The sequence below is a fragment of the Coregonus clupeaformis genome, chromosome 39, assembly GCF_020615455.1.
Source record: "Coregonus clupeaformis isolate EN_2021a chromosome 39, ASM2061545v1, whole genome shotgun sequence".
Lineage (NCBI taxonomy): Eukaryota > Metazoa > Chordata > Actinopteri > Salmoniformes > Salmonidae > Coregonus > Coregonus clupeaformis.
In genome coordinates this window covers 2,926,141-2,987,088 of record NC_059230.1, presented here as the reverse complement: position 1 = coordinate 2,987,088, position 60,948 = coordinate 2,926,141, and the positions used below count along the sequence as shown (strand labels likewise).

At 41.6% G+C, this 60,948-nt stretch overlaps 1 protein-coding gene and 1 long non-coding RNA gene across 2 annotated transcripts; both read left to right on the top strand.

Moving 5' to 3' along the window:
- The first annotated feature begins 824 nt into the window (after positions 1–824).
- Positions 825–33,166, top strand: LOC121574686 (fucolectin-like). Its single transcript, XM_045211857.1, has 8 exons — positions 825–912; positions 2,913–2,950; positions 3,358–3,396; positions 4,758–5,031; positions 5,512–5,657; positions 6,431–6,522; positions 32,571–32,688; positions 33,003–33,166. The coding sequence occupies exons 2-8, from the start codon at positions 2,917–2,919 to the stop codon at positions 33,026–33,028; spliced, it is 729 nt and encodes a 242-aa protein (XP_045067792.1). The 5' UTR covers positions 825–912; positions 2,913–2,916; the 3' UTR covers positions 33,029–33,166.
- A 17,382-nt stretch (positions 33,167–50,548) lies between these two features.
- LOC121554726 lies at positions 50,549–51,143 on the top strand. The gene is made up of 3 exons (XR_005997764.2): positions 50,549–50,638; positions 50,688–50,808; positions 51,055–51,143. It is a non-coding gene; the product is annotated as an uncharacterized LOC121554726 (long non-coding RNA).
- The last annotated feature ends 9,805 nt before the right edge of the window (positions 51,144–60,948 follow it).

Below are 60,948 nucleotides of genomic sequence, written 5' to 3'. Positions count from 1 at the left end.
AATACCTTCGTTCACTTTCTAGCATTCAGAAGAATAGATAGATATCTCTAAATCCCAGAAACATGTCACTACATCTCTACACATCCCCAGTGGAACAAGATGATTTGCTAGTCCCCAGTAGTTTCTACAATGCATACAAATAGATGTTTTGTAGTATAAAAGACTTATGTATGTTTTCTTATTAAATAACCATATTATTTGTCATGTTTTTGTCATTTTAAAGAGTTTTTACATGGTGCCAGATTCAAGGAGTCAATTATTCAAGCATTCAATTCAGCATTTACTGCCACAATTCAATAATGGCCCAACAGATTCATACAATTTCCATCAGATTCAAATAGTTTCCAAAAGGTTCACACAGTCAGTGATGATGAGACAGATAGAGACGGAAAATGTTTAAGTTTTGTAACTATTGACACCTCAGGGAGGGGATGAGGTTCTATGGATGACTGCTAACCAAATCCACCCTTCAGACAACACCACACACATACATGCAAACATACACATGCAAAGACACACGCAAATACACGCGTGCACACACACACAGACCCAACACATACACACACAGGGTGGTGGGCTACGGACCACTGCTAACCAAATACACCTCACCTTACCCTCCCCATGTTTGGCTAATACAGGGTTGTATTCATAAGGCACCAAACAAAGAAAACAGATTGAAACAGGGAGTGAGGGGCTACCTGATCTTATCCAATAACAAACCCTCATTTTTGTTTTCGTTGCAAAAAGTTACCAATTATTTTCTGTTGTTTTTCCTAATGAACATGAGCCAAGTTTGCATGTTGTCCAGACAGAGAACAATAAGAGAGGGAGAAGAAGATCCATCACGCACACTGAGACGGAGGAGAGGAGCGAGAGATTCAGCTGAGGAAAAGATAACCCTCTCAAACACAGGTATGTTTTTTTTATGTTTGGATATATTATTTTATTGTTCATAACCTTGGTTAATACTGTAAAAGATAATGATGATAATCAGTGCTTAATTTGGAAATCGGGAGAGGAAGTTCTGAGGTACCGGAACACTTGAGAGAGAAAAAAAAGTACCTTTATAATAAAGCATTGCATTCATATCATCGCATTTGCGTTGTGGCATAGAGCAGTAGAGTAGAGACACTCATAGAAGTTGCACACATTGGGAACATTTTAGTAGCCAGGGTCCGGGGACAAACGCATTTCATGCAATTATTCATCACTAGAGACTTTAGTATAATATTTTTTAATACCACACAAATAATTGAAATGGCAGGCTACTTTGACAATGAGATCAATAAATACAACCTTACATTTTCGTCATTTAGCAGACGCTCTTATCCAGAGCGACTTACAGGTAGTGAGTGTATACATTTTCATACTGGCCCCCGTGGAAATCGAACCCACAACCCTGGCGTTGCAAGCGCCATGCTTTACCAACTGAGCTACACAGGGCCTTACCTTGTCTTGAATCCATCAATAACCTAGGTCTAGGTGTGTGTAGGCTACAATGTGGGGAGGAAATTATAGTCCTAACAATGCTTTCCAGTTTCACTGACTCACCCAATGATGCGCAGCCCCCTCGCTGGTGATGGCCGATGCACTCGTGCCAAACGCCTATCTCTCTCTCTCTCTTTTGTAAATCAATATTTTGAAGTTGATCAAATATTTGTGTAGCCTACAGCATAGTCTTCTCTTTTCAGCAGGAGCCATTTGCTTTACAACCTTTGTTTTCCCTCGATTGTATTTGAAATATTGCGAAATCTCTTTTGTCTGCATGCAGTTTTTTCACTGACAGATTTGCTGCGTGTTTCCGACTGTGGGCTATTCCTTGTTACTGGGCTACAATCCACAGCTAGGCTATTTTTTAAAAGAAACTATTGATTCTCTTTGGCTAATTTATAGGCCTTCTCATGGTGTAGTAGGCTATTCTGAATGATTTCATTTATTTCTGAACAGACAGCAGTCAGACCCGTCGCCAGACCTCAGTCTTAAGGGGGGCATATGAAATGCATGGGAGGGCAGGGCACAATTATTATTAGCCTACAGTACGTATATTTAATAATACATTCCCTCAAGTGGGGGGGGGGCTATGGCCCGCCCATAGCGACGGGTGTGACAGCAGTAATTCTATAACTTTGTCAAATGTATTTCAATGTATCCGGGGTGCTGCAGTTCCTCCAGAACCCTTCACTGTGATTCTATAAGGAAATAAATGATGAAGTGCAACGCTGGAGAGATGAGAGTTGCAGGCTCATGACTATCAGAGCAGAGAGAGATTGAGAGAGAGATCATAGAAAGTGAATCTCATTCTAGTTATGTGAAAGATACTAGCGCGCTTCTCACACAGCCACGGCCACGTGTTGGTCTCAAACATAGGTTACAATGTTGCGCAAACCATAAACCCGGGCAGGCCCAATCGAATTAAATCTTTGAATATTAGTCCCGGGCTGAAAATCTACTTTTTCACATAACTTTTTTTTTGTGGGGGCAGGAGAATTAACGAAGAGTCAACTCAAATGAACTTTGATCGCTTTTACTATAATTTTTACATTGCAAAAAGTGACAATTATTTGTCATGCCTCGAGAGGTACCGGATCTGGCCAAATAGGTTCAGGAACAAAACAATCCATAATGGAGAGGTGACGGATCCTGTTCCGGCAGGATCCGGCTCAAATTAAGCACTGATGATAATATATAAGTAAGGAAATTGGTTATTATCACATGAATAAAAGCTTATTGTTGCTGTGGTATGTGTGGTAATGTCTAATGTTGAAAAGGAAAAGAATAGTAGATCCACATCCTATAACACATTGCAGGTGTTGGATATCCAGAAATAGATCATATTAATTAACTGATCATTAAAAGGGGATTTTTTAAAAATGTCATTAATATTGACGGATGAACATGTTGCTGCATCCCAGATCCATGGAGTGGAGTCTGAGAGCTATCCCTGTCGCTGGTGAGAACTACCTACAAGGGTAAGTGGTCCATTCCATTTCAATTCCAGTCAATTCAGAACGTAAACCAAATTCCAATTAACCTGATAATCTCTGAGAGATTCTTATGACATTGCGAGCAGTAAGATTTGAGTTCAATTTCCAAAAAGACAAGGCCTGTACCTTTCAAATGAACCACTCAGAATTTAAAAGATAATTTGAATTTCACTGTACTCCCGAATTGACTGAAAATTGAAATTGAATTGACCCCAACCCTTCCATCTAAAAGTCAGCTATCTCTAATGATCAGCATTACCCTATAGCACGTTACACAATTTGTCATATGATGTTATCAAAGTAAATTCACAATATCATTCATTATGACTAATTAATGATAATATTCATTCATAACATTATTGTTGTTTTACAGGGATTTTCCTACTCTTTCTGAAGGTCAGCGTACAGATAGGTAAATGCATTTTTAATAAAGCAGAAAGACAGACTGACAAAAACAAACAACCCAAAACAACTAATCAATGAATGAAGTATCAGTATTGGCCACTTCGACAGAAGCTAGGCCGAATAATAACTAATTCAGTTAATGTCCCAACTAAAGGTAACTAAGTGGGAATGTGTATATCTGAGGTGTATTCACTAGGAACCAAATGGAACAAAATGGACGAAATGGGGAGGGACTAACCTGAACTAACCTGCAAAATGTTTTCTGTTGCAAAATTAATTGCTACAGTGTGCACTAATCAATCAATCAATCAATTTTATTTTATATAGCCCTTCATACATTAGCTAATATCTCGAAGTGCTGTACAGACACCCAGCCTAAAACCCCAAACAGCTAGTAATGCAGGTGTAGAAGCACGGTGGCTAGGAAAAACTCCCTAGAAAGGCCAAAACCTAGGAAGAAACCTAGAGAGGAACCAGGCTATGAGGGGTGGCCAGTCCTCTTCTGGCTGTGCCGGGTGGAGATTATAACAGAACCATGCCAAGATGTTCAAAAATGTTCATAAGTGACAAGCATGGTCAAATAATAATCAGGAATAAATCTCAGTTGGCTTTTCATAGCCGATCATTAAGAGTTGAAAACAGCAGGTCTGGGACAGGTAGGGGTTCCATAACCGCAGGCAGAACAGTTAAAACTGGAATAGCAGCAAGGCCAGGCGGACTGGGGACAGCAAGGAGTCACCACGGCCGGTGGTCCCGACGTATGGTCCTAGGGCTCAGGTCTCTCAGTTGGCTTTTCATAGCCGATCATTAAGAGTTGAAAACAGCAGGTCTGGGACAGGTAGGGGTTCCATAACCGCAGGCAGAACAGTTAAAACTGGAATAGCATCAAGGCCAGGCGGACTGGGGACAGCAAGGTGTCAGCATGCCCGGTAGTCCTGACGTATGGTCCTAGGGCTCAGGTTCTCAGAGAGAAAGAGAGAACGAGAGAATTAGAGAGAGCATACTTAAATTCACACAGGACACTGGATAAGACAGGAGAAGTACTCCAGGTATAACCAACTAACCCCAGCCCCCCGACACATAAACTACTGCAGCATAAATACTGGAGGCTGAGACAGGAGCGGTCCGGAGACACTGTGGCCCCATCCGAAGACTCCTGGGCCAGACTACACTCAATCATATGACCTACTGAAGAGATAAGTCTTCAGTAAAGACTTAAAGGTTGAGACCGAGTCTGCGTCTCTCACATGGGTAGGCAAACTGTTCCATAAAAATGGAGATCTATAGGAGAAAGCCCTGCCTCCCGCTGTTTGCTTAGAAATTAATGAATAAACCTCTGTATTATATCTGTCTCTGTCACTCAAACAGACAACTTGGCATTGAAAGGAGTGGCCACCCAGTCATCAGGGTATGGCAATGCTCACAATGCCATTGATGGGAACAGAGAATCAAACTATGGGAAAGGATCCTGCACCCACACTGTACAGGACACCAACCCCTGGTGGAGAGTGGACCTGCTGGATGTGACCAGAGTGACAGCTGTCACCATCACCAACAGAGGAGACTGCTGTCCTGAGAGGCTTGATGGTGCTGAGATCCATATCGGTAACTCACTGGATAGGAACGGCATCAAAAACCCCAGGTGATACATAGACATCAGTACATTTGTATGTCCTGTCTTGAAGGTATTTGGATAAATTGGTCTTCATCCATGCTTCTGTAGCTATTCTGTGGCTATATATTTAACAGACTGATTGTATTCTCTGTGTTACATTGTAGAGTGTCCTCATTCCCTCTCATGTGCTCTCTCTCTCTCTCTCTCTCTCTCTCTCTCTCTCTCTCTCTCTCTCTCTCTCTCTCTCTCTCTCTCTCTCTCTCTCTCTCTCTCTCTCTCTCTCTCTCTCTCTCTCTCACTCCCTCTCTCTCTCTCTCTCTCTCTCTCTCTCTCTCTCTCTCTCTCTCTCTCTCTCTCTCTCTCTCTCTCTCTCTCTCTCTCTCTCTCTCTCTCTCTCTCTCTCTCTCTCTCTCTCTCTCTCTCTCTCTCTCTCTCTCTCTCTCTCTCTCTCTCTCTCTCTCTCTCTCTCTCGCTCTCTCACACACACACACTCTCTCTCTCTCTCAGATGTGTTGTCATATCCCACATCCCAGCAGGAGAGACCCACACCTTCCAGTGTAATGATATGGAGGGTCGCTATGTTGTTGTGGTCATCCCTGGACAGAACAGGATTCTCACTCTGTGTGAGGTGGAAGTATATAGCATTCCTGCAGGTAATCATCTGTAACTGTCTTCACTGTTCACATTCATCATCAAGTAAAGTTTGCATTACGTTTATATAGTAGAACATCAATGTTCTGGAAGTAAAATTAATGTGCTTGCTGACAGCAACATCACTCTTGATTTCTGTCATATTCTTATTAGTGTGACTTGCTTCTGCAGTCACACTTTTAATATTGTATTTATTTCTTATATAGAGATTGTAATAATAACTGAACTCTTAACCTCTTATTTCAGACCCAGCCACCCCTATTTCCTCCAACCCTCCCACCACTACTATCTCCCCCCTCCCCTCCACTCCCCCTCCCACCACTAATATTACCCATCTTCTAAACATGTCAAATGCAATAATAACTTTAATGAAGATCATTATTTTCCTATCGGACTTTGTTTTAGTGGAGGTTATACTTTTTCTTCCACAATTCATGTTCTTATATTGAATAGTTTTTCTGTGACTCAGTGGGAGATATTTTCACAATGCAAATTAGTACAAATCTGTGAAAGAAATACAGTAAAACTCATAATCTGTCATTTAATAAGACACTTTTTTCTTCAACAATGTGCGTTATAAAAATAACACTATTCATGCATTGCTCAGCTTACTAAACTTTAGTAAAACAATCACCTTTTTGTACAGCGCATTGTTAAAGAAATATGTCAAATTAAGTCATACTGTCAAGTCCTAATCAGTTTTGTGGTATTCCTGGTATGTTGCACAGAATTTAACTATTTTGCACCATAAAAAATGTAACCAAATGTATTTCAGCCCCCAAGTCAAAGAGAACGGTGGTGAGGATGAAGATCCAATCAGATGCTGATCTGACAGACCAGGCAGTCAGTGACCAGCTCCTACAGCAGGTGAGAGAGAGGGAGAGGGGGAAGGAGAGAGAAAGGTGGAGGGAGAGAGAAATAGAATGTGTCTTTGAATATGAAAATGTATGTGCGAGTGCTGTCCGTGTGATAAGAGAGAGAGAATTCTGAAAAACCATCCTCCGTGTACTACGTAAAACACCAAGTAATGGATGCAGAGCAGAATTAGGACGATTCCCACTAATGATCAAAATCCAGAGAAGAGCAATTAAATTCTACAACCACCGAAAATAAGTAATTCTCAACCCTTCCATAAAAATAACCTCACCTACAGAGAGATGATCCTGGATAAGAGTCCCCTCTGCCAGTTGGTACGGGAACTCTGCTCACAAACAGACCCCACAGAGCCTCAGGACAGCAACACACAATTAGACCCAACCAAATCATGAGAAAACAAAAAGATAATGACTTGACACATTGGAAAGAATCAACAAAATAACTGAGCAAACAGTTTTTTTTTATTTGGCCCTAAACAGAGAGTACACAGTAGCAGAACATCTGACCACTGTGTAGGGCTGATCCCATGACAGCTTTGCACACTCTTGGCATTCTCTCAACCAGCTTCAAAAGGTAGTCACCTGGAATTCAATTAACAGGTGTGCCTTCTTAAAAGTTAATTTGTGGACTTTATTTCCTTCATAATGAGTTTGAGACAATCAGTTGTGTTGTTACAAGGTAGGGGGGTATACAGAAGATTGCCCTATTTGGTAAAAGACCAAGTCCATATTATTGGGGCGGCAGGTAGCTTAGTGGTTAAGAGCATTGTACCGGTAACCGAAAGGTCACTGGTTCTAATTCCCGAGCCGACTAGGTGAAAAATCTGCCGATGTGCCCTTGAGCAAGGCACTTAATTGCTCATGTAAGTCGCTCTGGATAAGAGCGTCTGCTAAATGACTAAAATGTAAATGTATGGCAAGAATAGCTCAAATAAGCAAAGAGAAACGACAGTCCATCATTACTTTAAGACATGAAGGTCAGTCAATACGGAAAATGTCAAGAACTTTGAAAGTTTCTTCAAGTGCAGTCGCAAAAAACATCAAGCACTATGATGAAACTGGCTCTCATGAGGACCGTGACAAGAATGGAAGACCCAGAGATAACTCTGCTGCAGAGGATAAGTTCATTAGATTTACCAGCCTCAGAAATTGCAGCCCAAATAAATGCTTCACAGAGTTCAAATAACATACACATCTTAACATCAACTGTTCAGAGGGGACTGTTTGAATCAGGCCTTCATGGTCGAATTGCTGCAAAGAAACCTGTACAATGGCTGCAGTTTTATGGACTCTTAACCAACCGTGCTATTTTGTGTGTTTTTTCGCATTGTTTGTAACTTATTTTGTAGATAATGTTGCTGCTACCGTCTCTTATGACCGAAAAGAGCTTCTGGACATCAGAACAGCGATAACTCACCTTGAACTGGACAAATATTTTTCTTGAATGAGTGGGATGAGAGGGATTTGCTCCAGACACCCGACAGGGCCCTCATCCCCGTCATTCGCAGCAGAAAGAAAATAAGATATCACGGAAGGAGATCATGGTGCCTGGTCAGGAGCCGGCGACAAGTGGCTAATTTGCCTTTGCCATCGATACTATTGGCCAACTTACAATCGCTTGATAATAAAGTGGACGAACTGCAAGCCTGTATATCCTACCAACGGGATATTAAAAACTGTAATATCTTATGTTTCACTGAGTCGTGGCTGAACGAAGACATTACTAACATACAGCTGGCGGGTTATACACTGTATCGGCAGGATAGAACAGCAGCCTCTGGTAAGACAAGGGGTGGCAGTCTATGTATATTTGTAAACAACAGCTGGTGCACGATATCTAAGGAAGTCTCTAGGTTTTGCTCGCCTGAGGTAGAGTATCTCATGATAAGCTGTAGACCACACTATCTACCAAGAGAGTTTTCATCTATATTCTTTGTAGCTGTCTATTTACCACCACAAACTAATGCAGGCACTAAGACCGCACTCAATGAACTGTATACGGCCATAAGCAAACAGGAAAACACACATCCAGAGGTGGCGCTCCTAGTGGCCGGGGACTTTAATGCAGGGAAACTTAAATCCATTTTACCTCATTTCTACCAGCATGTTAAATGTGCAACCAGAGGGAAAAAAACTCTAGACCACCTTTACTCCACACACAGACACGCATACAAAGCTATCCCTTGCCCTCCATTTGGCAAATCTGATTCTATTCTCCTGATTCCTGCTAAAACTAAAAGTAAAAAAGCCAAAACTAAAGCAGGAAGCACCAGTGATTCGGTCAATAGAAAAGTGATCAGATGAAGCAGATGCTAAGCTACAGGACTGTTTTGCTAGCACAGACTGGAATATGTTCCGGGATTCTTCCGATGGCATTGAGGAGTACACCACATCAGTCACTGCCTTCATCAATAAGTGCATCGATGACGTCGTCCCCACAGTGACTGTACGTACATACCACAACCAGAAGCCATGGATTACAGGCAACATCCCCAATGAGCTAAAGGGTAGAGCTGACACTTTCAAGGAGCAGGACTCTAACCCAGATGCTTATAAGAAATCCCGCTATGCCCTCCGACGAACCATCAAACAGGTAAAGCGTCAATACAGGACTAAGAAGGAATCATACTACACCGACAAAGGGAAGCACAGCCGCGAGCTGCCCAGTGATTGAGCCTACCAGACGAGCTAAATTACTTATATGCTCACTTCGAGGCAAGTGACACTGAAACATGCATGAGAGCATCAGCTGTTCCGGACGACTGTGTGATCATGCTCTCCGTAGCCGATGTGAGTAAGACCTTTAAACAGGTCAACATTCACAAGGCCGCAGAGTCAGATGGATTACTAGGACGTGTACTCGGAGCATGCGCTGACCAACTGGCAAGGGGTGGCGGTCTAAACCTGGCACAATCCCTACTGTGAAGCATGGTGGTGGCAGCATCATGCTGTGGGGATGTTTTTCAGTGGCATGGACTGGGAGACTAGTCAGGATTGAGGGAAAGATGAACGGAGCAAAGTACAGGGAGATCCTTGATGAAAACCTGCTCAGGACCTCAGACTGGGGCGAAGGTTCACCTTCCAACAGGACAACGAGCCTAAGCACACAGCCAAGACAAAGCAGGAGCCTGGACTTGAACCCAATCAAACATCTCTGGAGATACCTGAAAATAGCTGTGCAGTGACGCTCCCAATCCAACCTGGCAGGGCTTGAGAGGATCTGCAGAGAAGAATGGGAGAAACTCCCCAAATACGCCTGTGCCAAGCTTGTAGAGTCATACCCAAGAAGACGCGAGGCTGTAATTGCTGCCAAAGGAGCTTCAACAAAGTACTGAGTAAAGGGTCTGAATACTTATGTAAATGTGATATTTCAGTTTTTCTTTTCTATTTTGTAAAAATGTCTAAAAACCTGTTTTTGCTTTGTCGTTATGGGGAGTTGTTTGTAGATTGATGAGGGGAAAAAACTATCCGAATGCATTGTACTTCAATACTTCTATAGTGTGCCAATCAATCATTCATTCGTTCATGTCATCACACAGCATACGAGTCATTCATGATTGAAATGCAATCAAGCATTTTAGTTTTAAAATAAAATAAAGCGAGCCTTGAACAATAAATAAACCGTTCCATTTCGGGAATTCCATTCACGACTGAATGCTAATGTTTTTTAGTCTTTGCTCTGATAAAGGCTTAGCAAAAATATACTTTACAACAGACTCTCTGGTACGGTTTTTTAGTGTTGTTTACATTGTTCCAAACGGTCAGCAAAATGATATTGTAATCGATACAGCGCCTCTTTGGCCCAAATAATAATATGCTGGCAGCTCCTTACCTTTTTCTTGATCTCCAGTATTTTCCACAACTAGTCACATTTATTCCACACATCTGACTTTCCTTTTACCTCCTGAGCAACCTGTTAAAATTCCCCCGTTTCGAGTTTATTTGTCCTCTGCATCCATTTTGCTGTCACATATGTTACGGTGTTCAGAGTTTGTTATAACAAATGTATTGATGTGATATTATATGCTATGCTATAGGCACGGCCTGCCCGCTCATTAGGCAGGATTAGGAGGCCGCCTATGGCGGTAGATTGACGAGGGCAGCATTTTCTGAGCTAAACTGACCAAGACGCACCTGCAACAACATCACATAAAACCTCACATAATCCTGTCCAAAAACAATGACGATTTCTCTCAACCAGTGGCATATGGGCTTTTCAGGTGAGCGCTGATGCCACTCTTTGATAAGCAGTGCCCACTTTGTCAAAGGCAGGGCGCAAAATATTTTGCTTGTCCATTCCCAGCGTGCCTTTCCAGGGTGCTGTTGGAGAGACGCATCTCTGTAGTGCTCCACCAACGTTCAGTCAAAAAAATTGTCACGCTCTGGCTCCGGGACTCTGTATGTTGAGCCAGGGTGTGTTCGTTTATGTGTTCTGTTTCTATGTTGGGTGTTCTAGGTTGTCTATTTCTGTGTTTGCCTGAGTGACTCCCAATCAGAGGCAACGAGTGTCAGCTGTTCGCTGGTTGTCTCTGATTGGGAGCCATATTTAAACTGTCTGTTTTCACCTTGTGGTTGTGGGTTTTTGTTCCGTGTCGGTATTTTGTCACCACGAGTCGTGTTTTGTTTATAACTTTAACTAATTAAAGTCATGTTTGTTTCACACGCTGCGCCTTGGTCTACTCACTCATATGACGATCGTGACAGAAAAACCCACCGTAAAAGGACCAAGCAGCGTGTCCAGGAGCAGGCAGACTGGACATGGGAGGAAGCGCCAGGAAAGGAGATGGAGAGGCTGGCGATGGCCCAGGTGGGCAAATCGTGGTCCTGGGAAGACATGCTCGGGGGCAAGGGACCTTGGGGTAGGGATCAAGGCCCTGGAGAGAGGGAGCAGCGGCGTCAGCAGTGCCATCGTCGGAAGGACGAGAGGCACCCCCAATAATTTTTTAGGGGGGGGCACACGGCATGGGCGACTGGGCAGCAGGAGGCTGCCACAGGGCGAAATGGGAGACGAGGAGAGAAGGCCACCGGGTTACGGGAGCCATTGGCGAGAGGAGGGAAGGAAGTTGTAGAGGCACGGCGAGAGGTACTGAGGTGTATTGCCAGTCCGGTCCGGCCCGTTCCTGAGCCCCGTTTAAGGCCAGTGGTGTGTGTTCCCAGTACGGTCCGGCCTGTTCCTGCTCCACGCACCAAGCCTACGGTGTGCGTCGCCAGCCCTGTCCGGCCTGTCCCTGCTCCACGCACCAAGCCTACGGTGTGCGTCGTCAGCCCAGCCCGGCCTGTCCCTGCTCCACGCACCAAGCCTACGGGGTGCGTCGCCAGCCCTGTCCGGCCTGTCCCTGCTCCACGCACCAAGCCTACGGTGTGCGTCGACAGCCCAGCCCGGCCTGTCCCTGCTCCACGCACCAAACCTACGGTGTGCGTCGCCAGCCCTGTCCGGCCTGTTCCTGCTCCACGCACCAAGCCTACGGTGTGCATCGCCAGCCCTGCCCGGCCTGTTCCTGCTCCACGCACCAAGCCTACGGTGTGCGTCGCCAGCCCTGTCCGGCCTGTCCCTGCTCCACGCACCAAGCCTACGGTGTGCGTCGTCAACCCAGCCCGGCCTGTCCCTGCTCCACGCACCAAGCCTACGGGGTGCGTCGCCAGCCCTGTCCGGCCTGTCCCTGCTCCACGCACCAAGCCTACGGTGTGCGTCGTCAGCCCAGCCCGGCCTGTCCCTGCTCCACGCACCAGGTCTGCGGTGCGCGTTGCCAGCCCGGTCCGGCCTGTTCCTGCCACTCGCACCAAGTCTACGGTGCGCGTCGCCAGCCCGGCCCGGCCCGTTCCTGCCACTCGCACCAAGCCAGGGGTGCGAGTCGTCAGTCCGGCACAACCCGTGCCTGGGTCATCGGTTCCAATTCAGGTACCGCTCTACTGCTCCACTAAGGAGCTGAAACCTACCGCTCCTGCTACGTCCAGTCCAGCTCCAGCCAGCGGGGCCAGACCGGACCAGGGGCGCTATGGGGGGTTTGTTGGAGGGTGGTGGGCAAGCCCGGAGCCGGAGCCGCCGCCGAGGAGGAATGCCCACCCAGCCCTCCCCTGTTTTGCTCGTATTTAGGCGCGGTCGCAGTCCGCGCCTTTAGGGGGGGGTACTGTCACGCTCTGGCTCCGGGACTCTGTATGTTGAGCCAGGGTGTGTTCGTTTATGTGTTCTGTTTCTATGTTGGGTGTTCTAGGTTGTCTATTTCTGTGTTTGCCTGAGTGACTCCCAATCAGAGGCAACGAGTGTCAGCTGTTCGCTGGTTGTCTCTGATTGGGAGCCATATTTAAACTGTCTGTTTTCACCTTGTGGTTGTGGGTTTTTGTTCCGTGTCGGTATTTTGTCACCGTGGACTTCACGAGTCGTGTTTTGTTTATAACTTTAACTAATTAAAGTCATGTTTGTTTCACACGCTGCGCCTTGGTCTACTCACTCATACGACGATCGTGACAAAAATATTCTAACATAAATCAAGTTGCAGATAAAGGATATGGTAGAAAGAGAATGTGGCCTTTTCTGTAGCCTACAGGATGGAGATAAAATGTATGACAATGTAATGACACGGACACTTTTTACATCATGCAGGGTTCTCTGATCAAATAGCATAACCTAAATGGCACTCAATCAAATAAAACATGTGCTGTCATGTTAAATTAACAAAGCAACATATCCTAAAAACAGGACAGGTCAAAGTAAAATGGACAATCACAATTGTTGTCCAGGAGTTTCACCCCATTTCACCCCAATTTTTTGACAAGCTGATCATAGCGAAAAAGAAAATACTTCTGCATTAGCCACACGATAACATTTACATTTTAGTCATTTAGCAGACGCTCTTATCCAGAGCTATTAGGGTTAAGTGCCTTGCTCAAGGGCACATCGACAGATTTTTCACCTAGTTGGCTCAGGGATTAGAACCAGCGACCTTTCGGTTACTGGTACAACGCTCTTAACCACTAAGCTACCTGCCGCCAACTCCTGATAAAGTTGGGTAGCTGACTTTCAGAGCTTGGTCACATGAATTAGGACTAATAAAGCCTATGCAATGGCCTGTTTTACAAAAGGTGAGTCTACCACATGGATGGGCATTCATACAATTCCATTGCAGGCGGACATTGTAGGCTTCACCCTAGTAAGCACAAGCCGCCATCTTTTGGACGTATTTTTGGGGTTCTGTCTGGGAGTCGTTTTTTTTGTGTTTTACAAATGGTAGGCTTACCACATAGATGGGCATTCATAACATTCCATTTCAGGCAACACTGTAGGCTACACCTCAGTAAGCACTGACCGATGTCTTTTTTTGTTGCAGTTCCGGACCGGCCTTGATTTCCACATCCACTGACATAGATTTTTGGTCCATTTTGTCCGGTCTGCAATAGCCTTGATTTGGTCCAAACATAGACGTCTATAAATAACTTATTTTCAACTTTTATTCAGATCCAGAAATTAGCCTGATTTCAACATCAGAAAAAATTTATAATGTCAACGTCTGTAAAATACGTATTTTCAACATCATAAAATAAGTATTTTCACCTTTCATTCAGAATCTAAATTGAACCTAACTTCAAAGTCTTGGAAATACGTATTGTCAACATAATTTTGCTTACTGGGACAATTCTAGTCTCGCATATGGTGGCAGAACCGCAAAGGCCGGCCCTGGCTCTGTTGTGCCCTATTCGGACGGGATTAGCATTACTGGGGGAGGTCGGGTAATGTAATTAAGTGAATGAGCACAAAACACCACATCTGTCATTTTAGCCCTGTCCGAATCTGCCATGTCATTGTACATGGCAGGAGAGTAACAATTCCAGCCAGAAAAACCTACTGTTTTTTTTTTTTTTGAACTCCAATGTTCTGTGACAATATTAGTCACATGCGAATCGGCATCCCTGTGTTTTGAGAGAAATGTCAGGTGTTGCAATAACTGATTCGATAAATTGAACTAAGTGCTGCGCATCAGCTATATATGAATGGCCTACATGTAGCCTAGCAACTTTCACAGTGAATGCTTTGGTTTATATGTTTTCTGCATATTAATGGAATATTGTGAAATGCATCAGTAAAAAATATTGAGCCTATTTAATGCAACCCTTGCTGTTAACAGATTGCAAAGCAGCCGCAAACAACTGACCTAAACGTTTGGAAATGACAAGTTAACTTTCTCATCCATAGCCTGAAAAGGCATCTTAACTGCAATTGCACTGTTTAGCTCACACCTGAAGGCTGGTGGGCATTTAGGACATATTGCAGATCACTAACATATCCTAATGATTATGATCACACTTCTTCAATTTAAATATTATGGCGACACTATAGAAAATATGGTTTGGTTAAGCAATGAGGGGGTTATTATATGGCCGATATACCACAGCTAAGGGATGTTCTTAGGCAAGACGCAACCTGGTGCCTTATTGCTATAATAAACTGGTTACCAATATAATTATAGCGGTAAAATAAATGTTTTGTCATACTCCTGGTATACGGTCTGATATACCAAGGCTGTCAGCCAATCAGCATTCAGAACTCAAACCACCCAGTTTATAATATGGTTTATACAACAGACGTGTCTAATGCTGATTGGTTAAAACCGCATTCCAGCCGCTGTCTATTTCACAAGTTATCACTGGCTAAATCTATGATGTTAAAATGCCTATTTACTCTGTTCCATCTGACTGCGCAATCCTCATCAAATCTTATTTGCCACTTGCAAATAGTCCGGGTAGCCATGATTAGCTGTTCAGGAGTCTTATGGCTTGGGGGTAGAAGCTGTTAAGAAGCCTTTTGGACCTAGACTTGGCGCTCCGGTACTGCTTGCCGTGTGGTAGCAGAGGGAACAGTCTATGACTAGGGTGGCTGGAGTCTTTGACAATTTTGAGGGCCTTCCTCTGACACCGCCTGGTATAGAGGTCGTGGATGGCAGGAAGCTTGGCCCCAGTGATGTACTGGGCCGTACCACTACCCTCTGTAATGCCTTGCGGTTGGAGGCCGAGCAGTTGCCATACCAGGCGGTGATGCAACCAGTCAGGATGGTGCAGCTGTATAACCTTTTGAGGATCTGAGGACCCATGCCAGATCTTTTCAGTCTCCTGAGGGGGAATAGGTTTTGTCGGGCCCTCTTTACGACTGTCTTGGTGTGTTTGGACCATGTTAATTTGTTGGTGATGTGGACACCAAGGAACTTGAAGCTCTCAACCTGTTCCACTACAGCTCCGTTGATGAGAATGGGGGCGTGCTCAGTCCTGTCTTTTTTTTCATGTAGTCCACAATCATCACCTCTGTCTTGATCACGTTGAGGGAGAGGTTGTTGTCCTGGCACCACACAGCCAGGTCTCTGACCTCCTCCTTATAGGCTGTCTCATCGTTGTCGGTGATCAGGCCTACCACTGTTGTGTCATCGGCAAACTTAATGATGGTGTTGGAGTCGTGCCTGGTCACGCAGTCATGGGTGAACAGGGAGTACAGGAGGGGACTGAGCACGCACCACTGAGGGGCCCCCGTGTTGAAGATCAGCGTGGCAGATGTGTTGTTACCTACCCTTACCACCGGGGGGCGGCCTGTCAGGAAGTCCAGGATCCAGTTGCATAGGGAGGTGTTTAGTCCCAGGGTCTTTAGCTTAGTGATGAGCTTTGAGGGCACTATGGTGTTGAACGCTGAGCTGTAGTCAATGAATAACTTTGTCACGTAGGTGTTACTCTTGTCCAGGTGGGAAAGGGCAGAGTGTAGTGCAATAGAGATTGCATCATCTGTGGATCTGTTGGGGCGGTAAGCAAATTTAGTGGGTCTAGTTTTTCTAGGGTAATGGTGTTTATGTGAGCCATGACCAGCCTTTCAAAGCACTTCATGGCTACAGACGTGAGTGCTACGGGTCGGTAGTCATTTAGGCAGGTTATCTTAGTGTTTTTGGGCACAGGAACTATGGTGGTCTGCTTGACTTATGTTGGTATTACAGACTCAGTCAGGGACATGTTGAAAATGTCAGTGAAGACACTTACCAGTTGGCAAGCGCATGCTCAGAGTACACGTCCTGGTAATCTGTCTGGCCCTTCGGCCTTGTGAATGTTGACCTGCTTAAAAGTCTTACTAACATCGGCTATGGAGAGTGTGATCACATAGTCATCCGGAACAGCTGATGCTCTCATGCATGCATGTTGCTTGACTCGAAGCGAGCATAGAAGTGATTTAGCTCATCTGGTAGGCTTGTGTCACTGGGCAGCTCGCGGCTGTGCTTCCCTTTGTAGTCTGTAATAGTTTGCAAGACCTGCCATATCCGACTAGTGTCGGAGCCGGTGTAGTACGATTAAATCTTAGTCCTGTATTGACTCTTTGCCTGTTTGATGGTTCATCAGAGGGCATATTGGGATTTCTTATAAGCGTCTGGGTTAGAGTCCCGCTCCTTGAAAGCTGCAGCTCTACCCTTTTGCTCAGTGCAGATGTTGCCTATCATCCAAGGCTTCAGGTTGGGGTATGTACGCAGTGGCGGTTTTACACGGAGGCCGGGGGAGGCCCGTGCCTCCCTGGAAATGTCCCTGGCCACCCCTGTGGCCCCCCCGTGCTGACCAAATAAAAAATTATGAATTTATAACTATTTTACACGCGAGCGCCAAAAGCGGAACTAATGCAACGCTCTACACGGCAACGTTCTACACGGGTAAATTAGAGTGGCGCACCCGAAGGTCGAAGGTAAGCAAAACGATTTAATATCATAAGTGACTTGTTGTTCTTGCACATAGCCTACATGTTCCTTTTGTTCCTCACACATAAATCAAATCAAGTTTTTAAATGTCTGGTCTCGATTTGTTTAGAAATGTAATCATATCTAAGCAAACTCATCGAAGCAGAAGCAAATATCCAAATGTTAGTAGGCTATCCTTGCTAGGTCTACACAATGTTGTGATGTTAACCACGTAACTTCATCCGTCTTGGCTGTTGCATCGCGATAACAAATACATTTTTAGTAAAGTAATCAACAGGTTATCTGCCAGTGTTAAGTAGGGAGGGATGGTTAGGTAACAAAATGTAATGCATGCCCCTACGTTTTTTCTTCTTCTAATAGTTATCATGAAACGAGGAAGGGACATAAAGTCATTTTTTGCCCCAGCAAACAAAAAAGTTAGATAGAGTTTATGATTTTATTCTTTTGAATTATCTCTGCCAAACATCTATGTACTACAAATCTTCAAGCTCCACAGATGTTTTATGGCATCCACTAAACCTCTTTAGATATTTGTAAATTATACAGTGTGATACCTTTCAACGAAAGTTTATTTTATTTTTTACCAACTATGATTTTTCCTTTTGAAAACAAGCAAAGCAAGAAAAAAAGAAACAAAATCACTCCAATCATTGCACACTTGTGTCGTTCAGACTTTGCAGGTCCAGCTTTGACATGATGATCTAACTAACACTAATATTGTAACTAATATTGTAACTGAAATATGTATGATCCTATGATGAGCGATTGCTTACTTCCCTTTCACTCTTAAAAAATTACTGAAAAAAAATGTGTATAAAAAGGTATATGTAGTATATGTTTGTTTAGTGAGCATTCATGCTGTCATTTTTTCCTAATGTGAACTATGGTGGAAATGTGCTGTCCTAAATGGACTTGCCCATATATGTTGTAAAGCCTTTTTTGTACACCTGCTCATCAACTGACAGTGAAGTACACAAAGACACAGACACACACACACACACACACAGACACCTGTAATATTCTTGTTTTCATGTTGTTGCTGATATCCATCAGTGTTGTTCATATTGCTACATTGTGTTGACATGATTGTTGCTTTTAAACGAATGTTAACTTAATGTTTATTGTCTGCATCCTATTGGACTACTGGATGTTAATGTGTAACACGTTTCCCTGTTTATGTGCTTTAGCAATACTGTATGTCAATATGGTCATGCTAGTAAAGCCTCTTTTGAATTGAATTTCTTTTCTGATTTGGTTTATTTTACCTAAATGGATACAGGGTAGTGTGTTTTGTTTATAAATCACTCAGAAAGTTTTCTTTCTTAAAACAAAATGTGGAATCAACTGTCCACAGTAGTGGGGCTTCCATAAATAGGAAATGGCACATTGTTGTACCCTTTGTTGTATCCTGGAGTTTTGTTCACATTGAATATGAACCCTGTATTTGTACCCTGTACTTTTTATTTTATTTTTATTTTTTTATTTTTTCATTTTTATGGCACTATCTCTCTTGCATCTGCACTCTTGTACAAAATACGTGTTATAATAAATGTCATAGGATTTTAAAGTAAAATAAAGTTTATAATCTTTGAATATCATGTGTTGCCAGTTTTTTTATGTGTGCCCCCCTGATTAAACACTGGCCCCTCCTTGGCCCCCCTAGTAAAATGTGTCTAGAACCGCCACTGTATGTACGTACAGTCACTGTGGGGACAACGTCATCGATGCACTTATTGATGAAGGCAGTGACTGATGTGGTGTACTCCTCAATGCAATCGGAAGAATCCAGGAACACATTCCAGTCTGTGCTAGCAAAACAGTCCTGTAGCTTAGCATCTGCGTCATCTGACCACTTCCTTATTAACCGAGTCACTGGTGCTTTCTGCTTTAGTTTTTGCTTATAAGCAGGAATCAGGAGGATAGAATTATGGTCAGATTTGCCAAATGGAGAGCGAGGGAGAGCTTTGTACGCATCTCTGTGTGTGGAGTAAAGGTGCTGTAGAGTTTTTTTTCCTCTGGTTGCACATTTAACATGCTGGTAGAAATTAGGTAGGACCCAGCCAAGCAATTTCTAAACTTGATCTCCACTATAAAAACATCTACACATTATCTGACATTTAGTTTTCAACAGCAGAGATTTGTATAAACCTTTGTCTGTCTTTCCGACATTTGTAACATTGTTTCAATATTCAAATTCGATCTCCAGCTGTCCCATAGTAATGAACATGTCGGGAGTCAGGACGAAATGGACTGACAGGCAGCGTTTCTCAACAAGTCGAAATCATGAATCAGCTGAGCACATTTTCTATGCCAGGAGAAATCGCACCTCATTAGCTCATTGTTATAGATGTATCCAAATAAATGTCACTAGAAAACAGCTTAAACAAATGCAACTACTTTGCTGTTATTCTGGCTGCATTCTGGCTAATTTCCTGATTATGATCTTGTCTCATTGCTGCAACTACCCAACGGGCTCGGGAGAGGTGAAGGTCGAGTCGCCTGCCACGCCACGCATCTTAACATCCGCTCGCTTAACCCGGAAGCCAGCTGCACCAATGTGTCGGAGGAAACATTGTTCAACTGATGACCGAAGTAAGCCTGCAGGCGCACAGCCCGCAACTAGGAGTCGCTAGAGCGCGATGAGCCAAGTAAAGCCCCCCCGGCCAAACCATCCCCTAACCCGGACGAAGCTGGGCCAATTGTGCGCTGCCCTATGGGACTCCCGGTCATGGCCGGTTGTAACATAGCCTGGGATCGATCCCCAGGCTGTAGTAATGCCGCAACACTGCAATTCAGTGCCTTAGACCGCTGCGCCACTCGGGAGGACCCTGGTAGCACTTTTTTACGTGACCGTAAGTTAGACATAGTTTTCTAGCTAGCAAGCAAGGGATAAGAACCTTGCGAGCTAGTATGCGTATAAGCTTCGTCTCGGGCCTAACAACACCCGTGCCAATATATCTTCCAAACACTGGCTTCTCGGGCATTATCACTTAATTGGAAACTTGGGAACCAAGCTTGAGTTATCAGTGTAGCCCTATCACCTGGAGATGTTGAAATACTGTATCTTCATGCCTAGAATAAAAACCTCCTGGCTTCCTTCATAGCTATCAATTTGTTGGGAAAAAAAATAAAGAATTACAGGGGGCAGTTTGGAAAAAACTAATACCATCCGAATCGTCCTCTGGAATAACGGACATTCTGGAGTAATAATGCCATAACCAACATTCTCTAGTAATACTAGTTCCATGCGAATAGGTATTTGGTCACGTGCATTCGCCGCATACATGTGTCACGTAAAGAGAGCAAGGTTTGAAGGAATAGGGAATATTTTTCCTAAACAAATGAGGGACCTCGGTAACAAAACGTTTCAATCAGAAACGGCTGTAATTATGTTGCAGCTTCAGCAACACGGACAGCGCGATTAACACTTTGATGTTCTGCGGTGGTCACTGCAGCAGGGAGGAGAGTGAGACAACAGCTGCTAGTCACAGTCACTCGCTGTCTTTTGTTAATTTTAACACAGCGCAGAAAGTCTGAGCATGGCCCCGCACAATCAAATAAATTGCTGGTCGGACTCCCTCTAGTCAATTGTGTGTCTTAATTATTTAATTAAACCTTGTGCTTAAAGCACCAGACAAGCTCAGTGAATAAAGTTGATTTGATTAAAACACATAGAATGTGTCAATATATGGAAAAATAAAAGTAACTTACTTTCGAAAGAACAGACGACTCTTGGTCGACCAAGATTTGTTTTTGTCGGGGACAGCCCTACCACTGTGACCACTGTAATTGAACCAAAATTAAGAAAATCCTTGTCTATGTACAGATCGGTGAGCATAGCTTTACTATTGAGAGAGGCCGCCATCAGCAGACCTGGCTCTCAAAAGAAGACAGGCTATGTACCCACTGCCCACAAAATGAGTTGGAAACCAAACTGCACTTCCTAACCGACTGTCAACTGTATGACCATATCAGAGACAAGTATTTCCCTAAGATTAAGCTAAGCTACAGGACTGTTTTGCTAGCACAGACTGGAACATGTTCCGGGATTCTTCAGATAGCATTGAGGAGTACACCACATCAGTCACTGGCTTCATCAATAAGTGCATCGATGATGTCGTCCCCACAGTGACTGTACGTACATACCCCAACCAGAAGCCATGGATTACAGGAAACATTCACACTGAGCTAAAGGGTAGAGCTGCCGCTTTCAAGGAGCGGGACTCTAACCCGGACGCTTATAAGAAATTCCGCTATGCCCTCAGACAAACCATCAAACAGGCAAAGAGTCAATACAGGACTAAGATTTAATCGTACTACACCAGCTCTGATGCTCGTCCGATGTGGCAGGGCTTGAAAACTATTACAGACTACAAAGGGAAGCACAGCCGCGAGCTGCCCAGTGACACAAGACTTCCAGACGAGCTAAACCACTTCTATGCTCGCTTCGAGGCAAACAACACTGAAGCATGCATGATAACACCAGCTGTTCCGGATGACTATGTGATCACGCACTCCGTAGCTGATGTGAGTAAGACTTTTAAGCAGGTCAATATTCACAAGGCCGCAGGGCTAGACGGATTACCAGGACGTGTACTCCGAGCATGTGCTGACCAACAGGCAAGTGTCTTCACTGACATTTTCAACATGTCCCTGACTGAGTCTGTAATACCAACGTGTTTCAAGCAGACCACCATAGTCCCCATGCCCAAGGACTCTAAGGTAACCTGCCTAAATGACTACCGACCCGTAGCACTGACGTCTGTAGCCATGAAGTGCTTTGAAAGGCTGGTCATGGCTCACATCAACACCATTATCCCAGAAACCCTAGACCCACTCCAATTTGCATACCGCCCCAACAGATCCACAGATGATGCAATCTCTATTGCACTCCACACTGCCCTTTTCCACCTGGACAAGAGGAACACCTACGTGAGAATGCTATTCATTGACTACAGCTCAGCATTCAACACCATAGTGCCCTCAAAGCTCATCACTAAGCTAAGGATCCTGGGACTAAACACCTCCCTCTGCAATTGGATCCTGGACTTATGTAGTATATGATGAATGGTGGTCGTCATTGCTGATGAACAAAAGGAGTCTGCTCATACTGAACATTGATCATAAGGTTTATTCAGACCACAAGCTTCAGCATGAGTAACAGACTTGCAGGGTCTGGAGAGCAGTGTCCTCCAATTCTAATGGCTGCTCTAACGTCTCATCGTTTAACCCCTATTTATAAACACTGATGCCCCCTCTTCTGGCCAATCACCAGTCTCCCCTGTCTACAACCCACCCCCTGTCTGTGGTATGTGGTATTACACCTAAAACATTCCCTCTTGATACTACCATAAACAACATTCTATTTCTTCATGAAAAACATTTAACAAAGGCATAATCTTCAGATACTATATTCCCCCCTTTCGAGACGAACTAAACGTCTCGAAACCAAACAGAATAGGATTATGACTAGTAACAACTTATCTTATTGAGTATCTTTAACCTTAAACCCAAAAACATTCTCCTCTAGAATGTAAATACCTTTCTTATAAAATATGAATAACTGTTGATGAAATGTTAACACATTACTATGAATTATGAATAAATCTTTATGGAGTGTACGTACATTACTATGAATCATGAATAAATCTTTATGGAGTGTAAGAGCGAAAAACTGTCCGGCAGCCATCCATCCATATCAATCAAGACAGTAAAATTCTCTCACGGTCCCTCTGCCCCAGGCAACCACCGTCGGTACTCCAGATAACCTCATTAACCATGTAAATGCATTTGAAACTATGATGTAATTAAATACACATGTAAACAAAATCCTATCCATAAATATCCATTGTACGGCTGGTCAACCCATCGAATCGTACAATGAATCTCTCCCTTCCTAGACCTTCTCTGTCCCTAAACATTCACCGAAATAAACAAAAGCATCTAAGATCCTCATCTGCATTCAATAACATCAAACATCATTCTACTAAAATCAATACCTAAGAATATGACACAATTATGTATTACACATCAAATATGTCTATATTTCATTGCAGACACTGGAATGTAGTCCACTACACTTCATCTCCCTGTAGTGTCCTCTTCCAATGGACTTGTTGATGATGGAATCAGCCACACCCTCCTTGTTTCATCTCCTCCAGTCATATTCTCCCTTCATATTGTCTTTGTTTGAGTATTCCAATCTCCACATGTTCTCCCAAATGCTTCTGGAATGACAAGAAAATAAACGACCAAACAGTATCCTTTGCAAAACAACCACTTTCAAATTAAACCTCCATTTCACCTAAGAATTTAAAAAATTATACATAAATGATGCATGAATCACATTAACCTATCCCCCCCTTGATTCATAAATCATACTAAAATCATACTAAAAAAAAATGTTTTCCTTGAAACAATAAAAATAAAATGATCAAATAATCAAAAAGGATATTTATCCATCAGTTCCACTTGTCAATCTTTATCCAGATCAGGAACAGTCAACACCGGCATCTGAGTGTTGTCTCCAGGCACCACTTCTCCAACCTATCTCAATCTCATAACTTTCTCAAAAGTCAGTACAAACATCACACAGTGTTATCAAAGCTGAAACTAAAATCTGACCCATCACTGCCCCTACTGGCCTAACTGATCTTGCAACCAAATCCTATCAGATCTCCCAAATGTTACACCATATCATGGAAGAGGTCCCCCTTCTCCCTTAGACTCATTGTCCAATGGTAGGCTTGAAGACTATGACATGTAGCCATGTCACCCTTTTAACCCTAGATTTAGCTGTGTTCGGTGCTAACTCTCTTTTAATAGTAAAAGCCTCATATGGAAGCTTCAATGTTGACATGTAACCAAATCCTGTCCATCCCTAATGTAAGAATATAGATGCTTTATCACCCCCAAACCCCCTAAATATCTCTAAGATTCCCCATAGTCACATTGTCAGTCAAAAGCTAATCATTTAACCATCAAAGTCCTGCTTTTCTACTACCTGGTACATAAAAATTACATTATATTTGTCATCTCTAACCTTATGTTCATGCTTATCCAAAGTTATCATATAACATCCCAATATAATATTCCTATAAACATACCCCTTACCTCATATGTTTTATTATAACAACAATAACTTTTAGCCCTCAATGTTTCACCTGAATACTTCAGGTTTCCACTGTTACCTGACCTTACTTTCCATCTAACAATTCCCATTTACCCAAGAACACTTAACCCTACTGTTCTGACAACTACATTATTTTATCTGTCAATGACTGTTGCCGATACCACAGTCATGACAAAGCATAACCCTGACCCAGACCCGCTAGAGGCTGCGCAACCATCCAACACGTCCTGGGCTGGCATCCCCAACAGACATCAACCCTCAAGATTCCTCACTGATTCTTACAGAATGAGTTAATCTATCTCTAATTTCCACAACAGAGAAACGAGCAGCACTGATCAGATGCCCCCCCCCTCTGTCATCAAAATCAAAAGACCTCATCCTGCAGCCTCCATGATGAATCTCTCTTCTCCATTTCAGATTAATCTATATTGCTCTCTACAACTATCTGCTCTGCTTTTTTAACCCTATTCGTCCGTAACCTAAACCCCTGAGTCTCTCTTACTGCCTGACTGTCAAATTCCACAAGAGGAGGACGAGGAGGACGAGGAGAACGAGGAGGAGGACGAGGAGAACGAGGAGAACAGGAGAACGAGGAGGACGAGGAGGACGAGGAGGACGAGGAGAACGAGGGGGAGGAGGAGGGAGGAGGAGGAGGGAGGAAGGAGGAAGAGGAAGAGGGAAAGAGGAAGACAAGAAGGTGCTCAAAGAGGACCGAATCTGACAAATGAGATCCGCGCAACACTGGTTGACCACATTGTCAACCACGGCCTGACGCTGAGGGAGGCTGGACTGCGAGTACAGCCAAATCTAAGCCGATATACAGTGGCAAGTGTGATGAGAACATTTCGACTGGGAAAATAGGTATTGTAAAAAATATCATCATATCAAAACATCTGCACGGTTTCAGTAACTGCTTACAGTACTATATTCTATGCACTATCAGCACTTCTGTTACCTTTTCCTGTGAAATTACTGTACTATTGTATACTGTTTTTTTTCTACATAGGATTGAGGGTCAGGGATGACAAGGGGGAAGGCCTCCTATGTTCACAGAACAGCAAGAGAGGGAGATAGTAAACATGGTTTTGGCCAACAATGCTATAACACTCAAGCAGCTCCAAGCTAACATTGTCAATAGCCACGCCATTTTCAACGACATCCATCAGGTCTCAACATCAACACTGGCACGCATCCTAAAAAAAAACATATTCAAATGAAGCAAATTTATCGAGTGCCTTTCGAGCGCAATTCGAAAGGGTGAAACGACTGCGGCATGATTATGCAGAGGTATGTATTCACTTTAGCAGTGTGATCTTGCATACTGTCTCATAATCTTTTACTGTACTGTAATATGTATACTAGATCTACACTGAACTACACAATTTTGCCTGACACTGTTTTTCAGAGAGTTTTACGAATGGATGGAGAGGAGATCCAGCATGAGTTCATTTACGTAGATGAGGCTGGGTTCAACCTGACGGAACACGAAGGAGGGGAAGAAACATCATTGGCCACAGGGCTATAGTCAATGTCCCAGGGCAACGTGGGGTAATCCTTTAATTTCAGAAAGGTTGTTGTCATCCTTCCTACATTTGCTATTACCATCGTATCATTAATCCCTTCCCAAAGTTACCATTAACGTTGTTGATTTAGTTGATGAATTAAAAACCCTTAATTCCCTCTAGTGGGAAACTACCAACATCCTATTCGATTATTCCCTGTTGGAGTGACTACTGTAATAAACTTATCCTTAACTCCCTCTGTGACTGTGGAAAGTTTTACAGACTTCAAATCTTCCATTATAAGCATCACCTTACAAATTACATAGCCCTTTAACCAATAATTCTTACCCAAAACAAATTTTAATGCTTTCACTAGATAAGTACACATATTCTCCCTGATCTTTATCTGTAACCTTACGCAAAATAATCCCTTATTTGACTAAATGCAACAGCTTCTACTTCTGATCCTGCTAACAATACTTATTCTCCCTAATTATCTCTCTCTCTCTGTGAAAGAAACGTCATCATCCTAAATGGCATATTATTATTATTATTATCCTAACTCTAATAACAGTATTTTCCCCCTATAATTGATGCTGAACCCTTATAATCAAATGCGCTATATTTATGGCTTTAATAACTATCAATGTTGAAAGAGTTAAATTACTTCTCACTGTTGTTTTAATAGACTCACGTGGTGATGTCATTATTGTTACTACCTCATCCCAAAGCTCTGAACTCTTTACTTGTACTTCCATCCATCACCACTAGTGTCACTTTTTCCCCCTTTCAGTTCTACCTCTAAACTTTAAACCTTTTGATTATAACAAAAAGTACCCACAATTACCTTGATCTTCCTATTCTAAAGTGTCATTCATTACTGTTCTCTCTCTCTCTTACTACTAACTTTGAACTTAGCTTACTGTCTCAGAGTTCCTTCACCCCTAGTTCTCCTAACTTATTTTAATCTAATCTTTTCTCTCATAACATTTAAAACCTTTTCCCACTGATTTATTGACAAAATTCCTTCCCCACCAATTTTTAGAATACGTGATTGGGAATTCCCCACCTGCTTCTGACTCCTTACACAGACTTGGCAAAACCGACTAAACACCTTTTAGCCTAACCTCAAATCTCTTGGTGTAAGGATGTAACCCAGAATAACAGTCACTCTATTAAGTCTATTTTCCCAGACAGATTGTCTAACAGGCAATCTAATACATTATCATCCTTCCTATGATATTATCTTTTAAGCAAATGATTCCCAAAAACCCTACTTCTTAAAATATTCTACCAGAGAGTCAGTCATTTAGTGTGCCTCTGATCGAACACTTCAATTTACACCATACATCTCTTCCCACAATATCCTTGATATATTGTCCTAATATTAGTATGTCTATTGTAATTCCTATTTGACTTCTATAGCAGAGCTCAATTGATTCCCGAAGAGTAAACTGTTTTACTACTTCAAATCCCTATCCTAACCTAATTAGTTTATTTTACAGAGTGATATGTTTAACCTCTTTAGGCTGAACCCAGATAAGTTTTTCCCCTATTCACTATCACTTCTAATGGTCGGTTGTTTTTACTTTTAGCTATTTTCTCTTCTTCTCTAATCGATGCTATCAGCTGATACCCCCCTTCTGGATATTCTAGACACTCTAGAATATTTAGTGTTCACCTGGAGAACAGGTGATCTTGAATTGCCCCTGTATCTTCCTTAAAAATGTTCTCTTGTTTCCTCCTGACTTGTTGCTGTGGATAGGGAACATCTGGTACCCCCCTTTGACTGGTACAATTGCATTTGATATTGTTCAGTTGAAGCTGTGACAGTGATTGTTGATTTGGTTCACTCTGATTCTTCATACTTTTCTTCTTCTCCACCACCAGTTATAAGTTGTATTTGATTGAGTTTTCTTCGTCCAGTTCTTCTCGTTGTGGACCTATCAGTATTCTTCAAAAGGTTATCTTCTAAGTTCTGTTCTTAAAATATCATCTTCCATCATCTTCTGTGCCAGTCCTTGTAGGACAAACTCCTCTTGAAAATAAAGCACCTTTAATCTCCAAATCTTCATCGCTTTCTTCATCTTCAACTTCCATCAGAGATCAAATCTCTAGTATCCATTTCTTCTTTCCTCTCTTGCCACTTCCCTCTGATCACAGAGTCACCTCCACCCATGACCTCTCATCAATCACTCTCATTCTCCATCATCCTCTTCTCCTTCATCTTTCTAAACCTCCTTCTCTTCGTTTCCAGACATGTCGGTTCTTCTTACTTCTGGAGTTTTGAATTCATCTTCATCGTTGTTTCTGCTGGTACCCTATCTATTATTAATCTATATTTCTGATGCAATAATCACTCCTGGATGATTATTGTAAACTGAGAATAAACCTCCCTAAACTCTACTTTTTAAACCTATCTTATCACTGACATATTTTATCAATTTCTGTTTGAGAATGAAGGGCAACTTTTGTTTCACTTGCCGGATACCCTAGCAACACTTTAGTTAAAGGATTACCACTATGCACTATATCAACCAATGTACTGACTTTCATAGTCCTGATAATTTTTTACCCACTTGTAACAAGCCTTTCTATTCCTTTATTGTGAACTATCCTATTTTAAACTATATAGGTTATGTAGCCTTCTTCCCTGTAATTCTTAATATAACCTAACAACTCCAAATAAATCCCAATAAGTCCATTAAAAATCATGAATAATTAAAACCAATTTTTATTCCTATATCCTATGTCCCCAATTTATCCATTAGTGTTGACTATATTACCACAACCCATCAAATGCAAATAAATTAGTCAACTCCAAAGCAATCCCAACACAAAGCTTTTAACCCTTCAATGAATGATACAATTCCCATCAAATGCCAGTGATACACAGAGCATCCAAAATGCAATTTTTAATGAAATAGTATTTGCCAAGCCCATGCAAAATCGTCATAAGCTCACATATCTTGTAACAGTAACCTGTTTGATGACTTGATCCCTCCACCTCGTCACGTGATCACTTCCTGTATCTCCTCGCTCCCCCTCTCTCCTGTCTCTCATGACAAGGGACAAAAACACAAGAACAGCTTTTAGTAGTTCATGCCATCACTGAGTATTTCCAACCATTCAAAATTCATTCGTTCTACATTATTCACTCTAAGACTAAACTCAGGACTAATTATAGATCGCCCAAAAACATTTTGCTTTTAATCCGTCATTTAATTATTTAATTCACTCTATTATAATCCGTTACCATATATTTAATTTATAAATTCAATAGGTCCCAAAACAAGTTTCATCTTAACCCACCACCGTTTAAACTAGAATCATCGTGTTAAAATCTCCTTGTGCCTATTTGTTCCGTCGTCTGTGTTCCTCTGTCTCCCCCTGCAGTTTAACCAATGTGTTGTTTTACAGAATCCCACGCATGCGCAAATATCATTTTAACCTCATGCTTGAGTTGCAGCATCCCATCGTGATGCCGTCTAGTGCCGTAAAACAAAACGTTCCCTAATCTCATGCCATAAACTCCAACTCCCCCGTTCTGTAGTGTAATGTCGCAAAATTAAACACATGCCCATACATTTATTAAATAGATCGCTCCAAAACATTTCATTTAATTTTAATCGTCTTTTACCTTAATTAATTATACTCCGTCAACATATATTTGATTTATAACTTTACTACATCTCGCCAAATAGTTTCACGTTCGAACAACAGCCGTTTAACACCTAGGAGATTTTTCCCAAAATCTCTCTATTCTGTGACTATTGTCCCTTGGGGGGACCTATGACCCTTACCCATAATGCCGTGCTTTGTAGGCTTAGCACATAAACACATGTTGTAGTTTTAGCCCCGTAAAATCACACGCATGCGCACATCCCCTTAAGCCCATGCTTCCCACACAATAGACCGATAGCATTACGCTACAGCGTCACTATTTTATACGTTATACTCACACAATTACACATAACAGAGCTCACATTTGCGTAAAACTTTCAGTTCCACCACATACAAACAAGTTTAAGAGGCTTGAATCCATCGCAGTGGACCTCTAAGGTTGAGATTATCATGTAGCACGCAACACAATTAGCCTTTAGCATTAGCCTTTCGCTAACTGCGGCCTACAACATGTAACAAAACCCAGCATTGCGTTCCTTTAATTGAGTACTGTTTCGTTTGCCCTAAATTTATTCTGCCGTGAGTAAGGCTATTTAAGTGAGCGATCCCCCCCAATGCAACTATCCCGTCGAACAGAAGTTGAGCAAGCCATCCCCAATAAATTTTCAACCAAACCCCAGTCCAAGACTGACCTGAAACTCATAATGCGTTGCCAGGATTTTGGCCCACCCTGTGGTCGCCTCGTCACGAGGGCTTATCTAAACCTGCAATGCTCTAAAATTGTATACATATCTTGGCCCCGACTGTTCTTGACTTACTATTCAAGCAACACATCTCTATAAACAATTTTTAAAATTTGTATAATGATTAGCCAGACCCCAGTCATCAGCAAAAACACCACCTAAGGCACAGTCATAAGGGTACATTCCTCCAGTGTACACAAGCAGTAACAAAACCAACAACTTAGCTGTGTTTGGTCGGGTCATGACTCCAGACCGAAGTTAGCTTGAGTTAGCTTGGCGACTCCAAATGCAGCAAAGAAGGATTGCATCATCCCTCCTGGCTAGCTCGCCATTATGTAGTATATGATGAATGGTGGTCGTCATTGCTGATGAACAAAAGGAGTCTGCTCATACTGAACATTGATCATAAGGTTTATTCAGACCACAAGCTTCAGCATGAGTAACAGACTTGCAGGGTCTGGAGAGCAGTGTCCTCCAATTCTAATGGCGGCTCTAACGTCTCATCGTTTAACCCCTATTTATAAACACTGATGCCCCCTCTTCTGGCCAATCACCAGTCTCCCCTGTCTACAACCCACCCCCTGTCTGTGGTATGTGGTATTACACCTAAAACATTCCCTCTTGATACTACCATAAACAACATTCTATTTCTTCATGAAAAACATTTAACAAAGGCATAATCTTCAGATACTATACTTCCTGACGGGCCGCCCCCCGGTGGTAAGGGTAGTTAACAACACATCTGCCACACTGATCTTCAACACGGGGGCCCCTCAGGGGTGCGTGCTGTGTCCCCTACTGTACTCCCTGTTCACCCATGACTGCATGGCCAGGCACGACTCCAACACCATCATTAAGTTTGCCGACGACACAACAGTGGTAGGCCTGATCACCGACAACGATGAGACAGCCTATAGGGAGGAGGTCAGAGACCTGGCCGTGTGGTGCCAGGATAACAACCTCTCCCTCAACGTGACCAAGACAAAGGAGATGATTGTGGACTACAGGGAAAAAAAGAGGACTTAGCACGCCCCCATTCTCATCGACGGGGCTGTAGTGGAACAGGTTGAGAGCTTCAAGTTCCTTGGTGTCCACATCACCAACAAACTATCATGGTCCAAACACACCAAGACAGTTGTGAAGAGGGCACGACAAAGCCTATTCCCCCTCAGGAGACTGAAAAGATTTGGCATGGGTCCTCAGATCCTAAAAAAATTCTACAGCTGCACCATCGAGATAATCCTTACTGGTTGCATCACCGCCTGGTATGGCAACAGCTTGGCCTCCGAACGCAAGGCACTACAGAGGGTAGTGCGTACGGCCCAGTACATCACTGGGGCCAAGATTCCTGCCATCCAGGACCTCTATACCAGGCGGTGTCAGAGGAAGGCCCTCAAAAAATTGTCAAAGACTCCAGCCACCCTAGTCATAGACTGTTCTCTCTGCTACCGCACGGCAAGCGGTACCGGAGTTCCAAGTCTAGGTCCAAAAGACTTCTTAACAGCTTCTACCCCCAAGCCATAAGACTCCTGAACAGCTAATCATGGCTACCTGGACTATTTGCACTGCCCCCCCACCCCATCCTTTTGACGCTGCTGCTACTCTGTTAATTATTTATGCATAGTCACTTTAACTCTACCCACATGTACATATTACTTCAACTACCTCAACTAGCCGGTGCCCCTGCACATTGACTCTGCACCGGTACCCCCCTGTATATATAGCCTCCCTACTGTTATTTTATTTTACTTCTGCTCTTTTTTTTCTCAACACTTTTTTTTGTTGTTTTATTTTACTTTTTTATTAAAAATAAATGCACTGTTGGTTAAGGGCTGTAAGTAAGCATTTCACTGTAATGTCTACACCTGTTATATTCGGCGCATGTGGCCAATAAAATTTGATTTGATTTGATTTGATTACACAGGCCCACAAAGAATTTGAAAACAAATCCAACCTTGATAAACTCCCATATCTATTAGTTGAAATACCACAGTGTGCCACCACAGCAGCAATATTTGTGACCTGTTGCCACAAGAAAAGGGCAACCAGTGACGAACAAACACCATTGTAAATACAACCTATATTTGTCTATTTATTTTCCCTTTCATATTTAAACTATTTGCACAATATGTTACAACACTGTACATTGCCAATAGTATAGCATTTGAAATGTCTATATTTTAATACTTTTATGAGTGTGATGTTTACTGTTTATTTTTTGTTTCCCTTTTGTTTGTCTATTTCACTTACTTTGGCAATGTTAACATATGTTTCCCATGGAAAGAGAGCGAGCGAGAGAGAATAATCCAACCTCTTGTGCTTTAATTTAGCTGCATGTAGAGCTCATGAAGCAGGGTGTGTCTGACGTTCAACTGCGCTGGAGGACTCAACCAGATGGACAGATTTTCCACCGTGAGGAAGAAGAGGAGGGTGGAACCACTCAGACAGGTAACAACAAGCATATTACAGACCGTTTTCCTTATTGCAACAGACAGGCATTGAAAACATTGTACTTTTATCAGAGTTGGGGTCAATTCCATTTCAGGAAATAAACACATTTTTATTACAATTTTCCTCAATGTATTTCAATGATGAAAATGTGGAAGTGGAATATCAGTTTACATCCTGAATTGACTCAATTGAAATGGAATTATCCCTAACTCTGGGTCTTATTACCGTGTTTCCAAGTTGTTATTGTAGCGTGTGTTAGCGAGTGATATCTCAATTAGTACCTGAAAGAGTTTCTGTCATTTATTTTCCAGGTGTCTGTGGAACTGAAGGGGGCTAGCCTGGTGAGAGAATCCAAGGAGACAAAATAGTTTTAACATTGGACTGTTTTGATGACATAATCTATCTACCGTAAAACTTCAATTAAACACAGTCTCAAATACACACCTGTTTCAAATAAACTCAAGGTCTAAATGAATTGTTTACGAGGTTACCATGAATTGTTTTGGAGGTTTAATGTTTGATTTGTTACATTAAATAATTCAGTAATGACTCGAAGAAATTATGGCAATCTTCCATTTTTATTGCCAGTAAAAAAAAAATGCTAACCATTGGCTGCTAACAGCTGAGAACTGTTAGCTATAAACTGGCAAGCATAAAAACAGTCAACAACTTTGGGAATACAGACCCCCAGAAATTGGCATATTTTATTCATTTATTTAGGCCTACTAAGACAAAAGAAACGTGACACAATGTGTAAATGATAACACATTAGTGCAGGAAATTGATTAAAATACTGGAAGTGAATGCTGGAATTAAACAACTAACTATGCAAATTAGTAAAAGGTGTGTGCATTAAGTAAATTGATGCCTGGCTCAAATAGAAGCCTGCATCTAACAAAACACCAAAACACTACATAAAGAGAGACCTACATTGCCTTGCAAAAGTATTCATCCCCCTTGGCATTTTTCCTATTTTGTTGCATTACAACATGTAATTTAAATGGATTTTTATTTGGATTTCATGTAATGGACATACAAAAATAGTCAAAATTGGTGAAGTGACATGAAAAACATAACTTGCTTCAAAGAATTCAAAAAAATAAATAACGCAAAAGTGGTGCGTGCAAATGTATTCACCCCCTTTGCTATGAATCACCTAAATAAGATCTGGTGCAACCAATTACTTTCGGAAGTCACATAATTAGATAAATAAAGTCCACCTGTGTGCAATCTAAGTGTCACATGATCTCAGTATATATACACACCTGTTCTGAAAGGCCCCAGAGTCTGCAACACCACTAACCAAGGGGCACCACCAAGCAAGCGGCACCATGAAGACCAACGAGCTCTCCAAACAGGTCAGGGTCAAAGTTGTGGAGAAGTACAGATCAGGGTTGGGTTATATAAAAATATCAGGAACTTTGAACATCCCACGGAGCACCATTAAATCCATTATTTAAAAATGGAAAGAATATGGCACCACAACAAACCTGCCAAGAGAGGGCCGCCCACCAAAACTCACGGACCAGGCAAGGAGGGCATTAATCAGAGAGGCAACAAAGAGACCAAAGATAACCCTGAAGGAGCTGTAAAGCTCCACAGCGGAGATTGCAGTATCTGTCCATAGGACCATTTTAAGCCGTACACACCACAGAGCTGGAGAGTGGAGAGTGGCCAGAAAAAAGCCATTGCTTAAAGAAAAAAATAAGCAAACACATTTGGTGTTCGCCAAAAGGCAGGTGGGAGACTCCCCAAACATATGGAAGAAGCTACTCTGGTCTGATGAGACTAAAATTGAGCTTTTTGGCCATCAAGGAAAATGCTATGTCTGGCGCAAACCCAACACCTGTCATCACGCCGAGAACAAAATCCCCACAGTGAAGCATGGTGGTGGCAGCATCATGCTGTGGGGATGTTTTTCATCGGCAGGTACTGGGAAACTGGTCAGAATTGAAGGAAGGATGGCGCTAAATACAGGGAAATCCTTGAGGGAAACCTGTTTCAGTCTTCCAGAGATTTGAGACTGGGACGGAGGTTCACCTTCCAGCAGGACAATGACCCTAAGCATACTGCTAAAGCAACACTCGAGTGGTTTAAGGAGAAACATTTAAATGTCCAATTGAGACTCTATGGTATGACTTAAAGATTGCTGTACACCAGCGGAACCCATCCAACTTTAAGGAGCTAGAGCAGTTTTGCCTTGAAGAATGGGCAAAAATCCCAGCGGCTAGATGTGCCAAGCTTATAGAGAAATACCCCAAGAGACTTGCAGCTGTAATTGCTGCAAAAGGTGGCAATAGTTATGTACGCTCAAGTTCTGTTTTTTTGTCTTATTTCTTGTTTGTTTCACAATTTAAAAATATTTTGCATCTTCAAAGTGGTAGGCATGTTGTGTGTTGTAAGGCAACAAAATAGAAAAAATGCCAAGCCACTGGATGTGGTGCAAACAGAATAATACCAAATGATAATGGAATAATTATTATTTCTGATCAAATAAAAGTAAAGACACAGGAGGATGTTTGGACACTGACTGACTGAACATTTAAATATTATTCCTGGAATTTCCTTCCACCAAAAAGGACACAAACACATGCATTTGCCTTCAATCATTTCAATAGAAAACATCGGCATCGACAGATTGTTGTTATAGTGTATTTACCCTTACAGAAAACCATCTCAAAAGGAGACATTTAGTATGCTATCTTTTAACTACAGTACAGTACCTTCATATGATATGCCTAGGGCCAGGAGTGCTTCCTGACCAATTGGTTTGACCAGAGGGGTATACTACAAAGTTGGATCAAAGCCAGCTAACTTTGATAAACATCCAGAAATAACTATTTTATCATTCATAAAGAAAGCTTAACTTAGATATGTGTTTTTGGTTGTTGAGTAAAGTAGACCATGCCCATTTCAAACTGATCTTTCTAAAAAAAAAAAAAAAAAATCTGAATATTTAGGCAAGTTATCAGGCTAACTCCTTGAAAAAAAAACTTTTATCTGAATATTTAGGCAAGTTATCAGGCTAACTCCTTGAGCCTTCATCTTCATATAACCCTCTGGACAACTAGGGCCCTGAATCTTTTCCTGGTCAGGAGAAACTGCTTAGAGGGAATGTAAATGTTATACGCCTCGAGTCCTCTATCCTCCTTCTCAAAACCTATTGGAGGAGAAAGTAAGAGGAGAAGGAACTCTGGCTTTCTCATCCAATGGATTTTTAGGAGGCACAGAGAGAGGATGCGAGGAGTATCCAATTGAGATTCTCCCATAGTGTTCTATAACATTATCAGTGTATGAGTACACCGAGGTTTGTTATCCATCTTAGTAAGGGCCACAGTGTTCACAGTTATACATCAGCCATCTTAGGAAGAGGCATGCAAAACACTCATTTCTAATGGTGCGTTTAAGACAACTGCGAAATCTGAAAAAAAACAAGGTCAAATCATGACGTCAGTGATCTTAAGGTCGAAGCTAGAAAGAGGCCCAGGTCTAGAAAGAGGCCCAGGTTCCTGGAATTCCGAGTTGGAAGACCGTTCAAAACTAATTTTCCCTGTCGGAGCTCGTTTTTTTCCAAGTTCCCATTTGTCTTGAACACACTGAAGTCGAAGAGTTCGGATCTCCCAAAAGTTTTGAACGCGGCATAAGGCTCAGAATAGGCGACAGCCAGGCAGGAAAGGCCTTTTCTAAACATGCTGGCTCATCATTCACTGTGTCAACAGCATCCAGCTCTCACCTCTCGCACATAAACTTCGTTTTCAAAGTCTGTCGGCAAGTGGTTATACTGAGAACAATACCAAACATCTATATGGATCTAATATGCATTGAAGGATGGATCTACAACGTATTGAAGGATTTTAGACATAGTTAATAGATTTCTAGATTACAGGCGGCCTACGTGTTCTGTATCCCATTCAAATATTCTATCTTCTACTATTCAGTCTTTCACTGTCTGGGTGTGGTCTTTCACCTCCTCAATGTCTTTATGTCTGGGTGTGGTCTTTCACCTCCTCAATGTCTTTATGTCTGGGTGTGGTCTTTCACCTCCTCAATGTCTTTATGTCTGGGTGTGGTCTTTCACCTCCTCAATGTCTTTATGTCTGGGTGTGGTCTTTCACCTCCTCAATGTCTTTATGTCTGGGTGTGGTCTTTCACCTCCTCAATGTCTTTATGTATGGGTGTGGTCTTTCACCTCCTCAATGTCTTTATGTCTGGGTGTGGTCTTTCACCTCCTCAATGTCTTTATGTCTGGGTGTGGTCTTTCACCTCCTCAATGTCTTTATGTCTGGGTGTGGTCTTTCACCTCCTCAATGTCTTTATGTCTGGGTGTGGTCTTTCACCTCCTCAATGTCTTTATGTCTGGGTGTGTGGTTGTCATGTGTCAAGTTCTTCAGCACCCTGTTCCCACAGACGGAGCAACATACAGTGCATTCGGAAAGTATTCATACCCCTTGACTTTTTCCACATTTTGTTACGTTACAGCCTTTTTCTAAAATTGATTAATTTCATTTTTCCCCTCATCAATCTACACACAATACCTCATGATGACAAAGAGAAAACACGTTTTTAGAAATGTTTGCAAATGTATGAAATATAACACACAAAAATACCTTATTTACATAAGTATTCAGACCCATTGCTGTGAGACTTGAAATTGAGCTCAGGTGCATCCTGTTTCCATTGATCATCCTTGATTGGCTATGTGTCTCTCTAAGTTCTTCAGTACCCTGTATTTTTCCCACAGAGGGTGCAACCAAAGGGTTTCTTCCCTGTGTGGGCCATCTGGTGCTTCTTTAGGTTCTTCCTGAGCAAGACATTTGGGAAAGTTACCAGAATTTTGCAACCCTTGATAGGATAAGACAAGACAAAACTAATTATCCAACGGGGTAAAACAGTCTTAGACACAGTACTACTGTATTCCAAATAAAAACTATACATTGAACACTCGACACATACACCATGCATACAGTGCCTTCAGAAAGTATTCATACCCCTTGACTTATTCCACATTTTGTTGTGTTACAGCCTGAATTCAAAATGTATAAAATTGATGCCCCATAATGACAAAGTCAAAAACTGTTTTCATAAATTTTTGAAATATATAATTTACATAAGTATTCACAACCCTGAGTCAATACTTTGTAGAAGCACATTTGGCAGCAATTACAGCTGTGATTCTTTCTGGGTATGTCTCGAAGCGATTTTTACACACCTGGATTGCGCAACATTTGCCAATAATTATTTTCAAAGTTCGGCAAGTTCTGTCAAATTAGTTGTTGATCATTGCTAAACAACCATTTTCAGGTCTTGCCATATATTTTCAAGTAGATTTAAGTCATAACTGTAACTCAGTCACTCAGGAACATTCACTGTCTTCTTGGTAAGCAACTCCAATGTAGATTTGGCCTTGTGTTTTAGGTTATTGTCCTGCTGAAAGATTAATACATCTCCCAGTGTCTGGTGGAAATCTAACTGAACCAGGTTTTTCTCTAGTAGTTTACCTGTGCTTAGCTCCATTCCGTTTCATTTTTAACCTGAAACACGCCTGAGTCAGTCACAAGCATAACCATATCATGATGCAGCCACCACTATGCTTGAAGAGATGCAGAGTGGTACTCAGTAATGTGTTATATTGGATATGCCCCAAACATTACAATTTGTATTCAGTGCAATTAGTGAATTCCTTTGCCACATAAAAAAAAAAGTATTACTTTAGTGCCTTGTTGTAAACAGGATGCATATTTTGGAATATTTTTTAATCTGTACAGGCTTCCTTCTTTTCACTCTGTCAATTAGGTTAGTATTGTGGAGTAACTACAATGTTGTTGGTTCATCCTCAGTTTTCTCCTATCACAGCCATTACTCTGTAACTGTTTTATAGTCACCATTGGCCTCATGGTGAAATCCCTAAGTGGTTTCCTTTCTCTCCGGCAAGTGAATTAAGAAGGATGCCTGTATCTTTGTAGTAACTGTGTGTACTGACACACCATCCAAAGTGTAATGAATAACGTCACATTTTAAATACAAAAAAACATCTACCAATAGGTGCCTTTCTTTGCAGGGCATTGGAAAACATCCCTGGTCTTTGTGGTGGAATCTGTGTTTGAAATGCACTGCTCTGAGGTACCTTACAGATTATTGTATGTGTGGGGTACAGAGATGAGGTAGTCATTCAAAAATCATGTTAAACACCATTATTGCACACAGAGTGAGTCCATGCAACTTATTATGTTACTTGTTAAGCAAAGTTTTACTCCTGAACTTATTTAGGGTTGACATAATAAAGGGGTTGAATACTTATTGACTCAAGACATTTCAACTTCTCATTTGTAATTCATTTGTAAAAATGTCTAAAAACATAATTCCACTTTGACATTATGGGGTATTGTGTGTAGGCCAGAGACAAAAAAATATCTATATTTAATACAGTTTAAGTTCAGGCTGTAACAGCAAAACATGTGGAAAAAGTAATGGTTTGTGAATAGTTTCTGAAGGCACTGAGTTTACAAAACATTACGAACACCTGCTCTTTTCATGCCATAGACTGACCTGGTGAATCCAGGTGAAAGCTATGATCCCTTATTGATGCCACTTGTCAAATCCACTTAAAATCTATGTAGATGAAGGGGAGGAAACAGGTTAAAGAAGGAGTTTTAAGCCTTGAGACAATTGAGACATGGATTGTGTACAGTGAGGGAAAAAAGTATTTGATCCCCTGCTGATTTTGTACGTTTGCCCACTGACAAAGAAATGATCAGTCTATAATTTTAATGGTAGGTTTATTTGAACAGTGAGAGACAGAGTAACAACAACAAAATCCAGAAAAACGCATGTCAAAAATGTTATAAATTGATTTGCATTTTAATGAGGGAAATAAGTATTTGACCCCCTCTCAATCAGAAAGATTTCTGGCTCCCAGGTGTCTTTTATACAGGTAACGAGCTGAGATTAGGAGTACACTCTTAAAGGGAGTGCACTCAGTGCTCCTAATCTCAGCTTGTTACCTGTATAAAAGACGCCTGTCCACAGAAGCAATCAATCAATCAGATTCCAAACTCTCCACCATGGCCAAGACCAAAGAGCTCTCCAAGGATGTCAGGGACAATATTGTAGACCTACACAAGGCTGGAATGGGCTACAAGACCATTGCCAAGCAGCTTGGTGAGAAGGTGACAACAGTTGGTGTGATTATTTTGCAAATGGAAGAAACAGAAAAGAACAGAAAAGAACTGTCAATCTCCCTCGACCTGGGGCTCCATGCAAGATCTCACCGCGTGGAGTTGCAATGATCATGAGAATGGTGAGGAATCAGCACAGAACTACACGGGAGGATCTTGTCAATGATCTCAAGGCAGCTGGGACCATAGTCACCAAGAAAACTATTGGTAACATACTACGCCGTGAAGGACTGAAATCCTGCAGCGCCCGCAAGGTCCCCCTGCTCAAGAAAGCACATATACAGGCCCGTCTGAAGTTTGTCAATTAACATCTGAATGATTCAGAGGAGAACTGTTTGAAAGTGTTGTGGTCAGATGAGACCAAAATGGAGCTCTTTGGCATCAACTCAACTCGCCGTGTTTGGAGGAGGAGGAATGCTGCCTATGACCCCAAGAACACCATCCCCACCGTCAAACATGGAGTTGGAAACATTATGCTTTGGGGGTGTTTTTCTGCTAAGGGGACAGGACAACTTCACCGCATCAAAGGGACGATGGACGGGCCATGTACCGTCAAATTTTGGGTGAGAACCTCCTTCCCTCAGCAAGGGCATTGAAAATGGGTCGTGGATGGGTATTCCAGCATGACAATGACCCAAAACACACGGCCAAGGCAACAAAGGAGTGGCTCAAGAAGAAGCACATTAAGGTCCTGGAGTGGCCTAGCCAGTCTCCAGAACTTAATCCCATAGAAAATCTGTGGAGGGAGCTGAAGGTTCGAGTTGCCAAACGTCAGCCTCCAAACCTTAATGACTTGCAGAAGATCTACAAAGAGGAGTGTGACAAAATCCCTCCTGAGATGTGTGCAAACCTGGTGGCCAACTACAAGAGGGTGAATGGGCAAGACAAAAGATTTACGTGCCTTTGAACGAGGTATGGTAGTAGGTGCCAGGTGCACCAGTTTGTGTCAAGAATGGCAATGCTGCTGGGTTTTTCACACTCAACAGTTTCCCGTGTGTATCAAGAATGGTCCACCACCCGAAGGACATCCAGCCAACTTGACAACTGTGGGAAGCATTGGAGTCAACGTTGGCCAGCATCCCTGTGGATCTCTTTCGACACTTTGTAGAGTCCATGCCCTAACAAACTGAGGCTGTTCTGAGGGCAAAAGGGTGGGGGGGGTGCAACTCCATATTAGGAAGGTGTTCCTGATGTTGGTATGCTCAGTGTACATTGCCTGGGCCCCGAAACATGGTTCCTCCGGCCATGCACTGACGAAGTCATAGTAAAACTTTGTATGCTATTTGTATCTCACTCAAGTTGTGTTCTGATTATGAGGAGGTCCCTGATAAATCACAAAAGGGATCCCTGATAAATCACAAAAGGTTTTTCCAGCCCCAAAGAGTTAGAGAACCACTGCCCTAGATTAACCAAAAGTTAATAAGTGGCTACAACCCTGCTGCAAAGAACAAAAATAGGACGGTACTCCAGTGCTGCAGTATAGATATCGGCAGACAAAAATTTCACTTCCTGGTTTTCAACCATTTTAGAATTTGTATTTAAGGAAATACAGAAGTACAATAATGAAAACCACATGATAATTTTACCAAATTACATTGGTTAAGATGATAAAATATGCCAAACATAATTCACATGTTTAATTTCATTTAAAATTCACTGTAAAAATTAGCTCAACAGCCCGGTTGAGCTTCATTTGAATGGTTTAATCCTATCCGATAGCCGAAATCTGAATAGATAACATTTCAAAAACTGGGCCCAGATCATTTTGTGAAAATGACCACTAGGCTACTCTGTCATTTGTTGTCAGTCTAAATATCCTGAATAATGGAAAGGAATATAGCGTTGGGTGTTGTGCAATAACCTATCTGACCAATGCGCACAGTTGTAGACTCTGTCTAGCTACATGATTCTTTACAAATCTCTCAAGACAGCAACCATGAGAAAGGGTTTAAAGTATTAAATCAACTTGTGAAATATATTGAATGTAGCTATGTTCCCCTGTTATATCTTATTTTAATAAAAATGTAATGTTCAGATTATTATCAATGACTCATCAAAAGATCTAACAAATTGTCCACCACAGGACGTCCTGTATGCATAACCATGGTAGCAACTGAAAGGGAACACTTTGGGGATTATGGGGAAATTATCAGAACAAAAGTGAGGATACAACAGATCAACAGACACAAGCCTGAATGCAAAATTTACACTTTTGACTTTGTGCATTTCACATTTACTGTACTTTTCGATGCATTTGTTGATAATGAAATCTGGACATACTCTGGATACATTCAGTAACATGTTAAGAATATTAATGCATAATCTGAAGTAGCCGCAACATAAGAGCAAAGAAATGTAAGGGTTAGAGTGAGAGGTATAACTTGTGTCTCCAAGTGTCCACACACCTCTCATAAGTGTGCACAGTCCCTAAGTCATTTCAATAAACTTTTATGACTCAAGGAAAGAGCCTTCAACTATTAGGTTCTTGTTTGAGCTCTCCTAGCTGTGCCGTTGAGGAACTAAAGCAAGCACACTTGTAGTTTTTTGTTTGAACCAGCTCTCTGCAGGTCATTCACTATGTCCCCCCGTGTGGTTCTGGGATTTTTGCTCACCGTTCTTGTGATCATTTCGACCCCACGGGGTGAGATCTTGCGTGGAGCCCCAGATCGAGGGAGATTATCAGTGGTCTTGTATGTCTTCCATTTCCTAATAATGGCTCCCACAGTTGATTTCTTCAAACCAAGCTGCTTACCTATTGCAGATTCAGTCTTCCCAGCCTGGTTTAGGTCTACAATTTTGTTTCTGGTGTCCTTTGACAGCTCTTTGGTCTTGGCCATAGTGGAGTTTGGAGTGTGACTGTTTGAGGTTGTGGACAGGTGTCTTTTATACTGATAACAAGTTCAAACAGGTGCCATTAATACAGGTAACGAGTGGAGGACAGAGGAGCCTCTTAAATAAGAAGTTACAGGTCTGTGAGAGCCAGAAATCTTGCTTGTTTGTAGGTGACCAAATACTTATTTTCCACCATAATTTGCAAATAAATTCATTAAAAATCCTACAATGTGATTTTCTGGAGAAAAAAAATCTCAATTTGTCTGTCATAGTTGACGTGTACCTAAGATGATAATTACAGGCCTCTCTCATCTTTTTAAGTGGGAGAACTTGCACAATTGGTGGCTGACTAAATACTTTTTCCCCCACTGTATGTGGGCTAATAGCAGTAAGGCCATACTTTATTTTCAATCAAATAATCTTTTGTAGATATTTTGGGGATACTTTATGGGGTCTTAAAGTTCAAAATCAAATAGCTAAATGATCCTTGGTATGACCTTCTTAAACCAATTCCATATAGCTTAGTGGCTTGTTACCACAGCTACTGGCCAGAGAGTGATATGCCGACTTCAATGTCAGGTAAAGATTAATTCTGTCCATCACATCACACCATAGACACAATTTCTTCTTCACTACAGTGATCCTTAAGTACTTAACCCCAGGTATAGGTCCTGCTCCGGGACTGGGGACATGCCTCGTTCTCTCTGTAATGTTGTAATAGTGGAACAGTGGCTGCCTGGGTTACTCAACATGTTTACTTTACATCTCTACAGTCGTGGTCAAAAGTTTTGAGAATGACACAAATATTAGTTTTCACAATGTCTGCTGCCTCAGTTGTTATGATGGCAATTTGCATATACTCCAGAATGTCATGAAGAGTAATCAGATGAATTGCAATTAATTGCAAAGTCCCTCTTTGCCATGAAAATTAACTTAATCCCAACAAAAACATTTCCACTGCATTTCAGTCCTGGCACAAAAGGACCAGCTGCCATCATGTCAGTGATTCTCGTTAACACAGATGAGAGTATTGACGAGGACAAGTCTGGAGATCACTCTGTCATGCTGATTGAGTTAGAATAACAGACTGGAAGCTTTAAAAGGAGGGTGGTGCTTGAAATCATTGTTCTTCCTCTGTTAAGCATGGTTACCTGCAAGGAAACACGTGCCGTCATCATTGCTTTGCACAAAAAGGGCTTCACAGGCAAGGATATTGCTGCTAGTAAGATTGCACCTAAATCAACCATTTAACGTATCATCAAGAACTTCAAGGAGAGAGGTTCAATTGTTGTGAAGAAGGCGTCAGGGTGCCCAAGAAAGTCCAGCAAGCGCCAGGACCGTCTCCTAAAGTTGATTCAGCTGCGGGATCGGGGCACCACCAGTGCAGAGATTGCTCAGGAATGGCAGCAGGCAGGTGTGAGTGCATCTGCACGCACAGTGAGGCGAAGACTTTTGGAGGATGGCCTGGTGTCAAGAAGGGCAGCAAAGAAGCCACTTCTCTCCAGGAAAAACATCAGGGACATCCCCTTTCCGATTGTTTGGGGCATCCAGAAAACACTTTGTCCAGAGAAGACAAGGTGAGCACTACCATCAGTCCTGTGTCATGCCAACAGTAAAGCATCCTGAGACCATTCATGTGTGGGTTTGCTTCTCAGCCAAGGGAGTGGGCTCACTCACAATTTTGCCTAAGAACACAGCCATGAATAAAGAACACATCCTCCGAGAGCAACTTCTACCAACCATCCAAGAACTGTTTGGTGACGACTAATGCCTTTTCCAGCATGATGGAGCACCTTGCCATAAGGCAAAAGTGATAACTAAGTGGCTCGTGAAACAAAACATCAACATTTTGGGTCCATGGCCAGGAAACTCCCCAGACCTTAATCCCATTGAGAACTTGTGGTCGATCCTCAAGAGGCGGGTGGACAAACAAATACCCACACATTCTGACAAACATTCAAGCATTGATTATGCAAGAATGGGCTGCCATCAGTCAGGATGTGGCCAAGAAGTTAATTGACAGCATGCCAGGGCGGATTGCAGAGGTCTTGAAAAAGAAGGTTCAACACTGCAAATATTGACCTTTGCATAAACTTAATGTAATTGTCAATAAAAGCCTTTGACACTTATGGAATGCTTGTAATTATACTTCAGTATACCATAGTAACATCTGACAAAAATATCTCATAACACTGAAGCAGCGAACTTTGTGAAGACCAATACTTGTGTCATTCTCAAAACTTTTGACCACGACTGTACATCTGGAAACACCGAGGCCCATCGAGTGTGTACCCCTATCATCTGTGTATCCTCTGCAGGATTGTAACGTGATTTGTGAGGTTGTGTTTCACTACAAGTTACTGGAAACACAAGAAGATGCCCTCCAATGCCCACCCAAATCATTTGAAATACATAGATTAGGGCCTAATGAATTAATTACAATTGACTGATTTCCTAATATGAACTGTAACTCAGTAAAATCGTTGAAATTGTTGCATGTTGAGTTGATATTTTTGTTCAGTATAATTTACTTGGTTTCCTCTTTCTCTTCCTCGCAGGTCCAGGGTCATCGCACACTGTTGAACAACTGAATTCTCCACAAGCCAATAAAAAGGTATGGATGGAACAGTGTCCACAATTCAAATAAATTCTCAACTCACTCCCTCACAAACTCTTACAGTATAACTGTCCCATGAACATAATCTCTCCTCATAGCCAACATCAATAAGTAAAATCTCTCTCTAACCTTTTGACCCTCTTTCCCTAACCCGTATTCCTTTGCAGTAGAAACGCAATAAGATGAAGACCGTGGAAACCCTTAAGTGCACTGCTGTCTGAGCTCCTCTGCTTGCGAATGGAGCACTCAAGTTTTCAAGATATTTAACTTTCAAAATACAGAAATCATCCCCCTATGATGCATTTTGCATCATATGATGCTGCGTTTTCATCATATGATCAAATCACATCAAATCTCACTGTGGATGTATTAGATTTCAGAATTGCATTGGGGCATACTTATATTTCACTGTACAGCATCACCTATGGATTGTGGATCAATGAAATGGGGTATCAGTCTACTCAGTGACAACCACAGAACACAACTGGGAAGAGTTTAAACAAATATTAGCATCGTAGCTCATATTGCGGGACTCTGAAAACACAGTGAAATGAGCCACATTAACCTTACCAATCAACCTACTAATAATTGTTTAACATGGGGAGATTAGAACATTGAGAGATTAGATCTTTTTCAGGGAATTTACACTTTCCCACCTGCCACAGCAGACACTGTCAGTACTCCTTTATAGATGCTACTGTGGGTCTCTCTACTCTGGAACGTTCTCTTGAACACATACAGCCTTCAGAAAGTATTCACACCCCTTCACTTTTTCCACATTTTGTTGTGTTACAAAGTGGGATTCACATGGATTTAATTGTACTTTTTTTGTCAATGATCTACACAGATTACTCTGTAATGTCAAAGTGGAAGAAAAATATTAACATTTGTAAAAACGTTATAAAATATAAAACACTAATATATCTTCATTAGATGAGTAGTCAACCCCCTGAGTCAATACATGTTATAATAAATTCAAGGGATTGAATACTTATTGATTCAAGATATTTCAGCTCTCATTTTGAATTAATTTGCAAACATTTCTGAAAACATAATTCCACTTTGACATTATGAGGTATTGTGTTTAGGCCAGTGACACAAATTCTCAATTTACATTTTAAATTCAGGCTGTACCAAAACCAAATGTGGAAAAAGTCAAGGGGTGGCGGCAGGTAGCTTAGTGGGTAAGAGCGTTGTGCCAGTAACCGAAAGGTCGCTGGTTCTAATCCCCGAGCTGACTAGGTGAAAAATCTGTCAAGGTGCCCTTAAGCATGGCACTTAACCCTAATTGCTCCTGTAAGTCGCTCTGGATAAGAGCGTTTGCTCTTGACAAAAATGTAAATGGTTGTGAATACTTTCTGGAGGAACTTTTACCTTGTCTTGGAGGTCCTCAGAACATTTCAAGAATATTTAGAAAATGTGGTATTTGCATTTCTCAGCATGCAAATTAAAGCAGATTGGAATACATCCTTTTTATAATTGTTTCCAGATTAAAATTAACATTTGAGGACTGTATTGTAGGTGATATAGAGACACAAGGCATTTCAATTTCATTCATAGGACATTTGTACAGCTTTTATTAATTATTCAAATACAAAAATATGTTTTACACTTCATATGTTGACAATCTGAACATGTTTTGAACCTGCAATGTTTGGTTCCCAACAGTCAATTTTCACACTATGTTTTATCTTTTACAGTTAGTCTAAATTCTGCATTTGACCGAATTTATACATCTGCATGAAATAAAGACATCCCCTCTTTTAATACTACAGTATATCTGAGCCTCAATTTAATAGTTTTTTTTTTTCTTCTAAAGAAACATTAAATGTAAAAGTGCTGTTATTAGATCAACCACTGTTGACTTATTTCACCTCAGGGAGGGGTTAAGGTTCTATGGATGACTGATAATCAAATACACCTAGGAAGCAGCACCTCATACACACACACACACACACACACACACACACACACACACACACACACACACACAAACACACACACACAAACACACACACAGGGTGGCGGGCTACGGAACACTGCCAACCAAAAACATCATACCCTCCCAATGTTTGGCTAATAGAGGGTTGTGTATTTAAGGCACCAAACGGAAGAAAAAAGATTGAAACAGGGAGTGAGTGACTCAATACAGGTATGTTTATTTTATGATTGGATATAATGTTGGATTATTCATAACCTTGGCTAATACTATAAAAAAGAATGATAATATATAAGTAAACATAAATGGTTAGGTGGTAAGGAGGCAAATTGAAGGTTAATGGAAACAAATTAAAGAGCTTCATTCTTGTTTAAGGTAGAACCAACTGGTTTCTGCCTTCATGGTTTTTGAATATTTACAATGAACTATTTAATTTGCAACAGATTCAGTGTCCAAAGGGGTTATTTAGAAAAGGTTTAAGTTGTGTAACTATTGACACCTCAGGGAGTGGATGAGGTTCTATGGATGACTGCTAACCAAATCCCCCCGGGAAACAACACCACACACACACACACACACACACACACACACACACACACACACACACACACACACACACACAGGGTGGTGGGCTACGGACCACTGCTAACCTAATACACCTCACCTTAAGCTAACCATGTTTGGCTAATACAGGGTTGTGTTCATAAGGCACCAAACAAAGAAAACAGATTGAAGTAGGGAGTGAGGGACTACCTGATTTTATCCAATAACAAACACTACTTTTTGTTTTCAGTTGCAAAAAGTTGCTCCTTTTCTGTTGTGTGCACTAATGAACATGACCCAGGTTTGCATGTTGGCCAGAGTGATTTAAAAAAAAAAGTGCAAGAAGAATCGTTCACACACACTGAGGAGGAGGAGAGGAGCGATATCACGTTTCAGGAGAAGATGCAGGCAGTGTCAAAGTAACAAAAGTTTATTAAAAAAACAAAAACAAAAAAACAGGGGCTAGGCAAACGACAGGTCAAGGGCAGACAGAGGTCAGTAATCCAGAGCAGTCCAAAAGGTACAGAACGGCATGCAGAATGGTCAAAACTAGAAAACAAGAACAAGGGGGAAACCGCTGGTAGGCTTGACGAAACAAAACGAACTGGCAACAGACAAACAGGGAACACAGGTATAAATACACTAGGGATAATGGGGAAGATGGCCGACACCTGGAGGGGGGTGGAGTCAATCACAAAGACAGGTGAAACAGGGTGTGACAAGCGCGGGATTCAGCTGAGGACAAGATAGCCCTCTCAATACAGGTATGTTTATTTTATGTTTGGATATACTGTTTTATAACCTTGGCTAATTCTACGAAAAATTATGATGATAATATACAGTACCAGTCAAAAGTTTGGAGAATAATGTAGAATAATGTAGAATAATGTAGAATAATGTAGACTAATGTAGAATAATGGAGAATAATGGAGAATAATGGAGAATAATGGAGAATAATGTAGAATGCAACTATTGTGGAAATTCTTACACAAGGACACTCAAAATCAATCTTAAATGAAACACTGTTTATTAACAGTAAACTAGAGAGGTTCCAACAAACTTGTTGCACCATACTGAACGTTTGTTCAGGTGCTCTACTGGGGCAGTCCCGTTAGATCTCTTATATACAGACAAGTTATATTTGCATGATTTAGCTTATTCATTCATTTAAATAATGTGCTTTTTATTTTTATTTTACTGGGCTGATGATGCCTGCATCTGATGGTCAGTCTCAGCAGAGGGAGAGAGCAGCAGACTGAGGGTCCACCTCTTAACATCCCTCCGCTCTCCCTTTCCTCCACTGACACTGACCAAAAAGGGACACCATCCTTCAGCTGATGGCGAAAACTCAAGTCACACCACATTATTTCTGCCTCTTGCACAAATTCATGTTGTTACTCCTACGAACAGAGGAAGGTAAATAAAAAAGACCAAATCTGCTAATAATAACAACAATAACAAGCCTATCGATACACTTTCCTACTCATTCATTACTGCTGCAGTGCTTGTTGTAGCGCTGAGTGGAAATAGGAAGAACGCACATTTTATAGCTTATAAAAGTGTTGAATTCGAAGTGTTGACAGTGCTGAGTAACAACGTAAACATGAACTCACTCATAAACACAGCATCTCTTTGTTTTAAACATTTTGAAATCTCACAGTATCAACTTTGATGTAGCTTTCTTTTATGCCTGGTAAGTACTGTAGACACCGAACTAAGCTGCAAAACGGTTTTATGCCTGATACTTTGTGTCCACTGATGAATAAACCTGTGTATTATATCTGTCTCTGTCACTCAAATAGACAACGTGGCGTTGAGAGGAGTGGCCGCTCAGTCTTCCCTTTGGGATTTATGGTGTAGTCCAAGCAAAGTCATCGAGTGGTGGATCCTGCAGCAGCACTGTGTTTAACATCAACCCCTGGTGGAGAGTGGACCTGCTGAATGTGACCAGAGTGACAGCTGTCAGCATCACTAACAGAAGAGATGTTGTTCCTGAGAGGCTTGATGGTGCTGAGATCCGCATTGGTAATTCACTGGAGAACAACGGCATCAACAACCCCAGGTGAGTAGTGAAATAGAATAGATAACATTGTACTGTAATTCAGCAGTTTATGTGATTCAATAAAAAAACTGTTATTCATGAAATATATTGATATGTTCAGTCTTCCTGTAGTGAAGAGGCATTTTCACTATAGCAACGAACTGTACAATAATCATGTCCCCCCCCCCCCTTTCTCTCTCTCCAACCTCCCTCTCTCGGTCCCCCACCTCTCTTTCTGTACAATAATCATGTCCTTTGCTCTCTCCCCCAATCCCCTTCTCTCTCTCCCCCCACCCCCCTCTCTCTCTCCCACACCCCCTCTCTCTCTCTCCCACCCCCCTTTTGCTCTCTCTCACCCCCCACCACCCTCTCTCCCCCCACCTCCTTCTCTCTTTGTCCCCCCACCCTTCTCTCTCTCTCTCACTAGTACAAATCTGTGTAAAAAAATACCGTAAAAGTCATTATAATCTGGCAGTGTGAAAAACATGTTCAGCAACAACGTGCGTTTAAAAAAAATAACACTAGTTATGCATTGCTCAGCTTAATAAACTCCAGTAAAACAATCACCTTTTTGTGCAGCGCATTGTTAAAGTAATATGTCAAATTAAATCATACTGTCAAGTCATGATGAATTTTGTAGTATTTCCAGTATTTTGCACAGATTTGAAATATTTTGCACCATGAAAAAAATCACCAAATGTATTTCAGCCCCCAAGTCAAAGAGAACGGTGGTGAGGATGAAGATCCAATCAGATGCTGATCTGACAGACCAGGCAGTCGGTGACCAGCTCCTACAGCAGGTGAGAGAGAGGGAGAAAATATAATCTAACCGCTTTTGCTTTAATCTAGCTGCATGTAGAGCTCCTGAAGCAGGGTGTGTCTGACGTTCAACTGTGCTGGAGGACTCAACCAGATGGACAGATTTTCCACCATGAGGAAGAATAGAAGGAGGATGGACCCACTCAGACAGGTAACAACAAGAAGCATATTATAGACTGTTTTCCTTATTGCCACAGACGGGCAATGAAGACATTGTGCTTTTATCAGAGTTGGGGTCTATTCCATTTCCTGAATTGACTGAATTAAAATTAAATCAACCCTAACTCTGGGTCCTATTAGCTTATTGCCAAGTTGTTATTGTAAGAACAGAACGTGTTAGCTAGTAATAACTCAATTAGTACATGAAAGAGTTTCTTGTATGTCATTTCTCTTACAGGTGTCTGTGGAACTGAAGGGTGCTAGCCTGGTGAGAGACTCCAATGAGACAAAACAGTTTTAAGATTGGACTGTATTGATGACATAATCTATCTACCGTAAAACTTCAATTAAATACTGAGTCTCAAATAGCTGCCTGTCCCTTTTACTAGCCAGGCAACAGCACACATTTCAGCAAATAAACACCTGTTTCAAATAAACGCAGGGTCTAAAATTGTTTATGAGGATACTATGAATTACCATGGATTGTTTATAAGGTTTAAGGTTTGATTTGTTACATTAAATAATTCTGTAATAGCAATCATCTGTTTTTATCAGATATATAATTAATTAATTAAATATTAATATCATCAGTAAGACACTACTAGCCATTGGCTGCTAACAGCTGTGAACTGCTAGCTAACTAGCAAGCACAAAACCAGTCAACAACTTCTATTGGCAAAACTAATAACTGACTAAAATGCAAATTCAAAGTGGCCCTGCAGAAATGTAGTTAACATAATAAAAAAATCTGTTTAAGCTAGAGATATCTGTTTTTCTTGCATGGGTTACGACTCAATCGACCGCATCCGGCATAATCGCACTTCCGCATCTGCAGTGAAAGGTGTTTGTCAGACCATGAGACATCCTGAAAATCGTTATTTTCACGAAAACATCTGTAGTGTACTAACGGTTTGGGCCACACACTAATATGACCCCTCTGTGGAAAGCTGAGACGATGGTGTTTGCTCTAGGACGCCCACAAGCCTCAAAAGACTTGTCTGAAGGTCCCCAGTATCAGTAAAAAAAATGAATGGAAGTATAATTTTAATAGTTTCCTGATCTTTCTTATATCTCTCAGATATAGGATAGACACTTCAGAACAAACTTCCTTTAGATTTTCTTGAATCTGTTAGTCAATGTGTTTCTATTGGCTAATAGCATTAATGCAAATTCAATGTTTCATCAAATATTATGATTTTTTTGATACCTTAAAGGGTCTTAAAATTCAAAATCAAATAGCTAAATGATCCTTGGTATGATCGTCTTAAAACAATTCCAAATGTTAGCATAGAAGAACCTCCCCCTCCGCCGGCTTAGACAGAGCTTAGTCTGTAGAGGGTTAAAATGCTGGAAGTGAATGCTGGAACAATTAACTATTCAAATGAGTAAAAGCTGTGTGCATTAAGGAAATAGACACCTGGGTCAAATAGAAGCCTGTATCTAATAAGCGCCCTTTTCTGTTCAGTAATTTAAGCAAATAAACACACAAATAATTGAAGTTTTACAGTATTTAAATGTCTGTATGAACAACAATATTCCTTTCATCATGTGTGTGTGTTAACATGCAGTTTGTTTCCTATTCATTTCAAGTAATGAACATGGTTTTGTCAAGTATATTATTGCAAACGTGCATTCTTTTGATGAACCAAAGCAGCACCAATGAGTTAGCCAGCCAACTTTGATAAACAAACAAAATAAATTTCAAGCTTATCTTTCAAAAAAAAAAAGTTAGTGGCTAACTCATTGATCCTGCTTTGCATCAAATGTAAGAACATTTTGAAGATTGTTCCACAAATAAGATTCAAGAAAACTAATAGCTGATTTACCTAGCTAACTCAGTAGAGACCAAAGGAATTTCAAGAGTTAGCCATCCCTGAGACCGGGTGTGGTAACTCCTATGTCTAAAGTTTAGTAAAGATGTTAGTAGCCTTCAGTGGGACTTTTTGTAAAAGGGCTTTATAAATGAAAACATAGCAATGTATTAACCTATGATACATCTAAGAGGGCCAACCAACTTTCTTGTAGAGAATGCAGTGATGAGCGGCAGGTAGCTTAGTGGTTAAGAGCGTTGTGCCAGTAACCGAAAGGTCGCTGGTTCTAATCCCTGAGCCGACTAGGTGAAAAATCTGTCGATGTGCCCTTGAGCAAGACACTTAACCCTAATTGCTCCTGTAAGTCGCTTTGGATAAGAGCGTCTGCTAAATGACTAAAATCTAATCTAAAATCATGAGTACTACAATTGTCGCCCGTAATGATAAAATGCACTCTTAACATTCCTATTACATCATAATGACGATGATACATAAGTTTCCACTTATGTGGAAGGAATGTGAAGATTATCAGTATCTGCACCTGCAGAGAGGTGGGTTGGGAATGTAAACTGACAGAGAGGTGGGTTGGGAATGCGAACTTGGCCCGTACTGCAGTGTTCTTTCTGTCACACCATTTCCTGGAAAACAAAACTGTACAACTGCCACCAAATAATATGTAAAAAATATTTAGGCATATTAGCTGGCTAACCCACTGATCCTGATTTGTTGTAAACCCCTCAGATCTAAAATATGTACAGTTGAAGTCGGAAGTTTACATACAGCTTAGCCAAATATATTTAAACTCAGTTTTTCACAATTCCTGACATTTAATCCTAGTAAAAATTCCCTGTCTTATGTCAGTTAGGATCACCACTTCATTTTAAGAATGTGAAATGTCAGAATAATAGTAGAGAGCTTTTATTTCTTTCATCACATTCCCAGTGGGTCAGAAGTTTGCATACACTCAATTAGTATTTGGTAGCATTGCCTTTAAATTATTTAACTTGGGTCAAACATTTCGGGTAGCCTTCCACAAGCTTCCCACAATAAGTTGGGTGAATTTTGACCCATTCCTCCTGACAGAGCTGGTGTAACTGAGTCAGGTTTGTAGGCCTCCTTGCTCGCAACACGCTTTTTCAGTTCTGCCTACAAATGTTTCAGATTAACCTTTCAGACAAAAGCAACTGATTCACTGAAGTTTTACAGAAAATGTAAATGTGATACAGTGGTGAAAAAAAGTATTTAGTCAGCAACCAATTGTGCAAATTCTCCCACTTAAAAAGATGAGAGAGGCCTGTAATTTTCATCATAGGTACACGTCAACTATGACAGACAAAATGAGAAAATAAAATCCAGAAGATCACATTGTAGGATTTTTAATGAATTTATTTGCATATTATGGTGGAAAATAAGTATTTGGTCACCTACAAACAAGCAAGATTTCTGGCTCTCACAGACCTTTAACTCCTTCAAGAGGCTCCTCTGTCTTCCACTCATTACCTGTATTAATGGCACCTGTTTGAACTTGTTATCAGTATAAAAGACACCTGTCCACAACCTCAAACAGTCACACTCCAAACTCCACTATGGCCAAGACCAAAGAGCTGTCAAAGGACACCAGAAACAAAATTGTAGACCTGCACCAGGCTGGGAAGACTGAATCTGCAATAGGTAAGCAGCTTGGTTTGAAGAAATCAACTGTGGGAGCAATTATTAGGAAATGGAAGACATACAAGACCACTGATAATCTCCCTCGATCTGGGGCTCCACGCAAGATCTCACCCCGTGGGGTCAAAATGATCACAAGAACGGTGAGCAAAAATCCCAGAACCACACGGGGGGACTTAGTGAATGACCTGCAGAGAGCTGGGACCAAAGTAACAAAGCCTAACATCAGTAACACTACGCCGCCAGGGACTCAAATCCTGCAGTGCCAGACGTGTCCCCCTGCTTAAGCCAGTACATGTCCAGACCTGTCTGAAGTTTGCTAGAGTGCATTTGGATGATCCAGAAGAGGATTGGGAGAATGTCATATGGTCAGATGAAACCAAAATAGAACTTTTGGTAAAAAACTCAACTCGTCGTGTTTGGAGGACAAAGAATGCTGAGTTGCATCCAAAGAACACCATACCTACTGTGAAGCATGGGGGTGGAAACATCATGCTTTGGGGCTGTTTTTCTGCAAAGGGACCAGGACAACTGATCCGTGTAAAGGAAAGAATGAATGGGGCCATGTATCGTGAGATTTTGAGTGAAAACCTCCTTCCATCAGCAAGGGCATTGAAGATGAAACGTGGCTGGGTCTTTCAGCATGACAATGATCCCAAACACACCGCCCGGGCAACGAAGGAGTGGCTTCATAAGAAGCATTTCAAGGTCCTGGAGTGGCCTAGCCAGTCTCCAGATCTCAACCCCATAGAAAATCTTTGGAGGGAGTTGAAAGTCCGTGTTGCCCAGCGACAGCCCCAAAACATCACTGCTCTAGAGGAGATCTGCATGGAGGAATGGGCCAAAATACCAGCAACAGTGTGTGAAAACCTTGTGAAGACTTACAGAAAACGTTTGACCTGTGTCATTGCCAACAAAGGGTATATAACAAAGTATTGAGAAACTTTTGTTATTGACCAAATACTTATTTTCCACCATAATTTTCAAATAAATTCATAAAACATCCTACAATGTGATTTTCTGGATTTTTTTTTCTAATTTTGTCTGTCATAGTTGACGTGTACCTATGATGAAAATTACAGGCCTCTCTCATATTTTTAAGTAGGAGAACTTGCACAATTGGTGGCTTACTAAATACTTTTCTTCCCCACTGTATTCCCCACGGCTGTGATTCCCACAAAAACATAGAACCGTCTTCAAACAGACAAAGGTAACGACAATGCCAATATTTTAATTGTATATTTTAGCTTGGTAGAAAATATTAAATGTACTAGTTCAAGTTAGGGCTGAATTTAATTTGTATTGCCGAAGTTCAGCGCACTTGAAATGTAAAGTTAATGTGTGGTTGAACTGACTCATGCAGCATTTACCGTGAATGTAGTCTCTGTGAACACGGGAACATTGCCTTCATTTAATTTAAATCATGCTGTAACGCAGAACTTCAGCATTACGGATTGAATTGAGCCATTAGTGGACAACATGCAGAATTATAAGATGATTGATTAACACTTTACACTCGAGGGAATTGGCATATATGGACAGGGTAAAATGTAAATGTTTGTAACAGAATCAATGTATTTATTTATTTGACATGGACAATGCACATAAATTAAGCTCTACAAGTCTAAGGGGGGTTCTACTCAGCTAACATATGGAATTATTTTAAGATGGTCATACCATGGATGATTTTGCTATTTGATTTAGAATTTTAGGACCCCTGTAGGGATAAAAGAATACTATATATATATACACACACGTAGAACAATTATTTGATAAAACATTGAATTTTGCGTAAGTCCACAGAAACACACTGAATAACATGTTCATACATGGCAAACTATACTGAACAAAAATATAAACACAATATGCAACAATTTCAACGATTTTACTGAGTTACAGTTCATATAAGGAAATCAGCAAATTGAAATAAATAAATAAATTAGGCCCTAATCTATGGATTTCACATGACTGGGCAGGGGTGCAGCCATGGGTGGGCCTGGCAGGGCATAGGCCCAACCACTTGGGAGCAAGGCCCAGCCATTCAGAATGAGTTTTTCCCCACAAAGGGGCTTTATTACAGACAAAAATACTCCAGTTTCATCAGCTGTCAGGGTGGCTGGTCTCAGACGGTCCAGCAAGTGAAGAAGCCGGATGTAAAGGTCCTGGGCTGGTGTGGTTACACGTAGTCTGTGGTTGTAAGGCCGGTTGGATGTTGGAGGCAGTTTATGGTAGAGAAATAAACATTCAATTTTCTGGCAACAGCTCAGGTGGGCATTCCTTCAGTCATCATGCCAATTGCACGTTCTCTCAAAACTTGAGACATCTGTGGCATTGTGTTGTGTGACAAAACTGCACATTATAGACTGGTCTTTTAGTGTCCCCAGCACAAGGTGCACCTGTGTAATGATCACGCTGAAATGCTCACTAACAGGGATGTAAACAAATTTGTTCACAAAATTTGAGCGCAATACACTTTTTGTGCGTATGGAACATTTCGGGGATCTTTTATTTCACCTCTTGAAACATGGGACCAACTCTTTACATGTTGTGTTTATATTTTTGTTAAGTGTAGATAGTCAAAAAAACAAAAAGGAAGTTTATTCTGAAGTGTCTATCCTATATCTGAGAGATAAGAAAGATCTGGAAATTATATAAAACATTTTGTGACACATTTTTAACCACTTTGGCACTAAACTACTTCCATAGTGCATTCGGAAAGTACTCAGAACCCTTCACTTTTTCCACATTTTGTTACGTTACAGCCTTACTCTAAAATGGATTCAATTGCCCCCCCCTCATCAATCTACACACAATACCCCGTAATGACAAAGCAAAAACAGGTTTTTAGAAATTATTGGAAATTGTTTTTTTTTTTTTTACGGAAATATCACATTTACATAAGTATTCAGACTCTTTACTCAGTACTTTGTTGAAGCACCTTTGGCAGTGATTACAGCCTCAAGTCTTCTTGGGTATGATGCTACAAGCTTGGCACACCTGTGTTTGGTGAGCTTCTCCCATTCTTCTCTGCAGATCCTCTCAAGCACTGTCATGTTGGATGGGGAGCGTCGCTGCACAGCTATTTTCAGGTCTCTCCAGAGATGTTCGATCGGGTTCGAGTCCTGGCTCTGGCTGGGCCACTCAAGGACATTCAGAGACTTGTCCCGAAGCCACTCCTGTGTTGTCTAAGCTGTGTGCTTAGGGTCGTTGTCCTGTTTGAAGGTGAACCTTTGCCCCAGTCTGAGGTCCTGAGTGCTCTGGAGCAGGTTTTCATCAAGGACGTGAAGCTTGGCATTCAGGCCAAAGAGTTATATCTTGTTTTCATCAGACCAGAGAATCATGTTTCTCATGGTCTGAGAGTCCTTTAGGTGCCTTTTGGCAAACTCCAAGCGTGCTGCCATGTGCCTTTTACTGAAGAGTGGCTTCCGTCTGGCCACTCAACCTTAAAGACTCGATTGGTGGAGTGCTGCAGAGACGGTTGTCCTTCTGGAAGGTTCTCCCATCTCCACAGAGGAACTCTGGAGCTCTGTCAGCGTGACCATCGGGTTCTTGGTCACCTCCCTGACCAAGGCCTTCTCCCCCGATTGGTCAGTTTGGCCGGGTGGCCAGCTCTAGGAAGAATCTTTGTGGTTCCAAACTTCTTCCATTTAAGAATGATGGAGGCTACTGTGTTCTTGGGGATTTTCAATGCTGCAGACATTTTTTGGTACCCTTCCCCAGATCTGTGCCTCGACACTATTCTGTCTCAGAGGTCTACGGACAATTCCTTCGACCTCATGAATGGGTTTTTGCTTTGACATGCACTGTCAACTGTGGGACCTTATATAGACAGGTGTATGCCTTTCCAAGTCATATCCAATCAATTGAAATTGCCACAGGTGGTCTCCAATCAAGTTGTAGAAATATCTCAAGGATGATCAATGGAAAAAAGATGCACCTGATCTGAATTTCGAGTCTCAAAGCAAATTGTCTTAATACGTATGTAAATAAGGTATTTCGGTTTTTATTTTAATACATTTGCAAACATTTCTAAAAACCTGTCTTTCGCTTGATCATTATGGGGTATTGTTTGTAGATTGATGAGGATGTTTTTATTTTTTATCCATTTTAGAATAAGGATGTAACGTAACAAAATGTGGAAAAAGTCAAGGGGTCAGAATACTTTCTGAAAGCACTGTACTTCCATTCATTTTTTGAACGGGTACCGGGCTTCCTTCAGACAAGTCTTGTGAGGCTTTTGGGCATCCTAGAGCAAAACAACCGACGTACGTGTTTGTGAGAGTCTCACTTTTCGATGGTGGGGTCATATTATTATCAAACTATTCGGACACTACAGACGTTTTTGAAGACCAATTTTCGGATGTCTCCTTGTCTGACAAACACCGCTGTAGCTCTGTCACCTTCCACTACAGAAGCGGAAGGCTGACATCGGCAGATGATGCAGCCGATGCAAAAAAGGTATCTCTAGCTTAAAAGGGCAATCAGCAGTAGAAACAATAACAAAGTGTACTCCCCACCCGTTTCATTAAAAAGCTGAGGGATGGGGCTGGATAAATGTAACCACTCTCAAATTCATAAACAGTGTTATGGATGCAAGGACTGACCATGCATGATATCAAAATGATACACTACATGGCCAAAAGTATGTTGACACCTGCTCGTCGAACATCTCATTCCAAAGTCATGGGAATTAATATGGAGTTGGTCCCCCCTTTGCTGCTATAACAGCCTCCACTCTTCTGGGAAGGCTTTCCACTAGATGTCGGAACATTCCTGCGAGGACTTGTTTCCATTTAGCCTCAAGAGAATTAGTGAGGTCGGGCACTGATGTTGGGCGATTAGGCCTTGCTCGTAGTCAGCGTTCCAATTCATCCCAAAGGTGTTCGATGGGGTTGAGGTCAGGGCTCTGTGCAGGCCAGTCAAGTTCTTCCACACTGATCTCGACAAACCATTTCTGTATGGACCTCGCTTTGTGCACGGGGCATTGTCATGCTGAAACAGGAAAGGGCCTTCCCCAACCTGTTGCCACAAAAGTTGGAAGCACAGAATCATCTAGAATGTCATTGTATCCTGTAGCGTTAAGATTTCCCTTCACTGGAACTAAGGGGCCTAGCCCGAACCATGAAAAACAGCCAGAGACCATTATTCCTCCTACACCAAACTTTACAGTTGGCACTACGCATTCGGGCAGGTAGCGTTCTGCTGGCATCTGCCAAACCTAGATTTGTTCGTCGGACTGCCAGATGGTGAAGTGTGATTCATCACTCCAGAGAAGGTGTTTCCACTGCTCCAGAGTCCAATGGCGGCGAGCTTTACACCACTCCAGACAAAGCTTGGAATTGCGCATGGTGATCTTAGGCTTGTGTGCGGCTGCTTGCCCATGGAATCCCATTTCATAAAGCTCCTAACAAATAGATCTTGTGCTGATGTTGCTTCCAGAGGCAGTTTGGAACTCGGTAGTGAGTGTTGCAACCGAAGACAGACGATTTTACGCTCTTTAGCACTCGGCGGTCCCGTTCTGTGAGCTTGTTTGGCCTACCACTTCATGGCTGAGCTGTTGTTGCTCCTAGACGTTTCCACTTCACAATAACAGCACTTACAGTTGACCAGGGCAGGGAAGAAATTTGACAAACTGACTTGTTGGAAAGATGGCATCCTATGACGGTGCCACGTTGAAAGTCACTGAGCACTTCAGTAAAGGCCATTCTACTGCCAATGTTTGTCTATGGAGATTGCATGGCTCTGTGCTCAATTTTATACACCTGTCAGCAACGGGTGTGGCTGAAAGAGCCAAATACACTAATTGAAAGGGGTGTCCACATACGTTTGGTCATGTAGTGTAGTATACATCATTTTCTTCAGGAATGTAGTGAAGTAAAATTAGACAAAAATGTAAATAGTAAAGTAAAGTACAGATACCCCAAAAAACTACTTATGTAGTACTTGAACGTTTTTTACAGTACTTTACACCACTGGATTTACCAAACTGGCTAGTATTCATCTGTAGTCCCTGGGCAGATAGATACAAACAATGAGGAAAGCATCAGAAACATTTCCCATAAAAAATTAAGAAGGAAAAAGTTAAAATAAATGTGAAAAATAAAATATGAGAACCCCCCCTTCACCCCTTTCAACTTTGAATGTGACTACAACCTTTGTTCACCCACTCAAAAAGACAACCAAAAGCTTATTGAAAACCCAATGTTTTACAACTATGCTATCAACCATCTAAAAACACAAATTCCAATGTAAAAACAATGTCAGACTTTTGCTTTACCTAAATGTGTTATCACTGCACTTTATACCATTTTAAAGTGCAACAAAGTTCAAATGGGAATACAATCTGGATTGGGGCACAGCCAATGTCAGATATTCTGTTCATTTATACAACAACTAAGGGCCCGATTCAATCAGATCCGCTTTAGCCGACATCCACATAGCGAATGTTTTGCGGTGTTGGAGGTGGAACTGCTTTAGACCTATGTGAAGCTAGACACAACAAGGATTAGCCACAATAGTGGAATTTGTAGTTTGCCTTCTAAATAAAAGTCACTCATAGAAAGTGATGCAAATGTTTACAAATAGTGGAATCATGCCATATTTTGACAAGTTGTCAGTTGAAATCAGTTGAGATCACACTGTGGAATTATTAG

What these genes read in the sequence shown, in the direction of transcription:
- LOC121574686 (XM_045211857.1), top strand. Translation starts at nt 2,917, where the DNA reads ATGGAGTGGAGTCTGAGAGCTATCCCTGTCGCTG. An exon ending in AACGGCATCAAAAACCCCAG is followed by an intron (nt 5,032 to 5,511) that starts GTGATACATAGA and finishes TCTCTCTCTCAG; the next exon opens with ATGTGTTGTCATATCCCACA. An exon ending in AGTATATAGCATTCCTGCAG is followed by an intron (nt 5,658 to 6,430) that starts GTAATCATCTGT and finishes AATGTATTTCAG; the next exon opens with CCCCCAAGTCAAAGAGAACG.